At 37.1% G+C, this 72,089-nt stretch overlaps 5 protein-coding genes and 1 pseudogene across 7 annotated transcripts; 2 read left to right on the top strand and 4 right to left on the bottom strand.

Moving 5' to 3' along the window:
- Positions 1-4,978: 4,978 nt before the first annotated feature.
- Positions 4,979-6,769, bottom strand: LOC113286323 (putative disease resistance protein At3g14460). The gene is made up of 2 exons (XM_026534978.1): positions 5,256-6,769; positions 4,979-5,124 (listed from the first exon to the last, which is right to left on the bottom strand). The coding sequence occupies exons 1-2, from the start codon at positions 6,393-6,395 to the stop codon at positions 5,104-5,106; spliced, it is 1,161 nt and encodes a 386-aa protein (XP_026390763.1). The 5' UTR covers positions 6,396-6,769; the 3' UTR covers positions 4,979-5,103.
- Positions 6,770-8,826, bottom strand: LOC113286325 (putative disease resistance protein RGA3). 3 transcript variants are annotated; one of them, XM_026534980.1, is made up of 2 exons: positions 8,451-8,826; positions 6,770-8,364 (listed from the first exon to the last, which is right to left on the bottom strand). In XM_026534980.1, exons 1-2 carry the CDS (start codon positions 8,525-8,527, stop codon positions 7,662-7,664), a joined length of 780 nt encoding a protein of 259 aa, XP_026390765.1. In that variant the 5' UTR covers positions 8,528-8,826; the 3' UTR covers positions 6,770-7,661. The 3 variants fall into 3 exon arrangements, with proteins under 3 accessions (XP_026390765.1, XP_026390766.1, XP_026390764.1); XM_026534981.1 differs by having other exon boundaries at positions 6,770-8,377; positions 8,451-8,548; XM_026534979.1 differs by having other exon boundaries at positions 6,770-8,826.
- Positions 8,827-9,640: 814 nt separating this feature from the next.
- On the bottom strand, positions 9,641-10,452 carry LOC113291681. Its single transcript, XM_026541183.1, has 2 exons — positions 10,055-10,452; positions 9,641-9,920 (listed from the first exon to the last, which is right to left on the bottom strand). The coding sequence occupies exons 1-2, from the start codon at positions 10,450-10,452 to the stop codon at positions 9,641-9,643; spliced, it is 678 nt and encodes a 225-aa protein (XP_026396968.1).
- Positions 10,453-28,375: 17,923 nt separating this feature from the next.
- Positions 28,376-36,444, bottom strand: LOC113286322 (annotated as a pseudogene).
- A 13,379-nt stretch (positions 36,445-49,823) lies between these two features.
- On the top strand, positions 49,824-51,582 carry LOC113286321 (protein MOTHER of FT and TFL1-like). The gene is made up of 4 exons (XM_026534977.1): positions 49,824-50,190; positions 50,294-50,355; positions 50,590-50,630; positions 51,175-51,582. The coding sequence occupies exons 1-4, from the start codon at positions 49,939-49,941 to the stop codon at positions 51,462-51,464; spliced, it is 645 nt and encodes a 214-aa protein (XP_026390762.1). The 5' UTR covers positions 49,824-49,938; the 3' UTR covers positions 51,465-51,582.
- A 1,277-nt stretch (positions 51,583-52,859) lies between these two features.
- Positions 52,860-54,342, top strand: LOC113291680. Its single transcript, XM_026541182.1, has 4 exons — positions 52,860-53,294; positions 53,390-53,907; positions 54,004-54,157; positions 54,256-54,342. Exons 1-4 carry the CDS (start codon positions 52,860-52,862, stop codon positions 54,340-54,342), a joined length of 1,194 nt encoding a protein of 397 aa, XP_026396967.1.
- The last annotated feature ends 17,747 nt before the right edge of the window (positions 54,343-72,089 follow it).

Genomic DNA, 72,089 nt, shown 5'->3' with positions numbered 1-72,089 from the left:
TTGCAATTGGTTTGCAATCTATCATGTTGAACCTTTTCAGTAAGTCTTCTGCATATTTTTCTTGGGAAATGAATATTTCTTCTGGAGATTGTTTTACTTGAATCCCAAGAAAATATCGCATAAGTCCTAAGTCTATCATCTCATATTCTTTCATCATCTCCTTCTTAAATTTTTCTGCCATCTCTTGTTTTGTGCTGGCACTAAATTAAATCATCAACGTAGAGACAGATAATTAAGAAGTCCGTACCTTGTTTTTTGATGTAAAGTGATGGCTCAGTTGAACTTTTTTCAAATACATTATCTCGGAAGTACTTGTAGATTTTGCTGTTCCATGCACGCGGTGCTTTCTAGAGACCATATAGTGCTTTGCGGAGACGATAAACCATTTTTTCTTTTCCTTTTCGGACATATCCTTGAGGTTGTTCAACATACACCTCTTCCTCTTTGTTTAGGAACGCCGACTTTACGTTTAATTGGTAGAATCTCATTTTGAGTTGAGCTGCCAAGGCTAACACTATCCAAATTGTTTCCATGAGAGCGACTGGGGCGAATGTCTCATTGTAGTCGATTCTTGGTTGTTGGGAATATCCTTTTGCAACTAGCCTTGCCTTGTGATTTTGGGTTGAACCATCTTCATTATACTTTGTCTTGGAGACCCATTTCATACCAATTATGTATTTTTCAATTGGCTGATTAAAAAGCTCCCATGTCTTATTTTTCTCGATTACTCGCATTTCTTCGTCCATGGATTTTCTCCATTTTTCTTCTTTTTCCGCTTCATCATATTTTTGAGGTTCTAGTGCTATAAATGCACAATTAGATATACCATAAATATCTATTAGGGAACGCACCTTTCTAGGTGGGGCACTTGCTTCAGATGAACTTGGACTTTCTTGTGCTGGACTAGGAGATCTCGGGCTTGCTGGTGGAGTGTTTTCTTCCTGGTGTGGATGATCTGGCTCTTCTTCGATGAGTAGTGGCGACTCGTGGTTATCTGGTTCATCATTCCAATCCCAATCTTTGAATTCATCAAATATAACATCTCTTGATATTACCAGTTCCTTTGTATCTGGCTTTAGAAGTCTATAGGCTTTAGACTCTTCGCTATATCCGATGAATATTAGATTTTCTCCTTTTTCATCCAACTTATCTCTGTGTTGAGATGGAATATGTGAATATGCAACGCAACCAAAAATTCTGAAAGAAGTTACCTCAGGCTTTTTATTATGCCATGCCTCGTATGGAGTTTTATTGTGAACTACTTTTGTTGGCGAGCGATTAAGGATTTAGACTGCTGTGTTGACTGCTTCCGCCCAGTAGGTGTTGGGTAGTTTCCTTGCTTTTAGCATACTGCGGGTCATTTCCTCGATCGTACGATTTTTCCTTTCCACCGCGCCGTTTTGTTGTGGAGTGTATCGGACGGTGAGCTCTTTTTTAATTCTATTTTCTTTGCAGTAGTTGATAAACTCTTTTGAAGTAAATTCTCCACCACGGTCTGTACGAAAAACCTTCAATAGATGGCCAGTTTGCTTCTTTGCCAGCGCCTTGAATTCTAGGAATTTAGTGAATGCCTCGGAGTTTTGCTCGAGAATATACACCCACATCATCCTGGTATAATCGTCCACGAATAAGAGAGAATTTATTTTGTTGTTGAGTGAAGTTGTTCTTGTCGGACCGCATATATCAACGTGCACTAATTCGAGGGGCCTTTTTGCTCTCCACGATGTCTTGGTAAATGGAAGTCTATGAAACTTACCAAGAATACAACTTTACATACTTTATCTCCACCGCCGATATTGGGAAGCCCAATTACCATGCATTTTGATTTCAGAACCTTTAAGGATCTGTAATTGAGATGCCCGTATCTCAAATGCCACAGCTTGCCTTCATCAATATGATTGGCACTCATTGCACGATTTTCAATTGATGTCATAGATATAGGAAATAAAATTTTTTCCGACATTTTTACTTTTTCCACCAATTGCTTATTAATTTTATCATAAATTTTGCATTCTCCGTCTTCGAAATGTAGTGAGTACCCTTTTCTTATGAGTTGTCCAACACTTAATAAATTTTGAGCTAGGCCAGGAACATAAAGAACATCATATATGTATCAAGTTTTACCTGACCTTGTACGTACGGATATGACTCCTCTTCCTTCAACATTATGGAACTTTCCATCTACGAGTTTGACCGGCGGAATCTCTTATTCCTCCAATTTTACAAAATATTCTTTGTTTCCTGTCATATGGCTGCTACATCCGCTGTCGACGTACCATATACCTTGCGCCTCTTGTTGCGAGGTGAGGCAGGAATAAAATACTTGATTTTGAGAATTGTTTTTCTCGGAATAGTTTGCTTAATTAAGCCAAAAATCTTTCTCCATGTGATTTAATTTATCACACTTTGTGCACTTATACTTGCAATCTTCAGTTGCATGACCAAACTTTTTGCAAACATTGCATCGGAGATTTGAGGAGTTATTTTTTCCGTACCTTTGATTGTTGTTTCTATAACCTCCTTTTCCCTTTCTCGTACTGGGAGTTGGATGACGATCCCCCTCTAGAGCTTTTTTTCCCGGCTTCCGTATTTTTCTGTTATCTGAAATTTATTTTTGATTGAAATGCCTGCTCCAATGGTTGTTCCGCGAACCTGTTTATTCTTTTCTCGTGCGCCTCGAGTGAACCCATTAATTCGTGTACTGAGAGAGTCGATAAATTTTTTGACTCCTCAATGGCAGCAACGATATGGTCGAATTTAAATGGTAAGCTTCTTAAAATCTTTTCTACAACTCTTTTATTTTCGATGGTATCTCCATAACTACTTATTTGATTTACTATTCCAGTAACTCTTGAAAAGAAATTATGGATAGTTTCATTTTCTTTCATAAGTAAATTATCAAAATCTCGCCATAAATTTTGTAGTTTGATGGATATTACCTTTTCTGATCCTTGGAATGCTACTTTGAGAATATTCTAAGCATCCTTCGAAGTTTTCTCCAACGAAATTCGAGGAAAAATAGCTTTGCTGACTCCTTGTTGTAGAAAAAGTAGTGCTTTGGCATCTTTCTTTTTATTTTCCTTGTATTCTTTTTTCTTTGCATCCATCAATGCCGATAGAGCTTCTGCCGTCTCGTGTACCTCATAACCTTCTTCGACAAGATCCCATAGATATTGTGAAATGAACAATGTCTTCATTTGTAAACTCCAATAATCATAACTCTCACCATCAAAAATTGGAATTAGACTTTGGGCATAGTTGAAACCTTGAATACTTTGGTTAATTGCCATGAGTAGAGTTTTAGATTACTGGGTTAGGTTTGCTATGATACCATATTTGTTGGCGCAATGCGGAAGTGTGATGGGTTAATGGAAATGATTTAGGAAAATAAGTTGGTTGATTGAAAAGAGGAGGCTTTAATTAATTGGAAATGAAAATGTTACAAGGGAATTTTAGTGTAGCTCTTTGGCTCACTCTACTTACAATAGTAGTCACTTGACTTGCTTAGCTCTCACTCTTACTTCACTCACATCACTCACTTGAGTTTTGGATGGTTTGCAAGTGAACCATTGTTACCTATTTATAGGCTTGTACACCAACCACTTACTTCTCTAGATAGTTCTATCGAGACTCTTCTTTACACTCTCAACTTAGATATTACAAGAAAATTCTAGAGAAAAGAATTCTCTAGATAATAATTGATGTAAAGAAGGCCTAGAAGATTCTAACATGTATTGGATTTTACTTAGTGTAGATAATGATTGGGCTTTACTTATTGGGTTTTCTAAAATAATCACAAATTATGTTTTTAACAGTTTCTACAAAAACCTTACAAAGATCAAACATCTTCTTCCTAACATAGGTACGAATCGCAGGTGGAGCTTGACTGGTTCTTGCAATGGTCTGATATGTTTACTTATACAAGATGACACGGTATCTAATATTTACGTCTTTAATCCGTTCACCAAAGAATACTTCAACCTCCCAACAACAGATTGCCAAAACAGTCCAAATAGGCACTGGATTTGGTTACAATTCTTCTCGTAGGAATTACAAGGTTGTTCAAATTCAGAACCACCACATAAACAAAAAAAGATCAGTCCAAGTATACACGCCCGGAGGTGATAGCAGTGGCTGGAGAAATATCGGAGAAATCAACTATGCATTGGTTGATGAAGGTATCCTTTGGAACGGATCCCTTCTTTTGTTTGACAGGAAGAAATGGGAGAAGATATATTGTGGCTTTTAATTTGGCAGATGAAACATTCCGGTGTCTCCCGATAACACCATCTTTCAGACATACTGCGGAAACCAAACTTACACTATTGGGAGGGTATTTGAGCATTGTTGGTATGGATCGAGATATCAAGCACACAAAAATATGGTCGTTTAAAAATAAGCCGAACAATGATTTTTCTGTCGAAGAGGACAATTATCCATGTTCGGATTGGAGTTTGGAGTTCAATATACCATTTATTCCTGATGATGACATCATTACCTACGAGGGTGATAGATCATATGAGCCATTTGGCCTTTCAAAAAACAATGAAGTTTTCTTGTGGTACAAGAAGGATGTAATGTTAGGAACAAGATTCTGGATTGCGGTGGGACTACATTCCACACGTTAATAGTCTTGTTTCACTGAAAAGTCTGAGAGTAGATTCAAAGACATGCACTTAGGGGAATCATTTTGAAGCACATAATTTAGCTTTCGATAGATTGCTGTTCTATTTTTCTAGTACCATGAAACGCGAATATGTAAAAGTAAAATTTAAACACTATGATCTTCTTCCTTGCATCTTTGGGTAAAACTATAAAAAGATAAAATCTAGTGCCAACTGCAGTACTCGCAATTGTAAAAAAGTTTCATATGCTTAGACTAGTTTTCTTGAACACATACTGAAAAACATCCATAAATCTGTATCACAAATAGAAGAAACGGAGAATAAAGAAAAACCTTGCATCATTGGATGGAATAAGTTGTAACAAAGAGACAAATTTTTACAAAGATTATTACTGTGCTATATATGAGACAACATATTGGTGTAAATCTGACAGTCATGTCCATTTGCGAAGACTGCTTCTGGAATTCCTTCATAAATTTTAGCTTGCTTTTGTTGGTGCCTGAAACAAAGCAAGAAAAGAAAAAGTAAGAACATAAACACCAAGAAAAGTATGTGTATAGTAAATATACCATACAAGAAAAACTCAATAACGAGTCTGGTATGAGTTATAAATCCACTAAGTATACATACTCCATAAAGAGCTGAAAAGAGATCCAGCATATCAAGCTCCTCCTTATCCTTCACCGATCTTTGTAAACCATCAGCATAGAGTGCTATTGACTCCTTCAACTTGAAGCAGCTGGAAATATCCAAGTGTCGTAGAGTTGAAGCCCATAAACTTAAATCTGGTATAGATGTTAAATTATTGCAGAAGCTAATTTGAAGTATCTCAAGGCAGGGAAAGGAATTATCAGGTTGAGAAGGTGCAACCCATTCTTCTAAGTCTTCCATGTATTGGATGCGCAACTCAGTTAACGAAGGGAATAATGTTGTTGTTGCAGCTGCAGAAGAACCTTTATATCCTACTTCTTCTTGCTGGTAAAACTCTTTTCCCAAACACTTGACTGAATTCATATGTAAAATGTGAAGAATCTTAAGACATGAGAGCTGACCAAGGCTTACAAGATTTTCACATTTGTTGCCATGAAATGTTAACTTTACTAAATTAGGAAGACTGGAAGATGAAGCCATCCACTTCGGAGGCTCTAAACCGGGGAAACCATTAATGTAAAATATCTCCAAATTAGGGTGAGGTTGGAGACCTTCCAGCACCATAGCAGCAGTAATAGCAACAGCCAAATCGTCTCCTTCTCCTTCTTTAGGTTCCCATTGTAGAGTCAAATCTTTAATGTTTTGCTTGTCTTTTAGATTCGCCCTCTCGGCGTCTATTTTACCTCTCACATTCTCAAGATTTAGTATCTTCAATTTCCGAAGGGAGTTCAGATCTGCTAATTCTTGGATAGAACTAGAAGTAGAATAATAACTCGTTCCAGTGGAGACCTCTATATCTTTCCGCACCAGGTAAGGGACTAATTCTTCAAGGCGAGTTAACTTTTCTAAACCTCTAGGCATTGTCGCACCATTTGTCTTCCCCGAGTATATGAAACTTCTTAATTCCACCCAATTCTTGATATCTTTGGGGAACTTACATATACTACCAAGGTTCACTGACTCTAATTTGTAGAGGTAGCTCGTCAAAGTGTCAGGCAATTCTTGTATTCCAGTTTCCGATAAATCAAGTGATCTTAGTTGTGTCAAAGCTCCAAGGTTATGGGGCAGTGCTTTTAACTCCTTGCACCTTGAGAATTCCAGCCTCTTTAAATTGTGCATGCGACATATGGAATCGGGTAATTCTGTGATATCGGATCCTGAAATATCAAGGGACGATAGATTTTGGAGACACCCAATATTTGTGGGCAACACATCAAAACTCCAACAATAGCAGACATGTAAAGTCTGCAAATTGGTCAGCCTCGAGATAGAATCAGGTAGAACTTGGACGCTTGAAAATGAGAGATTTAGATGTCGCAAATTATAGATGCGAGATATAGGATCGGGTAACTCTGAGATTCTTGTATCTACCAGGGAAAGGAAGGACAGATTTTGGAGAGACCCAATATTTGTGGGTAAGACACATATTAACCAACATCCACTGATATCTAAAGTATTTAAATTGGTTAACCTCGTAATGGAATCAGGTAGAACATTGGCATCCGAAGAGGAGAGATTTAGATATCGCAAGTTAATCAAAGAACCAATTCCATTTAGAATGATTTGAACTTTCTGGGATCCAGAAAGGTTGAGAGTTTGCAGATTGTAGAGTCGAGTAATAGATTCAGCATGAACATCCTCAAGCTTGGAGGACCTGACATCAAGGTACCTCAAGTGTTTAAACTTGAAAGTGGAAGATATAGTTTTCGGCAACCTACCAAGCGGATGTATTACACGGAGACGCTTGTTACCAAGTGTACTAGGATCAAAAAAGCCTTCTCCTTGGAAAAAAATTGTCCTCAACTTTTTTGCATTGTTTAACACATCAGAAAGTGTTTTTGGTACTCCTTCTAAGATTAGTTGTACCCTACGAATCTTCGACACATCATTTTCACTTTCACTGCTTGTTTTCAGAATCATGGCATCAAGACTGGTGACGACACTTAACGCAAGATCATGCACTAAATCGTGCATTTTGAACCCTATAATATCACCTAAATCATCCTTCTTTACATCTTGAAAGAAAGACCTAGATAACAAGCTAAGGAAATAATTATTACCAATATCTTCAAGTGAGTTTTGATTTCCTCCTGTACATGCATGAAGGAAACCTTCAGCCGTCCATAGTTGAATCAATGTTTCTCTATTGAAGTAATAATCTTTAGGAAATAAACTACAATATGAGAAACACTTTCTCAAAGGGGAAGATAGATTATCATAGCTCAGTTTTAATATCAGTATAATTTTATTTGGATTTTCTGGTGTATTAAAAACTTCACTGTCTCTGATTGCTAACCAATCAGTTTCCTTTCTTTTCAAGCGCATTCGATTTCCGAGAAAATTAGCTGCAAGTGGTAAACCAGAACACTTTCTCGATATTTCCTCTCATATGGCTGACATAGTTGGAGTCTCGACTGCTCCTCCAGGAGAAAAAGCCCTATCCTTAACAATTAACCAGCATTCTTGTTTACCTAAGGTTGTTAGATTATATGGTGAAATAGTACCCCTAACAATGGATGCAACAGTTTCTTTCCGTGTGGTTACTAATATTTTACTCCCTTGAGCACCCACGCTTAATATACTCCTAAGTTTTTCCCAGTCTTCAGCATTTTCATTCCAAAGATCGTCTAATACCAACAAATATTTGTTCCCACTAATTTGGTTTTGAACTTTCTTTACCAATACATTAACATTTGAAAAATCATCACATTTTCGTCCAGTAATGGACTCCAAAATCATTTTTAAAATTAGAAAGATATCGAAATCGTCCGAAATACAGACCCAAGCTCTTGGTTCAAAGCTTCTCTCAATCGACTGTTCTTTGTATACCAATTGAGCAAGGGTTGTTTTCCCAACTCCCCCCATACCCACTACTGACACGACTGAAACATTTTCTGGGGAACCAGAATTTCCAGATAATGATGGCGATGAAGGGTTCGTCATCAATAACATCTCTACTATGCGAGATGTATCTTTTTCTCTTCCAACAATTTTATAATCACCCATGAAAGAATGTGTCATTCGGTCTAGTTGATCAGTATCTCCATCATCATCAAAGCTATGCGCCAACTGAAACATAACTCTGTGCCTAGCAATTAAATCTAACTCTTGATTAATGACTTTGATACTTTTTGCCATTTTGGAACTAAACTTAATAGCAGATAGGATTTTTACCTTGTCCGAATTCCCAACTTCTTGAGATTGACGCATGGCTTCGTAGGAAATTTCATCCAAAAGGTCGTCGATGTCATATGCAACGTCCTGGAGCCTTCTCAACCAAAGTAGCACGGATTTGTCTTTCACCTGTTTCTTTTCGGCGTATGATGTTACAGCCGCGATCATCTCCAGATTATCCTTAAGCTTTTTAAGATCTTTATCCACAGTCCCAGCCCTACCAATTTTTTTTGGCAGCAGAAGAAACCAAGTTTTTCATAAACCCCGTGGACCCATGAACAAAGATTTCTTCTAACGCGATAATAACTTGAAGAAGAGAAAAAAAGAATCACGGAATGGATGGAAGAAGGAAGCAAATAGAATGAATCAAATTTTGTGTGCTTTGATGATTAAGAAAAGTAAAGTGATTAGTTATGGAAAACTAGCTATACATATATAGAAGATAGAAACCATTAAACAATAATAAAAATTAACAGACATGCTAAAATAAGTTAAAATAAGAAAACTAGCTGTTACAAGATACCAGACAACAACATGTGATGCGAACAAAATATCGTGCAAAGATTCGAATGCGTGCGATTTCGCTTTAGTACTCAAATTTGTTTGTTTATTTCAATTGATGTAATCGAACTTAATTAACAGATTAATACAAAATTTATTAATCCTAATTGATCAGGGCACCTAATTCCATGCCGTTAGACACGGAACCGACCTACATGGGTAAAAAAAAAAGGACGATATGGGAATATTTTTTGTGCGGTAGTGTATACGCGTAATTGTGCAGATTTAAGAATTAGGGTATTCAATAGGAGTTTCCATCGTCTCTATCGGTGAGCCTGAATATGAATATCGAAGATCTTCCTCCAGAAATTCAATCAAAGATCCTATCTTATGTTCCTCTCGCGTATGCTGTTTTAAGCTGCAAACTGGTATCAAAAATTTGGAAAACTTTTCTTTCTCATCGAAAGATTTCAGTTGGTCTCTTTTTTTCTATTGATTTATGTGGGAACCATAAACTTCGTTTCGGATACTATGATGAAATCTTCAAACTTACCATGGCTGATCCGGATGAATAAGATGATGAAAGATGTTTTTACAAAAATCTTGCAAAGATCAAACGTTCTCTCTCTAGAGAAGAGAGATACAGTTATGCAAGAGAATTAGTTGGTTCTTGCAATGGTTTGGTTTGTTTATTTATGCGCTCCCATTGTTTCAATGTAAATAATATTTTTTGCATTATTAATCCTCTTACCGGAGAATACTTTCAGAGTAGCTGATTCAATAGATGGAACAGAAGAAGAGTGTATACCTTGATGTTCCTCCTCCTGTCTGAAATGATTATATATCTTCGCTGGTGAGGGCATAGGCTCCATCAGCATAATCTGACTGCGCATTGGTGAAAAACGTTCATGTAACCCTGCAGGAATTCCATGGATCTTTCCTAATGATGATTTTGCATATAATTTTTTCCTACTCCACAAATACATGGTTCAATTGGCCAAAACACGTCCAACTGATCCCAAAGAGACTTTAGATGAATGTAATGCATGGCTACACTCGTATTTTCTTGCTTCAGATTAGCAATTGATTGTTTTAATGCATACAGCTTGGATGCATTGTGATGGAAAAACCTAGACTTGATCTCCATCCATTGCTCCTGCGCTGATGGAAAATTCATTGTGCTTGAATGAATCTCAGGATCAACAGAATTAGAAATCCAACTTCCCACCAAATCATCGCAGCGAGTCCAGTGAGGTAAGTCAGATGGATTGGTAGGTTTTTTGACAGTACCATCTATGTAGCCTGTTTTTCCTTTCGCACTGAGGGCTTTCATCATTCCTCTTCCCCAAGTGCAGTAGTTTTCACTATTGAGGAGAGGAGTATAAATAGCTGATGTAGGGTTGTCGGATGGGTGTACATAGTACGGACTTGATGGATATAAAACAGTATTTGTTTCAGAATTGATAATTGGAGGGTTTGATTGATCTTTTCCCAGAGTCATGATGATTAGTTTGCAGGGAAAAAAACTAACCTAAATCTAACCTAGCTTTGTATACCATAAAGAAATATGGGAGACATGGTTGTTTTCTCTCACAACTGTGTAGAGTTCAACTTCATTGAATGATATTTATACATATTACATTGCTACTGACATAAGAGTGTTGGAAATGAATTTTGGAGTTAATGGGCTAAATGGGTATTGAATGATTTGAAAATGGGCTCACAACACTCAATGAAAAAACTGAATTTTTATTTCACTCTCAAAACTATAGTTGTACATACAACTTCTTACATAAACTCACTTTGATTCTCACCTTGCCACTAACTTTGGTTTTCATTCAATTACATCTTCCCCATGATGTCTATTGCCCTATTTATAGGAGCTCTTAACCAACTCTTCACTACTCTAGTTTGCTCTAGAATATTCATGACTCATTCACTTTACAACTAACTAGAATATTCTAGAGAACTTGGGCTCTAATAGCCATGAAGTCTCTAGATGGGCTAGAGTATTATGGACTAATATACAATAGACTAGTTGGGCCTAGATAATTCTAGACACTTCTAAACTAAAATCAAGTTTACATTCTTAACAAAGAGTACATAACAGAACTGACTAAAGAATAGGTGCAGCTGACTAAAGAATAGATGTAGCTGAAGAACCGAACAACTAAACCTAATAAGCTATATAACAGGACAACTGGAATTTGTTACAACATGAATTTAGGAAGACTAAGTTATAGTACAACAGCCTGTACGTGTAAGTAGGCAAACTGTACATATGAGATGTTTATCAAGAGGTTGATAAACTTAATAGAGTTCCTTAATACGAGTATTTGGAATACCAGTCAAACACAAAAAAAAAAAAAAAAAAACTGAAAGTTCGATGCTTCTCAGATTCTCCAGAAAAAACCACAGTAGCATTCTTTATCACTATTTTTAGGTAAGTCCGACTCATATATAAAAATTTCTTGATTTGTTCTGAATGTTGTGATTAAATATTTTTGTCACATGTAAAGTTCATCATTGTTGCATCAGTTATGAACATCTTGCGGTGATCATTTATTCATTGCACCTTGTTTGGTCCGGAGAATTGGATTCCAAGAAATTTAATTATGGGGTAATCCTATTCTAGGAATTGAATTCCAAGAAATTGAATTCAAATCCAAAAAATTAGCGTTTGGTTGAGGTAATCCAATTACTATTATTTTTATCTTGGAATCCAATTTCATTGCACTATGAGACCAATGCAATGGAAATCTATTATTTTGGAGGGAATTGGATTCCTAGGAATCAAAATTTTCAATTACATAGGATTGATTTGGGTCGTTTAGTTCAAAGAATATGTCCCATTCCCCGAGATTAAATTACCAAGAATCCAATTCCTTGAACCAAACGGGCTCTTGAGGTTGTAACATCGTAAACTTGAAGAGAAAATCGTTTGATCAAATCAGCGCCAATGTAGAAGTCTATCAGTTCTAATCCCGTGTGGCAGAATTGGTACATCATTTTTTTTTATCGGAAACGACATCATTTCTGCATGTCAAGGAATATAATCGAGAAAGAAGTATTCCGTTTTGTACGTAAATAAAAAAACTAATACTCTATCCTCCTTTCGATTTGCTTTGCTGGAAGATAACTGTTAAGGATCGAGCAAGAGAGAGGAGAGCATAAATGCGTGGAAGCAATAGACTACATTGATAATAATTCGGTGTGTAAATCTCATTGATTTTTCAAGCTATTTATACAATCACAAGACTTGGTTCTCAAGACACAAAGACTTGGTTCTCAAGATATTCAATTCCTAATATAACTCAAACTAAGCTAAATTATATCTCCTAATTATAGTTTCCTATATTATTTCCTAATACCCTCCCTCAAGATGGAGCATGGAGATCACGAATGCCCATCTTGGACAAAAGAAATTTAACTTGTTTTTTTTTTTTGTTCTTCAACGCTTTTGCGAAAATATCTTCAGGTCGTAGTTTATGGACGTTACGGTCCAAATCATAGTTTAAGGATATTTCGGTCTCAATCATATTTTAAGGACATTTCAGTCCCCTTCGTAGTTTAAGGACATTACGGTCCCATCTTCGGAAGTTTAAGGACATTACGGTCCCATCTTCGTAGTTTATGGACATTTGGGTCCCCTTCGGAAGTTTAAGGACATTACGGTCCCATCTTCGTAGTTTTAGAACATTTCGGTCCCCTTCGTAGTTTAAGGACGTTTCTGTCCTTTTCGTAGTTTAAGGACATTACGGTCCCGATAGTAGTTTTAGAACATACCGGTTCTATCGTAGTTTAGGGACATTTCGGTCCTCTTCGGTAGAATACTTCTTGTACTCCTGGTTTCTTCGTACAATACTTTTTGTACTCTTTAGACAACTCATAGGATTTTAACCTACTATTGTTGTTCTTTCTCTTGTCACCTCTTGATGATCGATTCTTTTTCTTCACAACCTTGTTGTTGTTTCTTCTTTTCTTTTCTTCTTTGTTCCAGTTACGCTTGTTAGAGTCAAAACTTTCACACTTCTTTGTTCTTCAAGATTCTCTCATAATCTTTCTCTTGTTATACTTCTGCCACAAGCAATAACACAAAGTCTGCCACACTTTGTAAGACTTTCAAGTTTCTGCCACAAACTCTTCAATCACCATGTTTGAGATTAATATGATATCATCCTCCCTTAAGCTCAAACATCATCCCAACTTTCTTTGTCATTCTAAGTTTCTGAATTCGATCAACTTCATCAAACTGTACCCGTTCGTCCCCGACTGCAATACCCGCTTTGATCTTCTCTTGCGTCTATTTCGAATCCATGACCTAACCTTTCGAATACACTCTCCTTAAGCTTCTTCAAACTCTTTAAGAGATTTCAGCAATGCCTCTGCAAGAAAACTGTCACATTTCTTCACTGTTATATCCTTCTGTCACGCTTACTATCACAAATTGTGACTCTTTATTCTGTTACACTTCTGTAACTGTTCAGCTAACCTTGGTAACACTCATAACGATCACATACTGTTACTAACTTTCAAGAACACCTTTTTTTTTTCTTCTTCTTCTCTCGCTCTTATATCTCCCTGGACTGAGACTTCTCATTTAACGTTGTACAACTTACCACTGGAACTCTTCTTTGTTTTCGAACCAAACTTCTTGTTTAGATTCAAACTTTCAACTTCTGTTTAACCGTCATTAACTTCATGTAATGGCAGTAAGCCAAAACTTTCCATGTTCAACAACTATCGAACCCTACGACTCAAACAGATTTTTGTTCTTTACCCTTGATCTTGCCAGAATCAAGTCACTAACTTGATCTCCTACCATTAAACTTCAGCCTTTCGAGATATCCATATCTCCAGCGTCCTTCGTTGTTGCAACGGAAGCAAGTTCGCCTTCTTCTTTATCTCTGGTTCTCATGCCCACAGCCACCGGTTATCTCTGTCTCCTTCTTCTCGAGCTATCATTACAGTAACAACATCATCTTGGAACCAAAAACTTCACGAACTTGAGCTTAAAACCAAACAACCTCAAATGAGCATGCTTCTCTTGAGCTTAAAACCAAACAACCCAACTCCTTGTATTCTGAACTTCTAAAACAATCCATTAATCCTTCGCAACAATTCACACAAACCATGGCAGTAGCACACCTCTAAATATTTTTCAAGTTTATAGACTCAAACCCTAACACTCACCTAAGGGAACAAGGTTTCGTTCCCCTAATTTGGTGAACCACACGATTTTGAACAAGGTTTGACATGCAACGTACTCTTCAGCAGCAGCAGCATAAGACCGAGAGATACGCCTTCTTCTTATATCAAACTTAACACAATTCTCTTCCTGTTTTGATGATAGTCTCACTCATTCCCTTTTTTTTTAACCCAAAACCGAAAACTCTCTAACTTTTTTTCTTCTCCTCTCTCCTCCTCTCACCTCGCTCTGATACCATGTTAAGGATAGAGCAAGAGATAGGAGAGCATAAACGCGTGGAAGAAATAGACTACATTGATAATAATTCGGTGTGTAAATCTCATCGATTCTTCAAGCTATTTATACAATCACAAGACTTGGTTCTCAAGACACAAAGACTTGGTTCTCAAGATATTCAATTCCTAATATAACTCAAAGGAAAAGTTGTTGCTATTGCAGTTGCTGCTTAAAAAAAAATCCAGAAGGGGAAGTTAGGGTTTGTATTGGTTGTTGTGACCAAGACGACGATGATCACGTAGGCAATGGAGCTGAGTTCCTGTTGTTGACTAGTGATGCCATGCAGTTGTGCTAAGATGGCTGATGCTGAGAGATGCTATGAAAATTAATGGAAGTTGTCTGTGATCATTGGAAGATGGCTAGGAACACGACAGTTCAGGTATTGGAAGTTGTTTTGAAGATGGACAGAGAAGTTACTTCAAGTCGTTTAAGGAAAAAAGGGCCTGTTTTAGAAGTGGAGACAAACAAGGAAACTTGGAGTTTTATTTAGAGAAAAAATTCAGTTGAAGAAACTAATGTTGATGTGCTGAGATAATAACCGTGATCTGTGGTGGTACGTAGAGATGCCGAGGCTATGAGTTCTATCGTTCTTAGATTTGTTAATCTGAGAATACCGAGAAAGAAGAAGACATTGGATGCTGCCATGTTTTTGAAGAAGATGATGAATGACAGAACGAGACAGTAATGGCTCGATTAAGTGGTGAGTTTTTGTTTGTGTTGTAGTTGGTTGCTGCTAGTACGATGAAGAATAAAGACCATTGATGGAGGAGAACGGCAGTAAAAAAAAAGGGTAAGAGATGCGTGATATTTTTCGGTGGAGGTTAAAAAAACAAAAAAAAGAACTGATTTGTTACAGAAATGTTACTAAAGAGTTGTCCCAGTTGAACAGAAGTGTTACTAAAGGATGTTACAGATGAACTGTAACAGAAGTGTGATAGAAGAATATATCACAGTTTATGATAGATGTGTGACAGAAACTGTAACGTCTAATAAGTGTGACAGAATGATGTCACAAACAAAGGTCTTACAGAAAATTTGTTACAGAAGGATTGTTAGAAATATTGTTACAGAAGAGAAGAACAGTTACAGAAGCGTAACTAAAGGTTGTTACAGATGAATAGTCACGGTTGGGATAACATAAGACGACAACAACACTTATGATGGTTTATGGCAAAGGCGTTGCAGAAACCATATTTGATGATGATTGAGGTAGTAAGCAAGAGAGAGGAGATCATAAACGCGTGGAAGCAATACACTACATTGATAATAATTCGGTGTATAAATATCATTGATTCTTCAAGCTATTTATACAATCACAAGACTTGGTTCTCAAGACACAAAACTTGGTTCTCAAGATATTCAATTCCTAATATAACTCAAACTAAGCTAAATTATATCTCCTAATTATAGTTTCCTATATTATTTCCTAATAATAACAGATGAAAGTAGTAGAGTAGTCGCCAAAAGGGTTGATTACTATTTTAGAAAAAAATGTAATTCTTTCGTGTTACTGGCTGGATAACTAATTCGTTATTGTTTATGAAGGAAACTTTGCCATGACGGTTCCAATGCTTTTGTGTTTTCAGTTTTCTCCTTCTCTTTTTTTTTATTTATTTATCAAAACTCCACTTTTTGTTACTCAACAGTAACAAGGGCGAAACGTTTGAGACTATATATATGAAAATGGATATTGTGATCGATGTAAGTATTTTATTTGAAAAAAGTATTGAAAAGAACTGCGGCTAAGCTAAAGAGGTGAAGAGAGAAGACGCAGTAACAACTGCGTCGATATGGACTTCGTGTAGATGCCTCAACATGATGCAAACTGAGTGCTAAAGAAGGCAGAGAAGTTTCTTTAACGGGTGCTAAGTCTTGGCCAGCAGTTGCCGAAGAAAAAAGACCCATGGATTCAAATGATGTTGCTATTACATTTTTATCACTTTTTTTTTTTGATGTACGCAACTTTGATGAATGTGTTAGGCTGTTTGCACTTGGTGAAGAATAAGGGATCTTAGTGTGGATACCGGATCTTGATCAGAAATCCACTTTTTTTATACAAGAATAACAAGGGAGACGTATTATTTTAGACTTCACGAAGTAAAATCAATAAGCCGACGAATTTGACATGTTGTTGCTTCCATTGGTTCAAGGTATTGGTGAATCAAATTATATGGAAAAAATCAGAATAACGTATTTAGTATTATTTGGTTTAATGGAAGTATCGCATGGTCACCCAAATCATCGATTCTTATAGTCATGAATATTTGTTTTAGTTTAATTCATGTTAGTCGATCATCTTAGTGTGGCTACCAGATTTTGATTGGAACTCCACTTTTTGTGACACAACAGTAACAAGGGCGATGCAGTATGCGTATAGCTGGATATCACATCTAATCTGCAATATCTATGTCGAGTAGGAAAAATTATTGACAGGAAAGTGTAAGCCAGAGAGATCAAGAGAAGGCAGTGATCGGGTATATCATAATAATAATTATATATATATATATATAAAAGATAGAAAATATTAAATAAAACTCAACAGACATGCGTACTAAAGTAATAAAAAAACTAGTTGTTCCTTGAGCTTTTCTTACCAGACAACTACATGTGATGCGAACAAATATCGTGCCAAGATTCGAACGCGTGCAAGTAGATTTCGCTTTTTAGTACTCAAATTCGTTTGTTTCAGTTAGAAGACAAGTTTTGGTAGAATGGTTTCACAGAAACTGTGGAGAACTTCATATCTTATTTATACTCAGTGAAGGTTACATTAATGAATAACTGAAGTGCAGATATACATGGAAGATCTTAGAAAATATAGGAGATATTTGCTGATGACCAGACTTAGTTTATGGTTGTTAAAACTGCTCCCTAACAGTCCGTAGTTGATGGAGAGTCTTATGGTTTTTATGCTGTGCTGACACCTTCCCTCAAGTTGAACCGGAGTTTATGAATGTTCAACTTGTCTCTAATATGCTCAAATCTTGGTGATGATAATCCTTTGGTGAAAATATCAGCTAACTGATCCCTGGAACTTATGAACTTCACAGCTAACTGACGTCTTGCTACACGTTCACGAACAAAATGATAATCAATTTCTATGTGCTTTGTACTTGCATGAAATATGGGATTAGCTGTTAAATACGTTGACCCTAGGTTATCACACCATAATGAAGGTGAATCTTTGAGACGAATTCCAATTCCTCAAGCAAATGTTGTATCCATATTAGTTCAGAAGTGGATATAGCAACACCACGATACTCTGCTTCTGTACTAGACTTGGACACAGTTTTCTGCTTTCTGGCACTCCATGAGATAAGATTACCACCAAAGTAGATACAGTATCCACTTGTGGATCTACGATCATCTATATTTCCATCCCAATCAGCGTCTGAGTAAGCATGGAGTGAATAATCCCTGCCATATTTGAAAAATAGCTCATGTTCAATCGTGTGCTTCAAATATCTCAATATTCGTTTCACAAATTCCCAGTGTTCGATATACGGCTCATGTATATATTGACACGCTTTATTGACAGCCACAGAAATATCAGGCCTTGTGATATGAAGATACTGCAGTGCGCCAACCACACTCCTGTACAAAGTAGCATCTAAAAATTTCTCACTTCCCTTTTTCATCAATCTTGTATTAGCAGCCAACGGTGTAGAGACTGGTTTTATACCATCAAGTTTCGTCATGTGGAGCAAGTCAGCAATATATTTAAGCTGGGAAAGCACCAGATATTTTCCTTGCTTGAGAACCTCAACCCCCAGGAAATAAGATAAAGGACCCATATCTTTCACTGCAAAAGCAGCTCTCAGATCAGTAAAAAGTTTATCAATGAGATGAGAATTCGAACCTGTTACAATTATGTCATCCATATAAATAAGTACATAAGTAGTAGAACTTTTAGACAGCTTCACAAACAAGGATGAGTCGGCAACCGAAGCTGTGAACCCAAGGTGAAGTAGATGACTGCTGAGCTTAGAAAACCATGCACGAGGAGCATGTTTGAGGCCGTACAAGGATTTATGCAATTTGCATACATGATTAGGATAATTCTGATCAACATACCTAGGTGGATGCTTCATGAAAACATATTCCTCTAAGTCACCATGCAAAAACGCGGTTTCCACATCCAACTGACGTAAGTCCCAATTATTCATGACAACAAGAGAAAGTACCAGACGTATTGTACAAGGCTTGATGACTGGAGAGAACGTTTCTCCAAAGTTAATTCCCTCTTGTTGGTTCAATCCCTTGGCTACAAGACGTGCCTTGTGTTTATCAATAGTTTCATCAGGTTTATGCTTAATACAAAAAACCCATTTGGAACCAACAATATTCATCCCATCTTCAAACTTAACCAGAGAGTAAGTGCCATTACGAATTAACACATTTATTTGATCATCCATAGCATCTCTCCATACCAGAAACTTGCTTGCCTGGGAGTAACAAGTTGGTTCCATAAAACTTTCATCAATCAGTGGATGTTTTGTCGCTGTAAGAGTCAGTTTCTGGATAGGCATTGTAATACCAGCTTTCCCACGTGTTACCATGGTATGGCGCGGAACTTGTTGATGAATATTTGTAGATAAATCTGAAGATGAAGTTGCAGATGATGACAAACCTGGTAAAGTATTTGTCGAATGTTCAGGAGACACACATGGAGGAGATGCTGGTGATGGTGGTTGGATAAAGGCTGGCTCTGCAGCCTGTTGTGGAAGCTCAATCCCATGTTCAGTAGAGTTGAAGACCGCTGATGCTAGAAGATCAGTACTTGTAAAATTGCTTTGTTGACAATGCGCAGGAGACAGCTCTTGAGGAGGAGAGAATGGGAAAACATCTTCTTCGAATCTCACATGACGTGAGATATATTTCCGATTTGATGGTTGATGGAGACAAATGTAGCCTTTGTGGGAAGATCTATACCCTAAGAAAATACAAGGCAAGGACCTTGGTTCTAGTTTTTCTCTATTGTATGAACGAAGCAAGGATAGGCAAGACATCCAAAAACACGTAAGAAATTATAATCAGGCTGTTTGTTATATAGTAATTCTAGAGGAGTTTTTGAGTCTATAGAAGATTTTGGAATCCTGTTAGTGAGAAAACAGGCAGTAGTAAATGCTTCAGACCAGAATTCCCTCGGAAGTTTAGCATGAAACAAAAGAGCAAGACCACTTTCAGTAACGTGCCTGATGCGACGTTCTGCTAGACCGTTTTGAGGTGAGGTATGTGGACAAGAAAATCTGTATTGTATACCATAGGTGTTAAGATATGATGTAATTTTTTTGTATTCCAACGCATTGTCATATTGAAATACCTTAATCTTATGGCCTGTCAAGTTTTCAACTTGCTTGTGAAACAAAGCAAAGACAGTAAAAGCATCAGAACGTGTAACCAAAGGAAAAACCCAAGTATAATGAGAAAAGACATCCATAATCAACATGTAATATCGAAAACCATTTCTTGAAAGTTGTGGAGACACCCAGATATCAGAAACTATCAAGCTTAAAGGCTTATCAAAAGTTGTAGAACTAAGAGAAAATGGTAGTTTCCTGCTTTTGCTAATATGACAAGAATGGCAGAAAGTAAACTTTTTATTTAAGACAGGAAGGGAAAAATTATTGATAACTTTTGAAACTGTGCTTAGCATTGGATGCCCCAGCCGCTGGTGCCAAACAGGTAAACTAGCAGATAGATAGGATTTTGGTGGAGTCATCTGTGTTATGCAACCTAGACCATCGAATTTGTAAATCCCATTCTCATTCCTCCCCTTTAGCAGCGTTCGTCCCGTGCATATGTCCTTCACAACAAAGAACTTGGTGTGAAACTCAAAATAAACATCATTGTCTTTGTAAAATTGATAAACTGACAGTAGATTTGTTTTTATTTTAGGCACATGATAAATGTTTTTGAGATGGAAGCAACGATTATTATAAGTGAAGGACGTTTTACCAATACTTGCAATGTACAAAGTATTACCATTACCAACATGAACTTTGTAAGTTCCATCATATTCATGAGGAATACACAGGTTCCTTACATCAGCTGTCAGATGGTGCGTTGCACCTGAATCCGTGACCCACTGTTGTTCAGCTGGACCACCAGGCAATGCAATATAAGCTGCATTGTTATTCTGTTGACCACCACTGCTCTTCTCATAGCGAAACCAGCATCGATCTGCTGTGTGATACTTCTTTTTACATATCTGACAGATAACATCTCCAGTTAATGTATTCCGGTGTTGCTGTTGCCCTCGGTGGTTGTTGTTGTTATTTGGAGGATTTGGTCCTCTGTGTTGATTGTTAAAACGACGGGATGCGTTCCTTCCAGATCCATCTGAGCCGGAAGCCACATAGTTCGCAACAGGTTCTTGTATTTGTGCAAGTTGTTGTTCAACTCTCATCTCAAAAGAGAGTAGATGTGAAATGAAAGTATTGATATCCATTCCCTCAACAGTGCAACTGGATCATATGTTTGATTCAATCCATTGCTAATACCCTGTTTCTTTTCCTCAGATGTGACAGTGTATCCAGATGCTGCAAGTTGGTTAAATATACTTTTAGCATCATTGATATAAGTTTTTAGAGACTTGTTACCTTTGTTCATGCAGTGAAGCTGCTTCTTAAGACAACTCTGGTGAGCAAAGGTTTTGGGAGCAAACTCAGAATCCAATTTGTCCCAGACTTCTTTAGATGTGGTAAGATCTGCAACTGTGCTTAAAACTTCAGGAGTTAGTGTTGAATTTAGCCATCCAACTATTAATGAATCTTGAGATTCATATGCATGAAAGGCAGGGTTGATATCTTCACTTTCAGGGAGAGTTCTTGTCGGCTTTACATTAGATCCATCTACAAATCCTGTGAGATCATATCCTTTTAAGATGGGTCGAAACTGAGCCTTCCATAGTAGATGATTTATTCCAGTGTGTTTGAGTGTTACCAGGTGATGTATTTGAACCTGTCGAAGATTGTGTGTGTTGTCTGCCATATTGCAGAAACGATTTTTTTTTGTTTAGGATGTTACAAGCGAAAACGAGCTTGAATCAAGGCTGATACCAAGTTAGAAGACAAGTTTTGGTGGAACGGTTTCCACAGAAACTGTGGAGAACTTCATATCTTATTTATAGTCAGTGAAGGTTACATTGATGAATAACTGAAGTGCAGATATACATGGAAAATCTTAGAAAATATAGGAGATATTTGCTGATGACCAGACTTAGTTTATGGTTGTTAAAACTGCTCCCCAACAGTCAGTAGTTGATGGAGAGTCTTATGGTTTTTATGCTGTGCTGACAGTTTCTTTCAACTGATCAAATCGAAGTAAATTAACAACTTATACAAAATTTAATAATCCAAGTTGAACATATTTAAATTAATTGATATGGATCAGGGCTCCTATTTCCATGACGTTAGACACGGAACCGACCAACATTGGGAAGAACACCAGTCAAGTAGCTAGGATAATTATTATAATTATTAGCAGCATATAAGTGTTGTTGTGTCTCATTTGTATCCCTGGCCCGTATTTACCTAAAACCCACAAACAGTCCCCATGATATCAAAGAAGAAACTAACCTTTCGAAGCAGTGAATTGCTCAATTAAAACCCAAACGATTTCAAAAGAAAAATTAGAATTAGTAATTGAGTAATTTAGGTAAAAGAGATCCTGAATTTTGAGAAGAAAACTTCGAATCTGGTATAGCATTATCGCCTGGATGTTTTCTGATTGTGAACCATTTTTTCCTCAGAACTATCGATGAAAAAGAGAGAAGAAGACATGTCTTCTGGGTTCAGTTTTTTTATATATAGTTTATAATTAAGTCCCTAAAAAGTATAGTTTAATTAAATAAAGTCCCTATAATATGTTACATATGACACCGAAGTCCTTTATCATCTGGATGGCTAGCATTAGTTGAAATTGTTGAAAAGTCAACAACGATCTAATGGTTTATATGAGAATTTCAGACAGAAAACTAAGCGCGGGAATTGCTAAGATCGGACGGTTGAATGTAATATTGATAAGATCTAACGGCTAAATTGGTTAAGGATTCGATTTCCCTTGTTTGTCTTAAAAGGGGGGAGATGGAATCGAATGAATAACGCAAACTACCCGTTGGACAGACAGCCTAATTATGTAATGGGTGCCCCATTTATTTGTAAAGTATTTCTTTGAAGAAAATTATAAGTGTACATCCGTTGGTGTAAAACACACAGTTTGATTGGGGTTTGTTTGACTGAAATCTTGTCGTCCAACAAATAATATTCTCACAACAATGAGCCAAAAGTTACAAATTAAATTAGCTAGTAGCTAGTAGTCCCCAGATGAAGTGCAACAGAAAGAATCCTAAAACCAAAGCCAAAAGTCCTACTCAAGTCGGGTTCAAAGATTTACTGTTGAGTTTGCAGCAGAATGAGACGTAACTTACAACCTAAGCCCAAATTCAGTTACAAACTTATAGTAAGTCATCATCATCACCATTTCAGAGGCAGCAAGTTGTACCTGCAATTTCGCAACATCTGTTATTCACATTTTTGTTGTATATGCTGAAGCAGAGAGAGTTATAATATGGTCTCCCTCTTCCTAATGCGGATCACCTTGAATATGTATATTGAGTTACAGAAACTCAGTAATTTGTTCAGTAGTTGAGTGCTTAGCTACTGGGTCCATGAGATAAGCAGGATTTTGTAATTTCTTGTTATAATAGTACAAAGAAAAACAAATATATATGTAGAAGGCAAAATCCAAGCACTATTGATTTTTCTCCTTGCATTTTTGGTAAAAGGATAAAAATATAAACTAGTACCAACTGCAAATTTTTTTCATCTGCTCTGACTAGTTTTACTGAACGCATACTCAAAAACATCCGTAAGTCTACATGACAAATAGAAGAAAGACAGAATAAGTTGTAACAGAGAGACAAATTTATACAAAGATTATTAAAAAGAAAAAGAAATTGAAGTAAAAAGATAAAATTTTATTAGAAAAGAAAAAGAAAAAAATAGTACAAGAGGGATGGACAAAGCAAGGGCTGAAATGTACAGTTTTTAAGACATGGGAGCTGACCCAGGGATTCAAGATTTCTGCAGTTTTTGCTGCCTTGGAACGTTAATTTCACTAAAGTAGGAAGACAAGAAGATGAACCCATCCACTTCGTAGACTTTAAACCGGGGAAATACATGATACGCAATTCCTCCAAATTAGGGTGAGGTTGCAGACCCTCCAGCACCATTGTAGCAGCAACCAATTCTTCTTCTTCTTCTTCTTCTTCTTCAACTTCTTTTTGTTCAACTTATTTGCGTTTCCATAATAGTGGACGTGGATCATGGTTTTTCCATCCAAAGCCTGAATGTTTTGCTTGTCTATTAACTTTGCCCTCTCCGTCTCTGTTTTACCACCTCTCACCTCCTTAACATTTATTATTTGTATCTTTCGAAGGGAGTTTAGATCTGCTAAATCTTTGATAGAACTAGAGACATAATCTTCCTTCATGGACACGAAGTAAGGGACTAATTCTTCCAGACAAGTTAGCTTTTCGATACCTCTAGGCATTCTTGCACCATTTATTATTCCGTCATAAGTGAGTTTTTTCAGTTCCACCCAGTTCTTAATATCTTTGAGAAATTTGCAAACAAAACTAAAATTCACCGACTCTAACTTACAGAGATTGCTAGACAAAGATTCAGGCAACTCTCTTATCCTAGTATGAGATAAATCAAGTGACCTTAGTTGTGTCAAATCTCCAAACTTATAGGGTAGTGCTGTCAATAACTTCTTTAAATTATGGATGTGACATATTGAATCGGGTAATTCTCGGGTTCCAGTGGCTGAAATATCAAGGGACGATAGAACTTGAAGTGACCCAATATTTATGGGTAAAACACTAATATACAACCACTGATATCTAAAAGTCTGCAAATTGGTAAGCTTGGTAATAGAATCAGGTAGGACCTTAACCTCGGAAGAACAGATATTTAGATGTCGCAAATTATTGATGAGAGATATTGAATCGGGTAATTCAGTGATTTTGGAGACACCCGATAGTTTTGGGTAAAATTGTAATATCACGACAACTACCGATATCAAGATGTCGCAAATTAATCAAAGAACCAATCCCCTTGAGAATGTTTTGAGAATTTTCGGAATTGTGAAGGTCGAGAGTTTGGAGATGGTAGAGTTGATGAATGGAATCAGCATGAAAACCTTCGAGATAACAATCACTAAGGTCAAGGTACCTCATGTGCTTAATAACCATTGCCGAGATGATGTATTACACGCAGACGCTTGTTGCTAAGTGCACTGGGATAAAAAAAAAAACTCCTTAGCGTTTTTTAATATATCAGATAATGTTTCTGGTACTCCTTCCTTCAAGGTTAATTGCAACCTACGGACTTGAGGCCAATTGTTTACCAATTCCCCTTGCTTTAAAAATCATGACTTCGTGATTGCAAACTATACTTAACGCAAGATCATGCACTAAATCACGCATCTTGAAGGATTTAATATTAACCAAGTCATTCTTTTCTACGTCTTGAAAGAAAGAGCAACACAATAAACTAAGGAAATAATTATCACCAATATCCTCGAGTGAGATTTGATTTCTTCCATTAAGCGAATGAAGGAATCCTTCGGTCATCCATAGTCGAATCAGTGTTCCTCTATCAAATTTATAATCTTTAGGAAATAAATAACAATAGGAGAAACACTTTTTCAAATGAGAAAGTAAATTATCATAACTCAATTTCAGTATCGGAAGAATTTTGTTTGAACTTTCTGGTGTATTGAAAACGTCATGGTCTCTGATCGCTAACCAATCAAATTCTTTTTGTTTCAAATGCATTAGATTTCCAAGAAAAACAGCTGCAAGGAGTAAACCAGCACATTTTCTCGATATTTCCTCTCCTATGGCTGACAGAGTTACAGACTCGACTGCTCCACCCGGAGAAAAAGCTCTATTCTTGATAATTAACCAGCAATCTTGATTATCTAAGGTTGTTAGATTGTACGGCTAAATTGTACGCCTAACAATAGATGCAACACTTTCTTTACGGGCAGTAACTAGGGCTGCACAAGAACCGGTTGAGAGGATCTGGACCGGAGTGGAACCGGAATTACCGGACCGGAACCGGACCGGAACCGGTCTAGCCGGTACAGACACCGGTACTGGAAGTTGAGAACCGGTACAGACACCGGTTCTTGGGGAGGACCGGACTTGAACCGGACCATATGTACCGGTGATTATTAGCCGTTAAGATCAAGCTAGGTTTTTAATCGTAGTCGTCCATACTAAGTATAGACTACCGACTATCGAGAGAAGAATCAGTTCACTCTCATTTTTCTTCTTCTTTTTTTCTCTCTGAAAAAGCAGCGGCAACCCTCTTCTCTTCTGTGTTCTTCAGGGTATCATCGATTCACCATCTCTATCAGGTAATTCAACAGTAGACGATAAGAATCAGTTCGATTTGTTCTTCTTTTTCTTCACCATCTCTGGTTTGTTCTTCTTCTTCACCATCATTTCGATTTAGGGTTTGTTAGTTTGAGTTAGGGTTTGATTGTAGATTGATTTAGGGTTTTTTCGATTTGGTGGAGAAATTGAATATGAAGATTTGATTTGGTGTTTTACAAGATTTGGAACCTTGGGTTGGAGTCGGATTTGGAGATAGGGGGTTATGTAATTAAGAAAGGAGATCTGGTGGTGGTTAGAGATTAAAGAGGATAAACCTTCTTCTTCACTTCTTTTTCTTCTTCTTTTGTTTTTTTAAGAAACTAATTGCATGTGTGATTTAAGATTTTACGAATTGGGTTTTCTGTTGAAATCAAACAACAAGATTTTGTAATTAAATCTTTGTAATGAAATAATAGATGGGTTTTGTAATTAGAGTATGAGAATAGGTTTGGCTACAACTCAATTTGGTTTTGGGCGATTTGTGGGGTTTTATGATCTGAGAATGAATATATCTGATGCTTAGATTGAAATCGATTGATGGTGAATGGGTTCTGCTTGAAGTTCTGATGCTGGTGGTGTAGATGGATTATGATGTAAATTCTTATTCTATTGTATGAATTGTTACAGATTAACAATGGTAGTGCATTGCTAGGTGTTGTATTGTATGAGTTGAGATGATATTTACAATGAATATTGAATAAACAGATCTAGATGCATGCTAGGTTGGGTACATGATGTAATTGTGGTACAGTTGAGCTTTGCTCATCCTACAGTGATGATGATTTTGCAGGTAAAAACCCGGTACCGGAGGACCGGTACAACACCTGGTACAGGTACCGGTCCTCAAAAGAAAGTACCGGTCAACACCAGGTACAGACACCGGTTTCATAAGAAAACCGGGCCGTACCGGAGTATGTGCAGCCCTAGCAGTAACTAATATTTTGCTCCCTTGAGCACCCCGACTTAAACAACCCTTAAGTTTGTCCCAATCTTCAGCATTTTCATTCCACAGATCGTCTAGTACCAGGAGATATTTCTTTCCACTAATCTGTTTCTGAACCTTCTGTACCAGTATACTGACATTTGAAAAATCATCACACTTTTTTTGATTAATGGACTCCAAAATATTTTTTAAAATTAGAAAGATATCAAAATTATCAGAAATACAAACCCAAGCTCTTAGCTCAAAGCTTCTCTTGATCGAGTTGTCTTTGTATGCCAATTGAGCTAGGGTCGGTTTCCCAACTCCCCCCCATACCCATCGATTGAGACGACTGAAATTTTTTCTGGTGGACTAAAATTATCATATAAATGATGATGAAGTGTCCGTCATCAATAACATTTCTACTATGTGACACTTATCTTTTTCTCTTCCAATAATTTTAGACTCACCTATAAAAGAATGTGTCATTCAGTCTAGCGGATCAACATTTTGATCATCAGCGTTATGCTTCAATTGCAACATAACGTTGTGCTCAGCAATTTCATCTAACTCTTGATTAATGATTTTGATTCTTTTTGCTATTTCTGAACCAAATTTAATTTTAGATAGGACTGTTACTTTATCCGAATTTCCATCTTCTTGGGATCGACGCATGGCTTCGTAAGAAATTTCATCCAAAAGGTCGTGGACGTCATATGCAACGTCTTGGAGCCTTCTCAACCAGAGCTGCACGGCTTTCTCTTTGACCTGCTTCTTTTCAGCATCAGATGTTACAGCCGCAATCATTTCCAGAGTATCCTTAAGCTTTTGCAGATCCGTATCTACGGCCCCAACCATACCAACTTTTTTTGGCAGCAACATGAACCAATTTTTTCATGAACCCTGTGGCACCGGTAACAAAGATCTCTTCCAAGGCCATAATAACAAGGAAATGATTTTCAAGAAGAGAAGAAAAAAATAATGATAAGATTGGATGAATGAAGAAAGAAAGCAAATGGAAAAATATATGATCTAAGTTTGTGTGTGGTGATGATCAAGAGTAAGCAGATATATATACATATTGAAGAGAGAAACTGAACAAAATTGAATCTCAACAGCACATGGGCTCTTATTTGTCCGATGAAGTTGACTTCCTGCCTGCAGATGAAGGTGCATTCAGGTCCAAATAACAACATGGGAACATGTAATTGTTGGGAGCAAAAGATCGTGCTAAGATGTGTGAATGTGAGCAAGAAATTAAATTGCAGCTGCAAAATTCCAGCAAATTCCGCATGTGAAGAGTCTTGGGTCATTAAGACCTCTGCTAGATCAAAAGAAATGAATCTGCAGAAGATTGTGCAAATTAGTACCGTGTAAGTGGAGGTTTTGACAGTGATTTAATGGCTAAGGATATTGTTTCTTAATTTCTTGCCATATTATATGTTATTACCACCGGGACACACGAATATGTATACAGTAAAATTTAAACACTTCATTTCTTCCTTTGATCTGATTAAGTATCTAGAATAACATTTACTGGAAACATAAATCTACAAGACAAATGGAACAAAGAGAGCAACATCATAGATGGGATGGGTTGTAACAAAGAGACAAATTTATACAAAGATTATTACTATGCTATATATGAGACAACATTTTGGTGGAATCTGACTAATCAGAGGCGGCGGAGTGAAGCTAATCTTTTCTCAAGATCGTCGACATCAGAAGTTGGTTCAGTAGCAGCAGGCCTGAAGATTTCAACAGACAGACTTAGATCATAGAGAACGACATACGAGTAAGTGAAAATCTTTTTCATAGTGTATCAGAATGGAAATCAGGGTTCAATTGGAAAATCTATGTTTTTCAGCTAGCCCAGCAATTTACCTTGGAATTGGGACGGCATTTTCGACTTTCTTGGATGCGATCCGACCTTTAGGAGCTGAGGATAACTGTTGCAGAGGTGGAGATTAAAGTTAATTACAGAGCAGGCAAACTAAACGGGTAAAAAAAGGAGGCACCAAAACAGCATACAAAACACCAACCTGTGAAGCAATATCCACGCCAATCTCATCAAGAACCTACAAGGAAACCCAGCGGGAGGTAAGAAAGAGGCCGGAGTGTCACACATGGTCAATAAGTATCGTGCAGTAGCTAGGATAGGAACGCTAATATTGCTCACCTGGTTAGTTAGCTCTTCTGTTTCCTCTTCGGCCTCATCTTTGTCTAAGGTTTCATCAATTGACTCTGACAGCATCTCAATCTGCAATAACAAAAATGATTTATTACAAATAATTAGTAGCTAAAAATCAGAACGTAGACAGGTTTTAAGGAAAGTGGGTGCAAAATTTTCTTTTCCAATGCTAAGGGGTGCAAAATGGGCTTGCAAAGACAAATTTATGCCAAAAATGGCAAAACTAAATATTATTGGGCTTGGGAGCCGTCTGGGCTGGGTGTGCAGTTGCACACCCATGCTCTAAGCTGGTTTGGACCCTGCTGAAAATAAGAACCATAATATTGGGCATACCAAAATCTTTCAAGGCTTACTGAATGAACACAAAAAAGGTTGTTGAATAACAAAATCAGATAACCCCTTAACCCAAACTTTTTTTAATGGCAAATCTGCCCTTTACGTATTAGTGTTAATAATCTTGATTAGTGATTAAATATTTTGTTTAGTGATTAAGATAATTTTCAGAATTATAAGAGTTGTTTAGATGAAAATTTTGAGGAAAAAAAAATCAAAGTTTTGGTTTGGTTAAGAAGGAGAGAAAGAGAAGGAGAAAGTGAGAAAATTCTAATTCTTGATTCAATGGAGGATGAGGAGGGTCATCATTCATCTAAAAAACCTAGGAAAATACACATCAACTACAACAATGATCCAGAAATGGATGATTTCTTAGATTATGAGAATGATTTTACACCCACTCAAACTCAAACACAAACTCAAGATGATGATTTTTATTAGCCAAATCCTGATGATGAATACATTGATGAGGAACCCAATTCTTCTAATACACAGGTACACTTATATCCTATACTTAATCTCACTTCTATAGCTCTCAATTATCAAAAGTTAGGTTTTTTGAATCATGGTTCGGCGAAACAGGTTGAGGTTCGGCTCACATCTATGAGCCGAATCTACCATTGATGAACGGTTCGGCTTACTGAATCTGTTTACTGCATGCGCCGAACCTATAATTTCCAATTCCAACCCTTTTGTTAGACACTAGTTCGTCTTATATGAAAGTTTCATAGTAAGCCGAACAACATCATGAATAGCCCGGAATAGAATCATTACTAATTCGGCTTACATATCCAAAATCGTATGTGCCGAACATAATTTTTTAATTTCTGGGTTGAAATATTGTTACTGGTTCGGCACATATGGAGAATATCGTATCAGCCGAAACCTATTATGTTCAAGGTTCGGCACATAATTTGATTATAGTATGAGCCGAACATAAATTTGTAAATTTTTGGGTTAAAATATTGTTCGAGGTTCGGCACATATTGAGGATATCGTATAAGCCGAAACCTCTTATGTCCAAGGTTCGGCACATAATATGATTATCTTCTGAGCCGAACATAAATTTGTAAACTTTTGGGTTAAAATATTGTTCGAGGTTCGGCACATATTGAGGATATCGTACAAGCCGAAACCTCTTATGTCCAAGGTTCGGCACATAATATGATTATCTTCTGAGCCGAACATGCATTTGTTAATTTTTGGGTTAAAATATTGTTTGTGGTTCGGCACATATTGAGGATATCGTACAAGACGAAACCTCTAAATGTTTATAGTTCGGCACATAATGTGATTATCGAATGCGCCGAACCTTGTTATTATATTCCCTTTCTAGTGTTTAACCTTGTGATATTCTTTGTAGATCGTGCTTGGACCCATGGAAAATCAACCTGATCCAGTAGACATAATTCACGAGGATACCAAGGATCACTTCCAAAATGATTTGGTATGTAAGAACCATTTGCTTACCTTAATGTTGTCGGAATATTCCAAAGTTTTGCTTACTAATTACTTGTTTTGGAATGAACGTAGATATGGAAAACTAAACCAGAAGTTCTGGATTGGCTTGAGGAACACGCGATGAAGATAAATTGTGTACTAGTTAAAGGACAACAAAGCCGATGGGATCGGTTTGAAATGATTTGTGAGCGTAGGGGAACCGGCGCTAGCAAGGTTAAAAAGGGTACTGTATACGTTGTGAAGACCGGGAGAAAGAATAGGACGAAGACGAAGAAAAGAAATTTCCCTTTCAAGATCGTTTTCAACCTCAAGAATAAGTCCATGAACAAATAAGATCAATATTGGATAATGAATAAAGATATGGATTGTCGTCATAACCACCCACGTCCCAAAGACCTTCATGGACATGCGAAAGTAGCGCGACTCAAACCCGACGAGATGCTAGAAGTGGATAAAATGACACGAGCACGTTTGCCACCTTCTAGGATTCTTAGCAAATTGAAACCGCGTTCGAGCATGACCTGATGTTTAGACACAAGAATTATGGTACTAATTGGCTACGGGAATTAACTTATAAAGTCTCCCATCTATGCATCGACTTGTTGATGAAAGAAGTGGATTTGATTGAGACATTAGGCGCCACCTTGGAGGAAGAGTGTGTTTGTACAATGAAGACATCTATGGGACTTCCATGCCACCTTGGATTTGTTCAAAATTGTCATTTTATCGGCCTCAAACTTAGACCCGGTTGCCCATTACCACCCTTGATGAGTGCAGCCTTTTGGCCTAGATTTGAAAATAATTTTGCGATGGATTGGTGTGCAAATTATGCGACGTAAATGGATCTTTGGAAATCTTTGCATGTGCAGCCTCCAAGTGGACAAGTAATTACGTTTTCAAGTGATGAGGATGAAGATGTTAAGAATGAGGTCAGTGAAGATGATGAGAAAGAGGTCAGTGAAGAGGATGAGATTCGTTTAGGATCTCCATAAAAAATGTTTCATTGATTTATCTTCTTATTTTGTGTCTGATTCGGCTTATAAGAAGAATTCACTGAAAGCCGAACCTGACAACAAAAATATACCAGAGTTTTTTTGTCAGATTCAGCTCATATTATTATTTCACTGCAAGCCGAACCTGACAACAAAAATATACCAGAGTTTTTTTGTCAGATTCGGCTCATATTATTATTTCACTGCAAGCCGAATCTTGAAACTTTAAAAAACCAGAATTACTTTGCTAGGTTCGGCTTGTAGTATATTTCTGAAGAAAGCCGAACCTTTCATGATTCATGAAAACAAGAATTATCATATCATTCCAAATAGACTTTTCAAATTCATAGAAATTATGGATTACATCCCTGCTACATAGTAGGCTTGCAATTAATTTCTAATATCCTAAATGGGTAATGAGAAACCTTCTAAGAATGTGGTAGTGATCTTTGTATTTGAAATTCTTTCCCTTCCATCGTCGCCATTCCTCTAGAGCTCGAACTTCAATCTCAGAGTTTGTTTCACCTTTGAGTCGATATCGACTCACAATCCAAACTAAAGCTATGAAGTCTGAGACTTTTTTCTTAATACTTATAATTCGGCAAAACAAGGACGCACTATCCCGGTTGTGAGGATTACCTGTTTCCGTGCTGAAGGCTTCATGAATTCTAACCAAGTAGTACATACTCATCAGACCATTTACTCGTCGTTCTTCACCCTTCTTTGGATAGTATGCTACATAATTAGTACAAAGAGATAAATCTTCTTCTAGAGTAAACTTAGGAGTTGGGGGTGCCATTTGTTGAGCATATGTGGTTAAGAATATGAAAAAACATGTAGGTATATATAGAATATAGTTTTACAACGGCTATATCTTTCAAAAAAAGAGTCGTTCCTAGATTTTCGTGAAAAAAAAGTAAAGGTTCGGCTTATAGAAATTTTAGAATATAAGCCAAGCCGAACCTATATAAGTAACGGCTATTTTTTAAAAAAATTTGAAAACTTTTACAGATTCGGCTCACCATATTGGTGAGATTTAAGCCGAACTATGTACTGGATTACACCAATAATGATTTTTAAGGCTCGGCTTATAACTCAAATTATAGAAAAAGCTGAACCTGAAGGACAAATGATTCGGCGCGTAACTAACATTAGAGGATAAGCCGAACTCTATAAATTCGGCGCATAACCGTTAAGCTATTCATTAAAACATGAAATTGAAGGTGTCCATAACCAAACCCAGCACAATTAAAAACAAAGTTGAGCACCTAAAAGCAAAGGTGTTTGCAACACCATAAAAGTGTACTTAAAACTTAAGAAAAACATTAAAAGGAAGTTGGAAACATAAAAGGACATTTAACCACGACCCCTCTTCTTAGTGGTAGGCTTTTGTCCGGGTCCCTCGGGTCCTTCTCCTTTGTTGATGATTGCATCCCACTTTTTGTAGAGGTAGTTTTGTTCTTCTACGGTCATTGGTGTTTTGGAATCAATTTTGTCCTTCATTTTTTTCAACATCTCCCTACCCGCGGCATTGGTCCTGACACAAGTATGAAAGTTATAAGACTAATTCGGCGCAAGTATGAATCATGTCTTGAAATTTTTATTAGCTTACACAGAGAGTGGATCGGCTCATACCACAAAATAATTATACGCCGATCCTAAATATTCGGCTCAAAACCCATATTGTCGAGTAAGCCGAACCCTGTATTCGGCTCACAACCGATATTGTCGAATAAGCCGAACCTATGATTATGAACTCAAACATGTATTCGGCGCAACATGATATCATATAAATAAGCCGATCCTACACACTTGTAAAATTTATGAAATTTTAACAATGATATTCGGCGCAGCCCTAATACTATCGAATAAGCCGAATCTAGACTTATGAATTGAAACATTTATTCGGCGCAAAACTAATACTACCATACAAGCCGATCCTAAGCACATGCAAAAATTCTGAAATTCAAACAACATTTATTTGGCACAAAACTAATACTACCATACAAGCCGATCCTAAGCACATGCAAAATTTCTGAATTTCAAACAACATTTATTCGGCACAAAACTAATACTATCATACAAGCCGATCCTAAGCACATGCAAAATTTCTGAATTTCAAACAACATTTATTCGGCACAAAACTAACCATACAAGCCGATCCTACGCACATGCAAAATTTCTGAAATTCACAAAACATATTCGGCACAAAACTAACACCATCGAATAAGCCGATGCTAAATATAAGTCTCTGTTTTACTAAGTTCGGCTCAAAACAGATTTCAGATATACGCCGAGCCGTTCATATGCACTTTCAGAGTTCAGTTTCAAGAACAGCTCGGCGCACATCTAACATTTGTTTTACGCCGAACCATACCCTGTAACCGCCGCAGAACACATGATTTTGACGAATTAAATCGACCAAAACAATCAAAAACATCAAATATGAGATGGGTTTGTATAACTAACCTTCTTATTTTCATTTCCGGCGTTGGTTCTTTTTCAATCTCTTCTTCCGATTGATTTTGTGGTTGATTTTGAGTTTGTTCTTCACTCTCTAAATCTTCTTCTTCATGAATAGGTTGTTCAATCGATCGATTTGAACGAGATATTTCCTTACGACGATCCATTATATAGTTTCACAAATCGACAATTAAATTTCCGCGATGAAAAAAAAAGAAAGGGAAGGGTGGAGTTCGGCTGTGGAGAGGAAGAAGAAGAAGGTGAATGAAACTGATTTTAGGTGTAGTTGATTATAGGTTTTGTATTAGGGTTAGGGATAGATTAGTAGTAATTTAATGGATTTAAGGGCATATAGGTAATTGAACCACCCCATAGGGTACCCCTTATAAGGTCACCCAAGTTAGGACTAGTCCTTTGTATGCGTTGAAAGTTTTAGGCATGCACAAAATTGGTGTTCGAAAAAAACATAACAGAATCCAGATATAAGGCCCAAATTAGCCCCCTTCCCCCCCCCCCCCCCCCCCCCCCCCCCCACCCCCCCAAGAAACAAAATACAGAGCAAAGCAGATCTGAAATGGAGCTTGACAAACTAGTCTTAATGGACTCATTTTTCTCTCTTTCACAGGAACCAATCTTTAATGGACTCGATAACTATATAATGGACTAAATATTTAGCATATAGAGCAAGGCTGAGCTTGGTTGAGCTACAAGAAATAAGATCGAGCTAAGTTGTGCTCGGCTATTCATAAGAAAGACCAAAGCTTCATGTGACAAAATGGCGATTGGACACAACATATGAATGATACATAACAACAAGAACTGTATACTATATGTAAGGTGTGGATCTTACAGTCATGTCCATCTGCGAAGACTGTTTCTGGAATTCCTTGATCACTTTAGCTTGTTTTGTTGGTGCCATTTGCTGAAACAAAGCAACATTAGAAAAACCATTCAAGAAAGATTCAATAACTACTCTAGTAGGACTTATAAATCCACAGAGTCATACTCTATTCATAGCTGTCATCGCTTTAGTTGCTCCCTTCATTCCAGTTGAAATTGCAGTACTAGCATACATTGCCTGTCAAGAAAAAGGGTTTCAGCGAAATGCAAAAGACAATTTGGAACAGTAAAGTTGCGTTTTCTAAATTCTGATCAAATCAAGACCTGTGTATGAGTTGCTACTCCTCTGATTTGAGCACGACTGCCTTGCAGATTGGTTATTTGCTGCCTTAAACGGACAAGTTGACGAGCCAATATTCTAGTTGCAGCCTGCACAGCACAAGTACCAAACAAAGCTGTTTATCTTAGACATACCATAAAATCGCTTTCGGATGCATACACAGTGGAATTCAAGCAAGCAAAGGAACAAACAGTTAAACATCTTAGACGAACTTGCCTCAGTTTCCAGATTTTGCAGTCTTTTTTATCTCGTTAACCAATTTCCTCTCCTGCCAAATTCAGGCCAAGTATAAGATATCAAATCGTATGTATACACTTAAGAAATCCCACAAGAACACAAACTATAACATACCTCGAGTTGCAATGAACCAATTTCCCGTTCAATCCCTAACAAAAATCACACCCAACAAAACACAAATTCAGCCAACCATAAATCTCAAACCACACTCTTTAACAAATTCAGCATCCAACCATATGAATTGAAATTCGCTTACATCTGATGATAAAAGATCAAACCTAAACCCTAAATTGAACCCCACCACGAATTCAAAATCATTAAAGGAACAATCTTTTCAAATCAAATCACTCCCATACTGAATCCATCATTCAAATTAACAAAATTAAGCCCCAAAAGAAAAACCCCAAATTTAATTACCTCTTGTAGCAGTAGACATCTCTCTTTTACTCTCCCGAAGTGCCTCTGCAACAAACAAATATTCAATCAAAACCACTTCCATTCATAAATCAAATCAAAACCCATTTTCAATTACTCAATCAAACACCAAACCCCCCAAAAAAATTCCACCAATTAATCACTACAACACAGTAAAGATCTTACCTTTAGGTGCAGTCTTCTTCTTAAAAATGTTTAAGATTCCGTTCACCATCTTTAAAATTTTCTGGTTCTTGTCTACGAATCAGAAGGATGTGAAGATGTTGAGATCGAAAAGGCTGATTTTTGAGGTGTGTGGTGAAGAGCAGATCTAGTAAATGAAGGAGGAGAGTGAAGCCGTAGGGTTTTTCTAATGAGCCCAAAGGAGCCACCTTTTCTTTTATCCGACGGTGATCAGATTACTAGCCGTTATAATGGCAATATATTTTTGTACCCAAAATGCCCTGTTCTTTCTTTACTTTTACACTATTTCCTTTTTTGTTTCATAGAGGCCACGTGGTAAATCCATTACTTTTTTAACACGCCCTACTTGTGTGAAAATATATTTACTTTTCCGCTAAGGTAGGACGCATCCTGTTACACTTTTTTTTACCAACCGTCTAGAATGTTATCTAAAAAAATTTCATCGATTGAAAGGCTATGAGAAGCAAAAGTTAAATAGAAAAGTGTTTTTGTTTTACAAAAAAAAATTAATTTTTTTGTTTCTATAAATTATTGTGAAATTGTGTAGTTAAACTAACTAATGATTTTTTTTACTTCCAGAAGTCAAAAAACAAAACATCTGAAATGATATCCAGACTCTGAAATGATATCCAGACAAGCTATTAGGAAAAGATATTTCAACTTTTTATGTTCGTTTTCTAAAGACGGTCTTCATAGATAAATACAAGGGTATGAATTTCTACGAGGGGTTACACCTTGTAGTTTAAACCTTCCTGGTAAGAGCTTCTCCAACGGTGAATGTGAATATTTCATATGTGGAATCACTTGTAAGATATCCGTTAAGTATAAAATCCTAAATATTAGGAGAATAAAATCTTATCTCCAACCCATAAGGTTTTCTATCATTTGTTTACTTATTTGTAGGCATATAATTGGTTAAAATCATTTCCATTCTTATTTTTTATTAACTTTTATTACCAAAGTGTGAGTAGGATGGGAACACATCCTCTAAGTGAGTGTCTAAAACTAGAGGTTCACATAGAGGATGTCCAATTTTTTTTTTACCGCATCATCTTGACATCAATAGGTTGGAGATAATTTTTTATAAATATTGTTGTGGATCCTACGTGGATTAAAACTTTTTTCTTCACACACATTCCATTGTAGAGGCTCTAAAACCCGAGGAAAAACAGTATCCGTGTAACAACTTTGATAAATGGGATGCATTTTCTGCACCCATCCTATCCTATTTATTTTTGATGTTGTCATCTGTGCAAAAAAAAAGATCCGCTTACTATTCTATATATATCACCGCCCATTTAAATAACACAAAAATAATCCCCTCAAATAGGATATGTCCAGTTTTGGACCCCAAAATTTGGAAGTTATACAAGAGGATTATCTAAATAGACAGTATGTTTAGAATTTTTGTTACCTTATTACCGTGAAAACAATCAAAGCGCTTATATGCAAGGCCAAACATCCGAAGGAAATTCCAAGATGGGGCGGGATTTTTTCAAAAACAAGTTATCAGAAGAAAAAAGGCCTTCGTGGCCTCAGGCCCTCAGCACTCAGCAGCCAAGGGGGGCTTCTGGCCCTCTGCCCTCGATCATCGGTACCCCGCACCTTTAAGCACTTGGAATATTTCGTGATTGATCATATTTATTATATTGTAGCTTGTGTGCAGTTGCTGCTCTCTTCTTTGTGAGTGAGTTGTCTTAATATTGTCCGGATCCCAGTTGCGAGCTTTCTTGGCAATTAGGACGTCCCAAGAAAAACCTCTACATTTCCTTTTTACCTAATCAAACCTAACTAGGCCGTTTCATTATGGTTTTTGTTAATTTTGGGGACTTGAGTATATGGCCCTATCATAATCCAATTCTCCTACCTTCATAAATCACTAGTCAAAAGTTATATAAGGATACTGTGCATAAATAATTTTGTTTTATGGAGCAGTAAGCAGTTCATTTCATCTTATGATGCTCGTAAGTTGATTGATTTTTTATTCACTAGTGTACTAATGTGATCATACGTACCTTTTTTTTGTGCAGCTGCTGGTTAGTCTATTCCTTTCCCTTTGCAATTTTAATTAGCCTAGTTACGAGTTTTTCTTTGGTTAATTCAAGAAAGTACAATTTTTTTATTGTTAAGTTAGATCCAATTAGGTACTTATACTGAAGACAAGACTCCCAAGGAAGGCTCATGAGCTAACTAACACCACGTTTGTGTGTTTTGTTAACACTTCTGGTCAGATATATCCAGTGGTTTGCTTTTTAATTTTTCTTTGCATTAAATTATAAAAAATACCAAAACAGACGAAACGAGTCACAAGATTAAGGAAGGTACTATTAGCAGTAAACATGAAATATGCCAAAAACTAAATTGGGCTGATTACAAAATATCCCAACTCAGAATTAAGCATTGGATGCTTTGCTGACCTTGAAATACTCCTAGATGTCGTTTTTGGCCTACCTATCTATAAGTGAGGCAAAATCGAAATCTAATCATCAATCAAAACGAGTAATGTATTGCCCGTGGGCCTTGTTGTTTACATAATCCTTTGTTCTCCAAGAATTTATGATGTTTCTTCATTTTAAGCCATGCCTTTATCTTTATGGCTGTGGGAAGCAACATTAAATACGATCAGTTAAAGATCAATGACGGTCAGTCATAAGATACTTGTTAGCCATCGCCCAGGTCAACGAAGATTGACTTTGATGGCTTATTGCTAAATATATAACAAGTCTACAGTTATTATTTCAGGAATCCGATTCATCCTTTGTATCCTTTTGCTGGTACTGCATTTTTTGTCTTTTAAACTTTCTTGTATTGGTTAAAACATAAGCAATTCATTTTTTCGTATTGGTTAGACGCATAAGAAAATAAAAGCAATTCATTTTGGTGCGTTTTGCTGATTCTTATTACTAGCCTCACACTTTCCATGAACACTTATTCTTAATATATGAATTACTCCTTTCGTGTTATTTGATCTATCAGCACGAACTCAATAGTGCATTTCATCACCAATGCTTGATCTTCATATTCATGTCATGAATTATGTTTTGGTTGATACAATATGCTCATTTACCCTTTGAAATTTAGGATTTTTAATTCAACTCTAGATCTTGGAGGATTGGAAATTGGGTTTATTATAATGTTTTACAAATAGGAAGATGGCGGGTCTTAAACATGCTTTACGTACTGTGAAATGGAGCAACAATTTTACTGCCGCTTCGGGGCAGCAAAATCGGATCCAGGGCCGTCCCTGTTGTTAGTCGTTAAAAAAACACATCAATGGTCAGCCTTTAACCCTAATCCCAACGTGCTAGGTCTACAAGCCTTTATAAGTAGAATAGGTTTCTTCATCTTTGTTTGTCCAAACCTGGATCCTAAATATCAACAGATCTCTTTCATGTCCTTCTTTTCCATAATCCGCTGATGGAAACAGAAATATCTTACACGGCCATTAACAACTATAATTTTCCTCTCATAATGACTTTTTCTCCGAACAAACTATGATTTTACTCGAATCTGCTTCTACCAATAATTTTTTTAGATTGTTTTCGAATCGTCCGTCAGAAAACCATCTTTTTCGGGGTCGACTGCTGGACGAAATCTTCACAACAGTTCGAATTGGTGGATTTCAAACTGTATACTTTGCTAGTAGATGTTTTTGGTATTAGTTAATCTTATATGAAAATAAGGAGTAATTGTTGGTTTTGTTGGAAAAACGATTAATAAAAATAATTTTTAAAGATTTTTATTTAGTGTTTCTTTTATGAATGAAAAACTTATTAGTAAGATTTTTAGTCCCACATAGGGGATGAGCTCTTTTTAAGTTGAATTTGTCAATTATATAAACAAATTCACTACTTTTATAAAATATATGGAAAAAAGGGGTTGCTCTATATTTTAGAGGGACCCCTAAGGGAAAACATGGGAAAGGGAGTTTTTCTATATTTTAGAGAGACCCCCAAGGGGATTCTCTATATTTTAGAATGACCCCCGAGGGAAAATATTTTGTATTGCTTTAGCATTCGTAATTTTCCTTAATGTTTTTTCGGAGTTGTCAAGCTCAAGTTGAGCATCTACTACATATGCTAGTAGTAGGTGCAATAGGGTGTTTTATCCTGGAGATATCCGTCCTGTGAGGGCTATAGCATCACTCTTGAGTGTAGCCGGGAGCTAATGTCTTAAGGACAGCGTGTTAAACACGCGACTCACTCTGTTTTCCAAAGTTTTTCCCTGTTGTTGTTGCGGAGATACGGGAGCTTGTTCGCTTCGTCAAAGCAATCACTTCCACTATAAAAGAGCTAAGTATCAATAACTTTTGCTTATTTGATTTTTCTTTGTTTTTTGATTATTGCACCCAACAATCTTAAGACATTAGTTATTTGTAATAATCGAAAATGGTTGGTTTTGTGAATCATGGATGTTAATTGTGGAGTGAAAAACAAAAACGAATTTTTTGTCAGCTTTAAAGTTTCAAGTACATCTCTTAACCTAGAAGGAATTTCGGAGAGCCCTTTTGACGAAATGTAGTATACATCCTGATAGTTACCCACGTAAAAATTCAAAAATTTTGGAGTTGTAAAAGTTTTTTTTTTTGATATTTTACAAAACAGAGAAATGTTCTGAAAAAAAAATTCTGACGAGCAGAAATTTGTTATTGACAAAATTATTATTTGTGGGGTAACCATGTGTTTTTTGAAATGATGATTCAAACGAAGTTTGTAAATTTGGATGTTATCTTCAAAAATCATATTTTACTTTCTGATTTGGAATTGTGATTTGTGAATAAAGGTGTCATCTCCGAGGGACATGGCTAATAGCCGCATGTGGTTGGAACCAAATCTTCCAAAGATGGCAAAGGTGAGAACATCGAACGCAACTCTAAGTGTGGTCTTCATAATAAAGGTATGTTTCGTAAACCTGAATCTAGCATTACTTTAATTAAGGGTGATTTTTATGTTTGTAAATTCCTGGCCATATGGCAGTAAATTGTAGACAACATAAAAACCTTAATAAGTAGTAAGTTAAGGCTAATTTAGTTGAAACAAACTATAACGAGTTTAGTGGCATGATTTCGGAAGTTATTTTAATAACCAATGTGAGAGATTTGTGGGTGGACTCTAGAGCCACCAAGCATGTTTGTTGAAACAGAGACATGTTCACCTTCTATCAGAGGATAGAGGATGTCGAGAAACTCTATATGAGTAACTCATCTGCAACAGAGGTTGCATAAAAGTGAAATGTCGAGCAGAAGCTCATATCTGTAATATTCTCACGTTGAATGAAGTTTTCATGTTCCGGGCATATGCAAGAATCTTGTATCTTGTTCTGTTGTAGATGGTAAAAGATTGAAGATCTTAATTGAATTTAGAAAACTTGTTGTAACTAAGGACAGTGATTTTTTTTGGCGACGGTTATAAGACTTAGGGTCTTTATAAGCTTAAAGAAAAATCTGATAAATTGAACACAGTTGATTCTTGTGCTTTGTTTTGTGTATTTGAATGTTTTGCGTGGTAGACTTGGAACCGTAAACTTATAAGTCAATGCATAAACTGCCTAGCATAGGCTGCGTACCCAAATTTAGTTTGGATTTTGAACACAAAAGTGAAATCTGTGAAGAATCAAAATATACTATAAAACCTTTTAGCACAAATGCTAAGAATAATTCTAAGTCTTTAGAATTAATTCAGTTAGGCCTAGTTGACATGAGTTCAACCCAAAACCACTGTGGTAAAAGATGGTTTATAACTTCCGTAGATGATTGTACGAGGTACTATCTTGTATACTTTCTTAGGGATAAGGATGACGCCTTAGAAGACTTAAGATGAATAAACTTGAAGTTGGAAACCAAATAGAAGACTTGAACATAACAACCATATCCTTAAGGAAATGATAATTGCAATGTTGATTAGTTCAGGATTACCTGCGGCCTTGTGGGGGGAGGCAGTCCTCTTAACTAGTATATCCTGAATAAAGTACCCTTTTAAGGATCTGATGGAACTCCGTATGGTTTATGGAAAGGTAGATAATATTCTTATGAATGCGTCAAAGTGTGGGAGTGTTTGACTAAGATTGTAATTCCTCTTCCTAAAAGAACTAGATTAAAACCAAAAATGTTGATTGTGTTTTCGTATAGGGTATGCTGAGTATACTTCTACAAATAGATTTTTGGTTGTGTGTTCTGATTTTTTCTGACTTTTGTGTGAATATTATTACGAAATCCAGGGATGCTGAGTTTTTTCAACATGATTTTTTTAAACCTGTACCTCATTAGAGATGTATTGTTGATTCCCTAGATTTATTTTCAAATAGTCAGAACTTATTTTAAAGGAAGATGAAGTTGATGTTGAGCCTAAGAAAAGTAAAATAATTAGACTTGAGACTTCTTATGAAACCGACTTCATAACATTCCTAGCTTAGTCTGAACCCCAGACTTGTAAAGAGGCCTTGATATCTACTGAAACCTCATTCTGGTAAGAAGCTTCATTTAGTGAATGGACTCAGTCTGTCGGAAACAGACTTGGGAGCTTGCTAGTTTACCTCCAGGGAGTAAGACCATATATAGGATGTAAATGAGTCTTTAAGAGGAAATGTAAGGTAGATGGAACTGTGGAAAAATATGAGGCTAGGGTGATATCTAAAGGATATAAACTAAAGGAAGGTGTACATTTTCTTGATTCTAATTTGCCTGTGACAAGAATTACTTCCGTTGAGATGCTAATTGTTATTACTGCCATAAAGAACTTTGAGATACATCAGATGGATGTTAAGATAGTTTTTTCTAAAACCATGAATTAGATAAATAAATATACATAGATCGACCTGAAGATTTGTAGTGAAAGGTTATGAAGACAAAGTTTGTAAGTTGAAAAATCTTTGTATGGTTTTCAAATAAGCACGTAAATAGTGACATGGAAAATTTAATCATGTGATAATAAATAGTGGATCTAAATTAATGAATCTGACAAGTATATTTACAAGTAACTTGTTAAGGATGCATGTGTGATTGTATGCTTATATGTTGATGATATGCTTGATATAAAACATAGATTGACTAATTCCACTAAAAATCATGCACAGAATGACAACATTGACTTGAAAGACTTGGGCCCTTTTGATGTAATCTTAGGGATAAGGATTAGAAGATAATCAAACATATAGTTTTAGTCATTATCATTATGTTGAGTTGTGCTTAAGATATACAATCAGTCTGATTGTAAGCCTGCTTGTACTTCGTACAATTATTATTGTAGTCTCAAGAAAAATAAGGGTAATGGAATATCTTAACTTGGATACTCAAGAGTTATAGGATGGATGATGAATTTAATGAACTGTAAGAGTCCAGACATTGCCTATATTGTGAGTAAGTTAAGTATATATACTTGTAGTCCAAAACAACAGCATTGGGATGCGCTTAGTAAGAGTATTATGGTACCTAAAATACTCTATTACCTTTTGTTTTATTTATGAAAGGTATCTTGTTGTCCTTGAGGGACTTTGTGATGCAAACTGGATAGTTGACTCAGAGGAGTCTAAGTCTACAAGTGAATATGTTTTCACTCTAGCAAGAGGGTTTGTTTTTGGAAGCTTTTCAGACATACATATATTGCTCAATTCGTTATGGAATCTGAAAGTATTGCATTAGATAAAGCACGAGAGGGGGCGAGTGCCTAAGATGCTTTTTAGAAGACATTCCTCTTTGGCATAGGCCTGTGCCAGCTATATCTATACATTGTGTTAGCCAAGCTATAATAGTTAAAGATAAGAAATAACTAATCTCAATCGGAGTTATTTCCATTGATTGGCTAAAGTCCAAGAAGAATTTCGCGCAACCTTTGACGAAAGGTTTGAACAAAGAGATAGTTAAAAATGCATCGAGGGGGTTGGGGCTTAAGCTCATATATTAAACTTACCATGAAGGATACTCAACCTTGCTGACTGGAGATCCCATGATCAAGGTTTTGAATGAGAAACTAATTTGTGGTGGGTAAAGGTAAACACTATCAGAGATTTTCATTCTCTCTCCCTTCCCTATGGTGTAGACGTGACAGTGTGACTGCATGTGGAGGATGACTTTTTAATAAGTCTTAATGAGTTTTATAGTTTCAATTTAAGATTGAAGTGGGGTGTAGCAGTAAACACTCTTTATGGAATTCTCCTATCTGAATGAGGAAGTGGGTCGCTTCCTATGAGAATATGAGCTGATTCTCTAGAGCATTCTGAGAAACAGGACGTCCAGGGCCAAAACGGACACAACGGCACGAGCTTGGCAGAAACCTTGGAGATATCATGCGTGGTTACTATCGCGGATTACACCAAACGCTAGCAGTTCAAGACATCGCGTTCACTGTCTAGCAAGTTGTTCCGGTAATCTCTCACTAAGCAAATGTTCAAGACCTCATGGACACCTCTGCCTATAGTGGTATTTCCTGTTTTTCGTTTTTATTTATTTTTAATTCATTTTGAGAAAATGAGTTTTATGTTGTTTTTATGGTCTTGGTATTACTAGTTCTTAGGACCTAAGGGTCACTAAGGGTTCACTAGTTCATGATTTTTCACTTTGGTGAAAGAAACCTTTAGTCTCACTTGTGAGAAACTAAAGATGAAAGCTCTCTATACTATTATGATTTATGCAATCCATAGTATGACCCTGGGATCAACACACTGTTGTGTGAAGGAGAGGACGTTGAAATGGCTAGTATGACTTCAACATGCACGATCTATCTGTCTTTTCAGTCAGTTCGGGTCGTGAGATTGGGTTGTTGATTTACCAAGATCTATCTGTGTTTTTCACGTTTTATTGAGTTTTCATTCATGTAGGGATTGTTGGAAAAACGATTAATAAAAACACTTTTTAAAGATTTTTATTTAGTGTTTCTTTTATGAATGAAAAACTTATTAGTAAGATTTTTAGTCCCACATAGGGGATGAGCTCTTCTTAAGTTGAATTTGTCAATTATATAAACAAATTCACTACTTTTGTAAAATGTATGAAAAAAAGGGGTTGTTCTATATTTTAGAGGGACCCCTAAGGGAAAACATGGGAAAGGGGTTTCTCTATATTTTAGAGAGATCCCTGAGGGAAAATATTTTGTATTGCTTTAGCATTCGCAATTTTCCTTAATGTTTTTTCGGAGTTGCCAAGCTCAAGTTGAGCATCTACTACATATGCTAGTAGTAGGTGCAATAGGGTGTTTTATCCTGGAGATATCCGTTCTGTGAGGGCTATAACATCACTCTTGAGTGTAGCCGGGCGCTAATGTCTTAAGGACAGCGTGTTGAACACGCGACTCACTCTGTTTTCCAAAGTTTTGCCCTGTTGCTGTTGCGGAAATACGAGAGCTTGTTCGCTTCGTCAAAGCAATCACTTCCACTATAAAGGAGCTAAATATCAATGACTTTTGTTTATTTGATTTTTCATTGTTTTTTTATTATTGCACCCAACGGGTTTTACTCGTAGATGTATTTGTATTTGTATTGTGCCGGCTATGAGTATGAGCAGACGGAAAGTTGCACCGGAAAATATACCATTACTCCGCGACCATAAAAACCGCATTTAGAAAATAGGCTTCCCAAAATTGAACTAATTTCAGGCTCCAATGGCGTCACTCAGAATATTGTGGAGTTCCTCATTTGCAAGTTCAGTGCAACTGCGTCACAGCATTAGAATGGAATGGAGAATAAATCTAATACCCGAGATCTACCTTTACTACTGAAAATGAATTTATTAAATTTTAATTTGAGAGAGTTGCATGCAGGGAGTGGCATGTGCATAATGGGTGAGAAAAACCAGAGTAACCAAATGAAATGTCCTATGACAACAGTAGTACTGCACTTCAGGCTGGTACGTGAGGAGTTTAGTGTAGGACATACTCGTGGGAACAACAAAAGACACATGGCTAGCTTAGCATGTGGGCAAGCCTCCATTCGACATGAGCAGCTGTCGTATATTATCAATAATTTATTTATCAGACACATAACACTTGATAGAAAACCTATAATTTTGCCTCGCGTTTTTAGGGGCCACCCGAAAGGATTTAGGGGCCATCAATTTATACCCAGCCAAAAACTCTAGATAAGGGGTACCCTACATGATATTGAAGTTACATAAATGCCCTTCTGGTAAAACTGTATAAAAACCAAATCAAAAAATTCTACTCATTCCAACTGTATAAGAACGCGTACCCGGCAATGTAGTCGGTGGTGGCGATTCCGATAGTCAAACACTTCGTCAACTTCAAATGGCCCCAATTAGGTAAGAATCTATCATTTTTGGGGTTTATTTCGCTTTAATTCGTCGAATCGAGAAAAAAAAATTCTAGGGTTTTCGGTTATTTATCCAGATTCGGGGATATTCATGCTTATTTACTTCCGAATGTAGTCGTGTTCTTCATTTCTCACCTTCTTCTTCATATCCATCCATTTTTGTAGTGATAAAATGGGTTTTCTCTTTTTTTCCTTCACCTTCTTCTCTATAACTCTAACAACTCAAAAATGAAAAAAAAATGGGAAAAATGAAACACAAATCATTCTAATACTGCACCGACTACAATCGGAAGTCTGGGAAATATTTTGGCTTCCGATTGCAATCGGAGGATAACAATGTTATCATATCCTCCGAATATATAAGGGTAATTTCGCCATTACGAATTACGCGAGATAAGGGCTGACTACATTTTCCCTTTGAGTGATCTTTTTTGTTTTATTATTGGCCCCTAAATCCTTTCGAATGGTCCCTAAAAACGCGAGGTAATTTTGTCTACACTGCTCGTACTCTTAGGCTCATTCCCACGGTACTTTGGAATTCAGTTATAAAAAGAACGTTTTCTTTGGGCACCATCGAAATTTTGAAAGGGATGGCTTCCTTTTTCGGTAGGTTATTCCGAAGAAAACTCAACATCCGTTATCCATATATTTAGGTTGGCGATTGGCCATATTCCATTTTTGGCAACTAATCATATAAATTGTTAGAAACGGCAACGACTGTATAAAGTATTGGGTTGGTAACTGGTCATATCCCATTTTTGACAATTTGCCATATAAATTATTAGAATCGGCAACTGGCCGTATAAAGTATTGGGTTATCAACTAGCTATATTCGACTGCCCGACTCTTATATTTATTTATTTTTGGAAATTGGGATCCTCGTGGAATTTTATGAGTATTATGGTATGGGACATATGCTCATAGAATTTCAACCTTGAAACAAGGCGAAAGTATAACTTTTTCTGAAACAAGGCGAAAGTATCAGTTTTTCTGGAACGGAGCGAAAGTATCACTTTTTCTAAAACAATGCGAATGTATCATTTTTCTGAAACATAGCGAAAGTATCACTTTTTCTGAAACGGAGAGAAAGTATCGCTTTTCTGAAACATAGCGAAAGTATCATTTTTTATGAAACAGAGAGAAAGTATCGCTTTTCTGAAACGGAGCGAAAGTATCGATTTTCTGAAACAAGGCGAAAATATCACTTTTTCTGAAACAATGAGAAAATATCACTTTTTTTAAAACATAGCGAAAGTATCATTTTTTTGAAATGGAGCAAAAGTATCACTTTTTCTGAAACAAGATGAAATGTCTTTTTTCTGAAACGGAATGAAAGTATAACTTTTTCTGAAACATGGCGAAAATATCACTTTTCTGAAACGGAGCAAAAAATATCACTTTCCTGAAACAATATAAAAATATCATTTTTTAACGGGACGAAAATAGACGCATACTGACCTATCTCCAGATTCTTTTTCAATCGGCCATCCCATCATGGCAGCCGTTGTTCTAGTCTACCGGGACAGGATTATGTTAAATGCATGGCCCTTTCATATTCCATTTTCCGTATCTGTCGTGTTTTTCCGCCGAGTTATATGAACGGAGAAACCGAGACTTTTTGATTATGAAGATTATATTTAATTATAAATACCTATTTTTTTTTCTTATATTACCCTTTATTTTTGGTAAAAACGAAAAGTATTAAATCAGATTTGATTTAATTTGAATATTATATGCAGGGGGTTGATTTTACAAATCTTCTGGAAACAAGAACTATGCCATGTAGATAGATAATTAAAAATTAGCTCCCAGCATTATTGTCTTGGATGGACGGACTAAAATACTCAATCACTGGTCAAAAGTTGTTGAAAGGAAGAAAAGACGAGCATAATTAACCTTATTTTATGGAGCAGCAAGCAGTTCACTCCATTAATCTTTTTATGCTTTTTAGTTGTTGATTTTCCTTATATATTTGCCAAATATCTATTCCTGCTTTAGGCATCCTCACGCCTAACTCGAAAATAGGCTTAAAACCGGCTTGCAAGGTTAGAATTGTCCAGGACTTATTAGTTATGGAACTTAGTTTACCCTACGCGATGTGATACTATTTGACATCTCCGCTCAACGACTAGGGCTGCATAGACGGAATGGCACAGAAGCCACGAACGGAGTGGTACGGAAACCATGGATACACACAGACAGATAAAGAGTGGTACGGAAACCATGGATACATGGTAACATTGAGAGGGACCTGGCTCTGATACCATGTTAGGAATCCTCGAGCCTAATTAACCTCGAAAACGGGTTTAAAATCGGTTTGCAAGATTAAGATTGTCAAAAACTTATTAGCCATGAAACTTAGGTTGACCTAGGCGATGTGATACTATTTGACATCGTGCATTTGCAACAGTCTCGTAGTCTTGTCCTTTGCCTGCTTTGCATGACCATGGTGGGAAGGGCCCAGCTAATTACAAGTTTTTCGTTGGTTAATTAGGATGTTTCAAAAAAAGCCTCTAAAAGTGATTTAGTGTTTACACACCTTTTTATTGTTTAATTAGGTTATACACATCTAGAATGTTTCCCAAAACAAGCAGACGAGGGGAACAACACAAAACACACATGGCTAGCTAGTATGTGTCCAGGCCTCCATGACTCCATCCAAGGTAGGCGGTTGTGGTATGTATATTCTCAAACACAAAACGCTTTACAAAACCTATAATTATCTCTACATACTTCATTGGTCTGCCTCCATATATATCTGTATGATTGGTTTTCTTTGTTAATTTATAAGTTCTCGCAGATTTGATTTTGTATGAAGGTTGGTTTGATCTTTTAAATCAGTAAAAGAGCACCTTTTGGATAAGTAAGAAGAATCAACTAATTAAGATGGTTCTTTATTGAGTTCTAGATGTAAGATCAAATAATGAAATGGTTCCTTTAATTTAAAATTATGCAAGCGTGTCAGTGCAAGCAACCCACCATAGTGTGACCAAAAAGAAAACCTCAGATGGAAGTAAAAAGCTTTTTTTTTATGAAAAAAACACCAGAAACAAAAACTAAAAAGCAAATCCAAAATGGACATGCAAATGAATCTACAGAGTTTTCGTAGTTTTCATAGTTTGTCAAACACGTGTCTTAAAGGTGAACTGAAGGATCACCAAAGCAAACGTGTCGTATCTCTATGGATTAACGAGACGTGTCCTTCATATGTAGATGATCCCATCCTACTTGTACAAATCTTTCTTACTCTTTCACTCTCTTTCCAAACTCCATTCTTCCCTACAAAGACCTCATTCTTCACCCCACAAAAACTAAAAACTGAAAACTTATTAGCTAGCTCTATTTCTTTTCTTCAGAACACTAGTTTTAGTTTACTCTGGTCAATATATATATGTACAGATGATGGCAAGGTCAGTACAATCACTTGCAGTAGGGAAAGTGATAGGCGATGTGGTTGACATGTTTACTCCAAGTGTTGAACTTTCTGTTTATTATGGTTCCTTGAAAATTACTAATGGCTGTAAGCTTAAACCTTGTGTTGTTTCTGGTAAGCCTACTGTTTTTACCAATAATCAACATCAATCTCATCAAGCTCAAGGCAATCATTTTTATGAATTTCATCGTTCTGCATCCACCAACCTTTACACACTTGTAAGCAACTTTTTTACATTTGAATTAGTTACTGTGGTTAAACTTAAAATTGTAGTACTGTTTTATTCGTATTGTAATATATTTGCATGCAATATTGTATTAGGTGATGAGTGATCCAGATGCACCAACTCCAAGTGAACCTAGCATGAAAGAGTGGCTCCACTGGTAAGTTATTTGAATAAAAATAAATTTTTTGGGTGATGATAATAACCTGAATATGTTGATCGATCAAAAGAAAAATATTACTGTTTTTATTCATCTCATTAACATGCAACGAATATGTACTTTATTTCTTTAAACTACTTTGTATCTGTATTCTTTTTGAGTTTTGAGTGACTTTTTTTTGGCATTGATCACCTAATTAACTGGATATTCCCTATGATTTTTTTTTAATTGTAGGGTTGTTGTTGATATTCCCGGAGGATGTGATTCTACAAGAGGTTTGTTTTTAATATCCTGCAATGCATTACTTTGTTAGAATTAAGAAACGTCAACTGGTGCATGATTTATAATCATAAAATACCGAATAATAGTGGATTCAGAGATTAGGTGATAAAAGAGGGATAAAGCATTTTTTATAATTAATTATATATGGTTTCTTTGCATGCATTAGTTGAGAATCTTGAGATAACATCGCGCAAATAATGACATTTTTTTAATCTGGTTTTGCAAATAAAAGCATTAAAAGATGACGTTGTGGTAATACTAAATAACTTCTCACTGAAAACGTCAGAAGCACTGACGGACCCACAGCTGGGCTAACCTGGACTTTATCACAGGTAATCGTCACAGCCCAACTACCTAAAAATTGAAATGCTATATTGGGCCAAGGCTATTAGCCCAGGCTGAGAAAAAAAATTAGAACTTCTTGGGTCTGTCCCTGGTCAGAAGTAGAGGTGAGTCAAATCAAAAGCAATAAGCCAACAGTGGCTATTTTAATTTGAATATTCTGTTGGAGATGTATTAACGAAAGATTGGATGCAGGAAGAGAAGTGGTACCCTACATGGAACCTCGCCAACCAATTGGTATCCACAGGTACGTGTTCACTCTGTTTCAGCAGAAAGGTCCAATGGTATTTGGAGGGCCGGTTCTGATGAGCACTAGGGGAGATGCACTTATGGTTGGGAACGCTGGCCATGAGGATGGAGAGACCGACTTGCCTTCTCGCGCTCATTTTAACACTCGCAATTTCGCAGCTCAGAATGGATTTGATCTTCCTTCTGCCGCAGTATTCTTTTACGCTCAGAAAGAACCAGCATCCAAGAGACGTTAATATGTTATTTCATTTATGTGGTCCCTTTTATTGAAGTATCAAGTTGTACATTTTCATTAGATAATATCAACAATATCAAGTACCTTATTATTATTATTATTATAGAACCATTTTTTTTTGGGACTACCCCAAAATGGGGGGACTACTGTTAGATAGGAATGTCCACCCTAAACTCTTAAGGGGTCTCCTAATAATTAGAGGAGACTAATCTCCCTCTTCCTATTAACTTATCCTAATAATCGTAATAATCTAAATATAAACTCTAAATAGATATCCTAATAAAACTGAAATGAATCAAATAACGGAACTTCTTCTTCTTCTATTCTTCCATGACGGAACTTCTTCGTCAGTGATCGTCGATTCGAAAAAATTTCAACGTAGATTAATCAAATCTATAACAATGCCTTCCGAGCAGAATCCTGGAATCTTGCGTTCCGAGCAGAATCCAAAGATTCCACGGGTAATTTCCTTCATACCAAACAGAATCCAAAGATTCCACGGGTAATTTCCTTCATACCAATTCCTTTTAATGCGTTTTTTGTTGAACAAATCAATCCTTAAATTCATTAAAACTGGTAGTTACAGTAGATAGTTCGGTTTGGAGAAATTTTAAAAAACCTAGATTTTCTTAGCCGAACTCCCCAAATCAAGAACACTTCGGCGAATTAGAAAAATCCTAAGTAACCGAACTAGGTAGTTTTGTTACCTCGCAAAACAAAAGTCATATTCCTGACCGAACTTTTTCTTTTATATGGGAACTCTGAGTTCGTGTAGTCGATAAATTATATAGGTAACCGAACTTTGGTATAGCATGGTTAGCTCGCAATTTTCCTAAATCAAGAACATTTTGGCAAACTATAAATTTTTTAGGTAACCGAACTATGTACTTCGGTTAGATCGCAAAACAAAATCCTAGAAATGCCTAACCGAACTTCTTTTTAATATGGAAAATTTGAGTTCGGTGTAGTCAATAAATTATACAGGTAACCGAACTTTGGTATAGCATATTTCGGTTAGCCCGCAATTTCTAATTGGTAACCGAACTATGGTCTGTTAACATCAAATATGTAGTTCGGTTACTTCGCAACTCATGATTGATAACCGAACTGTTAGATCGGTTATTTCACAACTCATGTAAGCTTGCCGAAATTTAATCTATTTACAACTTGTGTTTGATTAGTCCAATGTTATTGATTTATTTGATAAAAAAATATTATGTTTAGCTAATATTGTGGTTTTCATTCATTATGAAGAAAGGAAAGAGATCTAACCCCATCTAGATGAAGATTTGAGAACTCTCACCCCTCGTGGTAGAATATATTTGGATTTCCGAAACCGTGGTATTATAAATGCTAAAAATGCAGTATTGCAATCCAAGGTGTTAATAAAGAGGTGATGGAGAATGTAATTGATCATGCTATTCAAGAAGAGCAAGGAAATGAAGCCACTAGAAATGAAGAGGTTGAAGAACAAAGAGAACAAGTTGAAGACGTAGAAGCAGAGCAGTTGGAAGAAGAAGGACAAGAGGAAAAGGAAGAGGAAGAAGGGGATGCAGATAAGGGAGAGGAGGGAAAGGAGGGAGATGAGGAAGAGGAAGAAGATGAAGAAGAGGAGGAAGAGGAAGAATCAGACGAAGAGATACAAGATTTACAAATTGTTCCCGTTGAAGAGAAAAGAAAGCCGAATCCGCCGGGTCCTAGATATTCACACATTCCCCCTGATGATTTGTGTTTGTCACAAGTGAGACCAACTTATGATACTCCAATTGATGGAGGGGAAACATTGTTTGGCTATAAACACTCATGGGCTGCGAAGATCTATGCGACAAAGGTATTCTTAAGTTCATTCTTAACTAGTAAAACAAGTTTAAGATGTTGTAGATATATGTTTCGTTAAATATTAATAGTGTGATGTTATTTTTGTAGGATCATAATGATGCAATTCGTCCTATTCGTCATCAAAAGGCTTCAAAATGGGATCTTTCGAATGAGTGTCAAGAGTTTCAGAACAAGGTTAAATCATGCGTGTTATGGAGAGCCCTTGAGTTGGCACATAAGGACTTTGACACTGTTGTCGTTTCTGCATTTCTAGAGAGGTATTATCCGGAGAAATATACCATGCATCTTCCATTTGGAGAGATGGAAATTACTCCCGATGATTGCATGAGAATCACCGGCCTACCAGTGGAAGGTAAATGTCTTCGAGAATGCTACAACCAATCGATAAGTTATGAAGTTCTTGAGGCATTGACTCTAAAGTGTCTAGGATGGGATCCAAGAAAGGCCCAATGTGAGTTTATACGTTCCGTGAAGGAACCTAAACGTGGATATGAGTATAATCCAAAGGAAGAAAATGGAGCTTCGAAGAAGATTGTGAAGAAATTCAAGCTAGTGAGGTTGAAGGAAGCATTTGCAGATACATCTAAGAAGGTAAAGAGTGGACGGTTGGTGATGGACGAGGAGACTCTTAAGAACCATGTCACTGCTTATTGGTTATATTAGTTATGAACTATTATTTTTCCCGACACTTCTGGAAATAGAGTGGATGCTCATTATCTACAGCTTTTGGAGGACCTCAATGTGATAAACAACTACTCTTGGGCCACTGGGGTGCTTTCATTTGTTTTAGGAGAGATGAGCAAAGGGTCGAGAATTAAGACAACTCAAATTGGAGGTTACTTAACTCTTATTCAGGTGACCTTCTACATTGTTACTTAACTCTTATTCGCTAAGATTTTCTGTTTCCAATTTAATTTCATTTATGTGTTTAATATTTTTAGTTTTTCGCATAGGTTTGGATCTACGACCACTTCCCTTCACTTAAATTGGCTATGGAAAAGAAACCTTATCCCTATGACCAACCTACAACAGGAAAATGAGTGTTTTTGGATGCAAAAAAGAAGTCTAAAGAAGAGCAGTTTGCTTCGTTGAGGAAGAAATTGGATAATTTGACGGTCAACAATGTGGTGTTTCACCCATAAAAGTTACCCGATGATGAAGAGGTACCTGAAGACGAAATGCAAGGTTAATCAGTCGTCTCAGGTTACTACAGACCTATTTGGTATCCTAACGGCTACGCAATCTATAATCCAAGGAGAGTACTAAGACAACTTTCTTGTGTCCAAATGGAACCAAAAATGGAGAATTTTTTTTTTTTCGAGTTGCAGGTTCTGATAGACGCATTTATGTGTCTAATATAGCCCAATTGTATATAGTATTAGTTCCCATTTTTGTACTTATTATGGTGTTTTATTCATTTATAGGTGTTTTTGGAAAAATAAAGTTTTGTGGAGAAATTGGCTAAAAATGCGGCATTCGGGGCTCCGTTGATAGCATACCGGAAGTACCCCGGAAGTGTACCGGAAATGTTCCGGAGGAACCCCGAAAAAGTGCAGAAAACGCCCCAGAAAAATCGCTAAAGGCACCCAAGAAAAATTGATAAAGGTACCCATCATTTGGATAAGGGCACCCCTGGAATCCCTAGCTTCTAAAGGCGCCCAACATTTGGATTAGGGGCACCCCCCTTCTTCACGTTTTCAAACTCATAATTTTGCGGGAAGAAATACATTTGGATTTCCGAAACCGTGGTACTATAAATGCTAAAAATGCTAGTATTGCAATCCAAGGTGTTAATAAAGAGGTGATGGAGAATGTAATTGATCATGCTATTCAAGAAGAGCAAGGAAATGAAGCCACTAGAAATGAAGAGGTTGAAGAACAAAGAGAACAAGTTGAAGATGAAGTTGAAGATGTAGAAGCAAAGCAGTTGGAATAAGAAGGACAAGAGGAAAAGGAAGAGGAAGAAGGGGATGCAGATAAGGGAGAGGAGGGAGATGAGGAATAGGAAGAAGATGAAGAAGAGGAGGAATCACACGAAGAGATACAAGATTTACAAAGTGTTCTCGTTGAACAGAAAAGAAATCCGAATCCTCCGGGTCCTAGATATTCACACATTCCCCCTGATGATTTGTGTTTGTCACCAGTGAGACCAACTTATGATACTCCAATTGATGGAGGGGCAACATTGTTTGGCTAAAAACACTCATGGGCTGCGAAGATCTATGCGACAAAGGTATTCTTAAGTTCATTCTTAACTAGTAAAACAAGTTTAAGATGTTGTAAACATATGTTTCGTTAAGTATTAATAGTGTGATGTTATTTTTGTAGGATGATAATGATGCAATTCGTCATATTCGTCATCAAAAGGCTTCCAAATGGGATCTTTAGAAAGAGTGTCAAGAGTTTCAGAACAAGGTTAAATCATGCGTGTTATGGAGAGCCCTTGAGTTGGCACATAAGGACTTTGACACTGTTATCGTTTTTGCATTTCTAGAGAGGTATTATCCGGAGAAATATACCATGCATCTTCCATTTGGAGAGATTGCAATTACTCCCGAAGATTGCATAAGAATCACCGGCCTACAAGTGGAAGGTAAATGTCTTCGAGAAGGCTACAACCAATCGATGAGTTATGAAGCTCCTGAGGCATTGACTCTAAAGTGTCTAGGATGGGATCCAAGAAAAGCCCAATGTGAGTTTAGACGTTCCGTGAAGGAACCTAAACGTGGATATGAGTATAATCCAAAGGAAGAAAATGGAGCTTCGAAGAAGATTGTGAAGAAATTCAAGATGGTAAGGTTGAAGGAAGCATTTGCAGATACATCTAAGAAGGTAAAGAGCGGACGGTTGGTGATGGACGAGGAGACTCTTAAGAACCATGTCACTGCTTATTGGTTATATTAGTTATGAACTGTTATTTTTCCCGACACTTCTGGAAATAGAGTGGATGCTCATTATCTACAGCTTTTGGAGGACCTCAATGTGATAAACAACTACTCTTGGGCCACTGGGGTGCTTTCATTTGTTTTAGGAGAGATGAGCAAAGGGTCGAGAATTAAGACAACTCAAATTGGAGGTTACTTAACTCTTATTCAGGTGACCTTCTACATTGTTACTTAACTCTTATTCACTAAGATTTTCTGTTTCCAATTCAATTTCATTTATGTGTTTAATATTTTTAGTTTTTCGCATAGGTTTGGATCTACGACCACTTCCCTTCACTTAAATTGGCTATGGAAAAGAAACCTTATCCCTATGACCAACCTACAACAGGAAAATGAGTGTTTTTGGATGCACAAAAGAAGTCTAAAGAAGAGCAGTTGGCTTCGTTGAGGGAGAAATTGGATAATTTGACGGTGAACAATGTGGTGTTTCACCCATACACGTTACCCGATGATGAAGAGGTACCTGAAGACGAAATGCAAGGTTAATCAGTCGTCTCAGGTTACTACAGACCTATTTGGTATCCTAACGGCTACGCAATCTATAATCCAAGGAGAGTACTAAGACAACTTTCTTGTGTCCAAATGGATCCAAAAGTGGAGAATTTTTTTTTTTTCGAGTTGCAGGTTCTGATAGACGCATTTATGTGTCTAATATAGCCCAATTGTATATAGTGTTAGTTCCCATTTTTTTACTTATTATGGTGTTTTATTCATTTATAGGTGTTTTTGGAAAAATAAAGTTTTGTGGAGAAATTGGCTAAAAATGCGGCATTCGGAGCTCCGTTGATAGCGTACCGGAAGTACCCCGGAAGTGTACCGGAAGTACCCCAGAAATGTCCCGGAGGAACCCCGAAAAAGTGCAGAAAACGCCCCAGAAAAATCGCTAAAGGCACCCAAGAAAATTGATAAAGGCACCCATCATTTGGATAAGGGCACCCCTGGAATCCCTAGCTTCTAAAGGCGCCCAACATTTGGATTAGGGGCACCCCCCTTCTTCACGTTTTCAAACTCAGAATTTGGCGGGAAGAAATACATTTGGATTTCCGAAACCGTGGTACTATAAATGCTAAAAATGCTAGTATTGCAATCCAAGGTGTTAATAAAGAGGTGATGGAGAATGTAATTGATCATGCTATTCAAGAAGAGCAAGGAAATGAAGCCACTAGAAATGAAGAGGTTGAAGAACAAAGAGAACAAGTTGAAGATGAAGTTGAAGATGTAGAAGCAGAGCAGTTGGAAGAAGAAGGACAAGAGGAAAAGGATGAGGAAGAAGGGGATGCAGATAAGGGAGAGGAGGGAGAGGAGGAAGAGGAAGAAGATGAAGAAGAGGAGGAAGAGGAAGAATCGTACGAAGAGATACAAGATTTACAAATTGTTCCCGTTGAAGGGAAAAGAAAGCCGAATCCGCCAGGTCCTAGATATTCACACATTCCCCCTGATGATTTGTGTTTGTCACCAGTGAGACCAACTTATGATACTCCAATTGATGGAGGGGAAACATTGTTTGGCTACAAACACTCATGGGCTGCGAAGATCTATGCGACAAAGGTATTCTTAAGTTCATTCTTAACTAGTAAAACAAGTTTAAGATGTTGTAAACATATGTTTCGTTAAGTATTAATAGTGTGATGTTATTTTTGTAGGATGATAATGATGCAATTCGTCATCAAAAGGCTTCCAAATGGGATCTTTAGAAAGAGTGTCAAGAGTTTCAGAACAAGGTTAAATCATGCGTTTTATGGAGAGCCCTTGAGTTGGCACATAAGGACTTTGACACTGTTGTCGTTTCTGCATTTCTAGAGAGGTATTATCCGGAGAAATATAGCATGCATCTTCCATTTGGAGAGATTTCAATTACTCCCGATGATTGCATAAGAATCACCGGCCTACCAGTGGAAGGTAAATGTCTTCGAGAAGGCTACAACCATCCGATGAGTTATGAAGCTCTTGAGGCATTGACTCTAAAGTGTCTAGGATGGGATCCAAGAAAGGCTCAATGTGAGTTTAGACGTTCCGTGAAGGAACCTAAACGTGGAGATGAGTATAATTCAAAGGAAGAAAATGGAGCTTCGAAGAAGATTTTGAAGAAATTCAAGCTGGTAAGGTTGAAGGAAGCATTTTCAGATACATCTAAGAAGGTAAAGAGCGGACGGTTGGTGATGGACGAGGAGACTCTTACGAACCATGTCACTGCTTATTGGTTATATTAATCAGGAACTGTTATTTTTCCCGACACTTCTGGAAATAGAGTGGATGCTCATTATCTACAGCTTTTGGAGGACCTCAATGTGATAAACAACTACTCTTGGGCCACTGGGGTGCTTTCATTTGTTTTAGGAGAGATGAGCAAAGGGTCGAGAATTAAGACAACTCAAATTGGAGGTTACTTAACTCTTATTCAGGTGACCTTCTACATTGTTACTTAACTCTTATTCGCTAAGATTTTCTATTTCCAATTCAATTTTATTTATGTGTTTAATATTTTTAGTTTTTTGCATAGGTTTGGATCTACGACCACTTCCCTTCACTTAAATTGGCTATGGAAAAGAAACCTTATCCCTATGACCAACCTACAACAGGAAAATGAGTGTTTTTGGATGCACAAAAGAAGTCTAAAGAAGAGCAATAGGCTTCGTTGAGGGAGAAATTGGATAATTTGACGGTGAACAATGTGGTGTTTCACCCATACACGTTACCCGATGATGAAGAGGTACCTGAAGACGAAATGCAAGGTTAATCAGTCGTCTCGGGTTACTACAGACCTATTTGGTATCCTAACGGCTATGCAATCTATAATCCAAGAAGAGTACTAAGACAACTTTCTTGTGTCCAAATGGATCCAAAAGTGGAGATTTTTTTTTTTCGAGTTGCAGGTTCTGATAGACGCATTTATGTGTCTAATATAGCCCAATTGTATATAGTGTTAGTTCCCATTTTTGTACTTATTATGGTGTTTTATTCATTCATAGGTGTTTTTGGAAAAATAAAATTTTGTGGAGAAATTGGCTAAAAATGCGGCATCCGGAGCTCCGTTGATAGCGTACCGGAAGTATCCCAGAAATGTCCCGGAGGAACCCCGAAAAAGTGCAGAAAACGCTCCAGAAAAATTGCTAAAGGCACCCAAGAAAAATTGATAAAGGCACCCATCATTTGGATAAGGGCACCCCTGGAACCCCTAGCTGCTAATGGCGCCCAACATTTGGATTAGGGGAACCCCCCCTCTTCACGTTTTCAAACTCAGAATTTGGCGGGAAGAAATACATTTGGATTTCCGAAACCGTGGTACTATAAATGCTAAAAATGCTAGTATTGCAATCGAAGGTGTTAATAAAGAGGTGATGGAGAATGTAATTGATCATGCTATTCAAGAAGAGCAAGGAAATGAAGCGACTAGAAATGAAGAGGTTCAAGAACAAAGAGAACAAGTTGAAGATGAAGTTGAAGATGTAGAAGCAGAGCAGTTGGAAGAAGAAGGACAAGAGGAAAAGGAAGAGGAAGAAGGGGATGAAAATAAGGGAGAGGAGGGAGAGGAGGGAGAGGAGGAAGAGGAAGAAGATGAAGAATAGGAGGAAGAGGAAGAATGGACGAAGAGATACAAGATTTACAAATTGTTTCCGTTGAAGAGAAAAGAAAGCTGAATCCGCCGGGTCCTAGATATTCACACATTCCCCCTGATGATTTGTTTTTGTCACCAGTGAGACTAACTTATGATACTCCAACTGATGGAGGGTCAACATTGTTTGGCTACAAACACTCATGGGATGCGAAGATCTATGCGACAAAGGTATTCTTAAGTTCATTCTTAACTAGTAAAACAAGTTTAAGATGTTGTAGACATATGTTTCGTTAAGTATTAACAGTGTGATGTTATTTTTGTAGGATCATAATGATGCAATTTGTCCTATTCGTCATCAAAAGGCTTCCAAATGGGATCTTTCGAAAGTGTGTCAAGAGTTTCAGAACAAGGTTAAATCATGCGTGTTATGGAGAGCCCTTGAGTTGGCACATAAGGACTTTGACACTGTTGTCGTTTCTGCATTTATAGAGAGGTATTATCCGGAAAAATATACCATGCATCTTCCATTTGGAGAGATTGCAATTACTCCCGATGATTGCATAAGAATCACCGACCTACCAGTGGAAGGTAAATGTCTTCGAGAAGGATACAACCAATCGATGAGTTACGAAGCTCTTGAGGCATTGACTCTAAAGTGTCTAGGATGGGATCCAAGAAAGTACCAATGTGAGTTTAGACGTTCCGTGAAGGAACCTAAACGTGGAGATGAGTATAATCCAAAGGAAGAAAATGGAGCTTCGAAGAAGATTGTGAAGAAATTCAAGATGGTAAGGTTGAAGGAAGCATTTGCAGATACATCTAAGAAGGTAAAGAGCGGACGGTGGGTGATGGACGAGGAGACTCTTAAGAACCATGTCACTGCTTATTGGTTATATTAGTTAGGAACTGTTATTTTTCCCGACACTTCTGGAAATAGAGTGGATGCTCATTATCTACAGCTTTTGGAGGACCTCAATGTGATAAACAACTACTCTTGGGCCACTGGGGTGCTTGCATTTGTTTTAGGAGAGATGAGCAAAGGGTCGAGAATTAAGACAACTCAGATTGGAGGTTACTTAACTCTTATTCAGGTGACCTTCTACATTGTTACCTAACTCTTATTCGCTAAGATTTTCTGTTTCCAATTTAATTTCATTTATGTGTTTAATATTTTTAGTTTTTCGCATAGGTTTGGATCTTCGACCACTTCCCTTCACTGAAACTGACTATGGAAAAGAAACCTTATCCCTATGACCAACCTACAACAGGAAAATGAGTGTTTTTGGATGCACAAAAGAAGTCTAAAGAAGAGCAGTTGGCTTCGTTGAGGGAGAAATTGGATAATTTGACGGTGAACAATGTGGTGTTTCACCCATACACATTACCCGATGATGAAGAGGTACCTGAAGACGAAATGCAAGGTTAATCAGTCGTCTCAGGTTACTACAGACCTATTTGGTATCCTAACGGCTACGCAATCTATAATCCAAGGAGAGTACTAAGACAACTTTCTTGTGTCCAAATGGATCCAAAAGTGGAGAATTTTTTTTTTCGAGTTGCAGGTTCTGATAGACTCATTTATGTGTCTAATATATCCCAATTGTATATAGTATTAGTTCCCATTTTTGTACTTATTATTGTGTTTTATTCATTTATAGGTGTTTTTGGAAAAATAAAGTTTTGTGGAGAAATTGGCTAAGAATGCGGCATTCGGAGCTCCGTTAATAGCGTACCGGAAGTACCCCGGAAGTGTACCGGAAGTACCCCAGAAATGTCCCGGAGGAACCCCGAAAAAGTGTAGAAAACGCCCCAGAAAAATCGCTAAAGGCACCCAAGAAAAATTGATAAAGGCACCCATCATTTGGATAAGGGCACCCCTAGAACCCCTAGCTGCTAAAGGCGCCCAACATTTGGATTAGGGCACCCCCCTTCTTCACGTTTTCAAACTTTGAATTTGGCGGGAAGAAATACATTTGGATTTCCGAAACCGTGGTACTATAAATGCTAAAAATGCTAGTATTGCAATCCAAGGTGTTAATAAAGAGGTGATAGAGAATGTAATTGATCATGCTATTCAAGAAGAGCAAGGAAATGAAGCCACTAGAAATGAAGAGGTTGAAGAACAAAGAGAACAAGTTGAAGATGAAGTTGAAGATGTAGAAGCAGAGCAGTTGGAAGAAGAAGGACAAGAGGAAAAGGAAGAGGAAGAAAGGGATGCAGATAAGGGAGAGGAGGGAGATGAGGAAGAGGAAGAAGATGAAGAAGAGGAGGAAGAGGAAGAATGGACGAAGAGATACAAGATTTACAAATTGTTCCCGTTGAAGAGAAAAGAAAGCCGAATCTGCCGGGTCCTAGATATTCACACATTCCCCCTGATGATTTGTGTTTGTCACCAGTGAGACCAACTTATGATACTCCAATTGATGGAGGGGAAACATTGTTTGGCTACAAACACTCATGGGCTGCGAAGATCTATGCGACAAAGGTATTCTTAAGTTCAATCTTAACTAGTAAAACAAGTTTAAGATGTTGTAGACATATGTTTCGTTAAGTATTAATAGTGTATTTTTGTAGGATCATAATGATGCAATTCGTCCTATTCGTCATCAAAAGGCTTCCAAATGGGATCTTTCGAAAGTGTGTCAAGAGTTTCAGAACAAGGTTAAATCATGCGTGTTATGGAGAGCCCTTGAGTTGGCACATAAGGACTTTGACACTGTTGTCGTTTCTGCATTTCTAGAGAGGTATTATCCGGAAAAATATACCATGCATCTTCCATTTGGAGAGATTGCAATTACTCCCGATGATTGCATAAGAATCACCGACCTACCAGTGGAAGGTAAATGTCTTCGAGAAGGATACAACCAATCGATGAGTTACGAAGCTCTTGAGGCATTGACTCTAAAGTGTCTAGGATGGGATCCAAGAAAGTCCCAATGTGAGTTTAGACGTTCCGTGAAGGAACCTAAACGTGGAGATGAGTATAATCCAAAGGAAGAAAATGGAGCTTCGAAGAAGATTGTGAAGAAATTCAAGCTGGTAAGGTTGAAGGAAGCATTTGCAGATACATCTAAGAAGGTAAAGAGCAGACGGTGGGTGATGGACGAGGAGACTCTTAAGAACCATGTCACTGCTTATTGGTTATATTAGTTTGGAACTGTTATTTTTCCCGACACTTCTGGAAATAGAGTGGATGCTCATTATCTACAGATTTTGGAGGACCTCAATGTGATAAACAACTACTCTTGGGCCACTGGGGTGCTTGCATTTGTTTTAGGAGAGATGAGCAAAGGGTCAAGAATTAAGACAACTCAAATTGGAGGTTACTTAACTCTTATTCAAGTGACCTTCTACATTGTTACTTAACTCTTATTAGCTAAGATTTTCTGTTTCCAATTCAATTTCATTTATGTGTTTAATATTTTTAGTTTTTCGCATAGGTTTGGATCTTCGACCACTTCCCTTCACTGAAACTGGCTATGGAAAAGAAACCTTATCCCTATGACCAACGTACAACAGGAAAATGAGTGTTTTTGGATGCACAAAAGAAGTCTAAAGAAGAGCAGTTGGCTTCGTTGAGGGAGAAATTGGATAATTTGACGGTGAACAATGTGGTGTTTCACCCATACACGTTACCCGATGATGAAGAGGTACCTGAAGACGAAATGCAAGGTTAATCAGTCGTCTCAGGTTACTACAGACCTATTTGGTATCCTAACGGCTACGCAATCTATAATCCAAGGAGAGTACTAAGACAACTTTCTTGTGTCCAAATGGATCCAAAAGTGGAGAATTTTTTTTTTTTTTCGAGTTGCAGGTTCTGATAGACGCATTTATGTGTCTAATATAACACAATTGTATATATAGTGTTAGTTCCCATTTTTGTACTTATTATGGTGTTTTATTCATTTATAGGTGTTTTTGGAAAAATAAAGTTTTGTGGAGAAATTGACTAAAAATGCGGCATTCGGAGCTCCGTTGATAGCGTACCGGAAGTACCCCGGAAGTACCCCAGAAATGTCCCGGAGGAACTCCGAAAAAGTGCAGAAAACGCCCCAGAAAAATCGCTAAAGGCACCCAAGAAAAATTGATAAAGGCACCCATCATTTGGATAAGGGCACCCCTGGAATCCCTAGCTGCTAAAGGTGCCCAACATTTGGATTAGGGGCACCCCCCCTTCTTCACGTTTTCAAACTCAGAATTTGGCGGGAAGAAATACATTTGGATTTCCGAAACCGTGGTACTATAAATGCTAAAAATGCTAGTATTGCAATCCAAGGTGTTAATAAAGAGGTGATGGAGAATGTAATTGATCATGCTATTCAAGAAGAGCAAGGAAATGAAGCCACTAGAAATGAAGAGGTTGAAGAACAAAGAGAACAAGTTGAAGATGAAGTTGAAGATGTAGAAGCAGAGCAGTTGGAAGAAGAAGGACAAGAGGAAAAGGAAGAGGAAGAAGGGGATGAAGATAAGGGAGAGGAGGGAGAGGAAGAAGATGAAGAATAGGAGGAAGAGGAATAATGGACGAAGAGATACAAGATTTACAAATTGTTCCCGTTGAAGAGAAAAGAAAGCCGAATCCGCCGGGTCCTAGATATTCACACATTCCCCCTGATGATTTGTTTTTGTCACCAATGAGACTAACTTATGATACTCCAATTGATGGAGGGGCAACATTGTTTGGCTACAAACACTCATGGGCTACGAAGATCTATGCGACAAAGGTATTCTTAAGTTCATTCTTAACTAGTAAAACAAGTTTAAGATGTTGTAGACATTTGTTTCGTTAAGTATTAATAGTGTGATGTTGTTTTTGTAGGATCATAATGATGCAATTCGTCCTATTCGTCATCAAAAGGCTTCCAAATGGGATCTTTCGAAAGAGTGTCAAGAGTTTCATAACAAGGTTAAATCATGCGTGTTATGGAGAGCCCTTGAGTTGGCACATAAGGATTTTGACACTGTTGTCGTTTCTGCATTTCTAGAGAGGTATTATCCGGAGAAATATACCATGCATCTTCCATTTGGAGAGATTGCAATTACTCCCGATGATTGCATAAGAATCACCGACCTACCAGTGGAAGGTAAATGTCTTCGAGAAGGCTACAACCAATCGATGAGTTACGAAGCTCTTGAGGCATTGACTCTAAAGTGTCTAGGATGGGATCCAAGAAAGGCCCAATGTGAGTTTAGACGTTCCGTGAAGGAACCTAAACGTGGAGATGAGTATAATCCAAAGGAAGAAAATGGAGCTTCGAAGAAGATTGTGAAGAAATTCAAGCTGGTAAGGTTGAAGGAAGCATTTGCAGATACATCTAAGAAGGTAAAGAGCGGACGGTTGGTGATGGACGAGGAGACTCTTAAGAACCATGTCACTGCTTATTGGTTATATTAGTTAGGAACTGTTATTTTTCCCGATACTTCTGGAAATAAAGTGGATGCTCATTATCTACAGCTTTTGGAGGACCTCAATGTGATAAACAACTACTCTTGGGCCACTGGGATAGGTTTGGATCTACGACCACTTCCCTTCACTGAAATTGGCTATGGAAAAGAAACCTTATCCCTATGACAAACCTACAACAGGAAAATGAGTGTTTTTGGATGCACAAAAGAAGTCTAAAGAAGAGCAGTTGGCTTCGTTGAGGGAGAAATTGGATAATTTGACGGTGAACAATGTGGTGTTTCACCCATACACGTTACCCGATGATGAAGAGATACCTGAAGACGAAATGCAAGGTTAATCAGTCGTCTCAGGTTACTACAGACCTATTTGGTATCCTAACGGCTACGCAATCTATAATCCAAGGAGAGTACTAAGACAACTTTCTTGTGTCCAAATGGATCCAAAAGTGGAGAATTTTTTTTTTTTCGAGTTGCAGGTTCTGATAGATGCATTTATGTGTCTAATATAGCCCAATTGTATATAGTGTTAGTTCCCATTTTTGTACTTATTATGGTGTTTTATTCATTTATAGGTGTTTTTGGAAAAATAAAGTTTTGTGGAGAAATTGGCTAAAAATGCGGCATTCGGGGCTCCGTTGATAGCATACCGGAAGTACCCCGGAAGTGTACCGGAAATGTTCCGGAGGAACCCCGAAAAAGTGCAGAAAACGCCCCAGAAAAATCGTTAAAAGCACCCCAAGAAAAATTGATAAAGGCACCCCTGGAATCCCTAGCTGCTAAAGGCGCCCAACATTTGGATTAGGGGAACCCCCCTTCTTCACGTTTTCAAACTCAGAATTTGGCCGGAAGAAATACATGCACGTCTGCATGATTTTGATCGGATTTTTTGGACCTGTTTGAGCGAGATTCAATCGCTAGAAATGGTTGGGATGGACTTTAATACATCAAACAGGCTTGGTACAATCGATTTGGTCGAGCAAAATGGGCCAGCAAAGCCGTGGGAGGAAATCAAAGTCAAAATAGGGGAAAATATCTTCGAGTGCAATGTGAGCTAAGTTTGGGAAGTTTGTGGACAAACAAGGAATGATATATTCTCTTATAATGTTTATATGCAATTTATGGAAGTATTACAGCTCAGTTACGCAGGCTAGAAGAGATGGAAAAGATCGTATCTCCATCGACAGTGAAGAAAATGAGAAAAAATATTTTCCGAGTAAATGAGAATTTGTGGAGTTATTGTGAGCGATTCGGTTCTCCTGCTGTGTATAAATAGAATCATAGGGTCTCTTAGAAGTGTTATCGAGAGCTGGGGACGAAGAAAACGCTGCCAGAAAACTTCTCTGCTGCTGCGGAGAAGAAGAAGAAGAACCAGCGAACTGTCGCAGAGAAGTGTCAATTCTCAACAGTTCTCGAAACAGTTCGTTTGGCACGTTTATTTTGAATTTGCAACATATCTTGTAACGGTAACTTCTGTAACGCTTATATCTGTTGCGAATTCGTTATTATTAGTTTTTCTTCAATAAAAACACCATTTGAGCTATAATTATATTTTTTGAGTGTGTTTTCATGATGAGAGGCTAAACCCCAACACTGGGATGAGGGAGGAATCCATATTTCACGCATATAAAATTATATTTAATTCTTTTTATGACTTCTTGCAATTTTATTAATTGTTTTTATGATTTTTCTTAATTGGTTGTGGTATCATATGATGATGTATGCTTGGTCGTAGTGCTTTTGATACGTCATGCTACTGTTATACAATTAATATTCTAAAAATCTACCTTGGCAAGAATTAGAGTCCTTAATATTTGAGCTAAAATTGTTTGAAAAAAAAATATATTAGTTATATGCATGATTATGGTGGAATCTTGAGTCCTAGTAACTCTTGATCCAGTGACAGTTTTTGTAAATATATTTTTACTAAAAAAAAATCTATTCAAGTCCGAGAAACGAAACCCCTATTTACCACAATATAAATACTACAACAAAATGGCGCCGCCGACGCGGACTTGTAAATAGGTTTATTTATATTTTTTAGGTTTATTTATTTATTTATTTTTTATTATTTGTTTCTTTTTACTTGGTTTTTGTGTCTTTGATTTGCAGGTTCGAAGCGGAGTGCTAAGGACTTTGGAAGGAAAAGCTTAAAGAGAAAAGAAAAGAAAAGAAAAGAGGACAAATAAAATTTTAGGATTTAATTTTTAATTTTTTTTAGAGCGTGTGAGGAAAACTGTAATTTTATTTTATTTTTTTATTTATTTTGGAATTTGGACGTTAAACACTTGGACTTTATTTTTTTTAACCCTACGGAAGGGTATTATTAAAAAAAAATATTAAATTGTGTGCAGGGAAGGAGGGTGATTACGATATCACCTCGGCCCCTCGGGTTCGCACACGGCATAGGAGTCGTGGCCCGAGTCGACGACAACGGTTCATCCCCCGTCTGGTACGGGAGGTAAGTCCATCGAAACACTCGCGAATCTCCTGTAAGTGAGTTATTGTATTCCTTAAGGTGATTCATTGATTGAGGACGAATTTGGACTGTTTTTAAATTCCTAGTAAAGGGCAAGGCCTGACCCATACAAGATAAGGGTTCGGATTTCATCACCGCTCCCTTCTTTCCCGCCTTAGGAAAACGAAACCGAACGCGAAACTAAGCCTTAAAACTTGATTAGAACGAGACCAATAGGGTAACGCGCTTATTAGGAAAAAAATTCGAAGGATATTGGTTACTTTCTTAAGCACACCTCAAAGTTCAAGATGGTTTCTGTGAGTTGAATGTGTGACTGCGCCGCCTTGTATATCGGTGAGGCCTTGGGTATCAAAGCTCCACCGAGCTTCCCTCGCCTTGATTCAACTTACTTTAATTCAGACTGATTCCATAGGGTTTTGCTCAAACTGTAATGAATTCCCCTTCGAGAGATAGAAGCAAGTCTAGAAACAATCTAAGTGGAGTCATCATTCTTTTTGTTTGCTAGAAATCTTTAGGTTTGCTTTGGTGGAGTCGAGTCGGCCTTGTTTGTGATTGCGTAGAATTCCCTTGCAACTAAAAAAAAATGTCGAATTGGTATGATAGAAACCAATACAATGAGTATCGACCTGAATTTGAATATAGACATCATCAGTTTTATGACCATGGTGAGAATAGTAGTTGGGAGCGCCAACCTTTTCAAGGTTATGGTTCATACCATAGTGAGCCCAATTACTATCCACACGTGAATTGGTCTTACGAGCAAGAAAATCAGGAACATTATAGCACTAGTCACGTGTCTTTGGAAAATTACTTAGAAACTAGTCCTGATTATGACATTTCTAAACCTGCTGAATCTCTAGAAGAAACTTACCAACAAGTTCGAAGACAATATGAATGTGCAGTTTTAATAGGTAGTTCAAGATAAGAGAGTACACAACGGTCTAAGATATTCAATGAGACTTGTGAACGTATAAGTGTTACGCTCAGTGAAATTCAAGCACGTCTAGAGGCAGAAAATGAACAGTTAGCTAATGCTGCTCGAAATAATCTAAATTTCCAAAATAGTGTTTCCAATTCTACCCTTGATATCAATAGTGATTATTTGCCTAATTCAGATGACGAGGGTAGAATAAAAGACACTATTTATTTAGATAAGGTTCAATCATCTTCATACTATTATGATGATGAGGATAGTTGTAATGAAGAATCTGAAATATGTAGGCATAGTAATCAGGAATCGAGTAATCCAATTGAGTTGTAAAGTGATTATATTATTTCTAGTTCAAATCCAAATAATTTTTATAATTATTTACCTATTCGAAAGGACGAGGATTTGACTAGAAATACCCCCGTTTTAGACAATGATTACGAAACCGATGATGGTTTCGAGGAACCAGTTTATCTTGAGAGTACAGTTTTCGAGTCGAACGATTTAGAAACAGTAGTCTCAGATAAACTCGTAGAGATTAGTGAGGATGAGCCTGACTTAGAAGAATCAATTGCCCATTTTCAGGAATCTGATGACCTAGAAATTAGGGAGATTGTGACCAGTCTATCTAGAGACGCCGAAAAATCTAAGTTTGGGGGTGATCATCGTTCTCTGTGTGCTTTAACTGTTAAAAAGGTCCCTCACTTGGGACTTGACATCAATGCCTCAACCATTCTAAAAGATTATCTTCATACACGTTTTCCTGAATCTAATGGTGTCCATAAGGAAGTTCAGTCGATAGAAACCCATCCTCTGGTTGATGTGGTTTACCCAGGCTATGATTCCAAAATCGATTTTGTTTTCCCACCAAAAACTTTTCTACCAATTGTGGGAACATATGAATTTAAAATGTGTCAATTTTTAAGTTTTGAGACTAAACCTAATTATTTTCGGAAATTAGGGTCGACACATCTGTTTAAGGAAGACCACCACTCTCTTTGTGGTCAGCTGTATAAGTCAAATATGATTGACTTTAAGGATCCCCAGTTATTCAGGTTATTATTATTTTCAATTGAGTTTTTTCAGACTTTTAAACCTGAACTATTGGATCTTGGCTTTAAGGAAGACTATCACTCTCTGGCTTGTGGCACTCCTTTTGTCAGCTCTTGATAGACGCATTTATGTGTCTAATATATCCCAATTGTATATAGTATTAGTACCCATTTTTGTACTTATTATGTTGTTTTATTTATTTGTAGGAGTTTTTGAAAAAATAAAGTTTTGTGGCGAAATTGGCTAAAAATGCGGCGTTCGGAGCTCCGTTGATAGCGTACCGGAAGTACCCCGGAGGTGTACCGGAAGTACCCTGGAAATGTCCCGGAGGAACCCCGAGAAAAGTGCGGAAAATATCCCGGAAGAATTGCTAAAGGCACCCCTTGGTTGGATAAAGGCACCCCATGGCTATTTGAAACCCCAAAAATGATGTTTCCACCCAAATTTCTAAGGGGACACCACTGTTTGCTAAGGGGACACCTTTTTCACGATTTGAATTTGAAAATGGCGGGAAAAATCAATCACGCCTGCATGAAATTTCTACTCGATTCTTGGACGTGTTTTTGGAAGATTCGATCGCTGGAAATTATTGGGCTAAGCCTGTTAAGGCTAAACAGGCCGAATGCAAGTGATTTTAGCGATCAAGTTGGGCTGAAATGACCGGGAGAGAAGATCAAAGTCCAAACAGGGGAGTTGTTTTCACGGGAGAATATTTTGGAAAATATTGGATTCTGTTGGAGGATATACGTGCGTTATCTCATGGGATTCAAATATATCTAAGCTAGGAAAGATTGAGAGAGCGTCAGAAGCCAAGAGAATATTTGGTAAACACGATTTCGATTAAACATGAAAAAAATCAAAAATATTATTCTCGCGTCTGCAAAGAATTGAAGAGAAGATTATATGGAGTTATGATGGAAGATATCGATGCTGTTGGGTATAAATAGCTCACTGAGGTGAAGGAGAAGGGGGATCGAGAGTTTGGGGAGGAAGAACTGAGCGCACAGAATTCTTCTCTGCTGCTACAGAAAAGAAGAAGAAACTGTCGCAGAGAACTGTTGTTCTTCAACAGTTCTCGCAACAGTCATTTGGCACGCTTATTCATATTCGCAACAGTCAGTTTGGCACGCTTATTTGAATTCGCAACATATCTTGTAACGGTAACTTCTGTAACGATGCTTAATCGTTGCGAATTCATTATTATTAGTTTTTCTTCAATAAAAACACTATTTGAGCAATAATTATATTTTTTTGAGTGTGTTTTAATGATGAGTGGCTAAACCCCAACACTGGGATGATGGAGGAAGCCATATTTTACGCATATAAAAATTATATTTAATTCTTTTATGACTTCTTGCAATTTTTATTAAATGTTTTATGATTTTTCTTAATTAATTGTGATATCGTAAGATGATGTATGCTTGGTCGTAGTGCTTTAGATGCGTCATGCTAAGTGATATACAATTAATATTCTAAAAGAATCTACCTTGGCAAGAATTAGAGTCCCTATTTTTATGTGAGCTATAATTGTTTTTTGGAATAAATATAATAATTATATAAATAATTATGGTGAAATTCTGAGTCCTCGTAACTCTTGATCCAGTGAAAATTTTTGTACATATTTTTATTATTAAAAATCTATTCAAGTCCGAGAAATGAAATCCCTTACTTATCCTTCAAAATTAATATTACAACAAAATGGCGCCGCCGACGCGGACTTGTATATAGATTTTTTTTTAGGTTTATTTTTTTTTTCCTTTTTACTTTGTCTTTTTGTCTTTGATTTACAGGTTCGAAGTGGAGCACTAAGGACTTGGAGAGGAAAAAGCTTAAAGCGAAAAACGAAAAGATAAGAAAAGAGGACAATTTAGGATTTAATTTTTAATTTTTAATTTTTTTAGAGTGTGTGAGGAAAACTGTAATTTTATTTTTATTTCTTTTTGAACTTTAATTTGGACACTTGGACATTAATTTTTTTTTAAACCCTACGGAAGGGTATTTATTATTAAATAAAAAAAAAAATATAAACTGTGTGAAGGGAAGGAGGACGATTACTATATCGTCTCGGCCCCTCGGGTTCGCACACGGCATAGGAGTCGTGGCCCGAGTCGACGACAACGGTTCATCCCCCGTATGGTACAGAAGGTAAGTCCATTGAAACACTCGCGAATCTCCTGTAAGCGAGTTACTGTATTCCTTAAGGTGATTCATTGATTGAGGACGAATTTGGACTGTTTTTATTTTCCTAGTAAAGGGCAAGGCCTGGCCTAAACAAGATAAGGGTTCGGATTTCATCACCGCTCCCTTCTTGCCCGCTTTAGGAGAACGAAACTTAACGCGAACCTAAGCCTTAAAATCTGATTAAAAAAGAGACCTATACAGTATCGAGCTTGTTAGGAAAATTTTTCGAAGAATATTGGTCA

The sequence above is a fragment of the Papaver somniferum genome, chromosome 6 (assembly GCF_003573695.1).
Source record: "Papaver somniferum cultivar HN1 chromosome 6, ASM357369v1, whole genome shotgun sequence".
NCBI classification, from domain to species: domain Eukaryota; kingdom Viridiplantae; phylum Streptophyta; class Magnoliopsida; order Ranunculales; family Papaveraceae; genus Papaver; species Papaver somniferum.
This window is presented reverse-complemented; position numbering and strand designations above follow the sequence as displayed.

Bases quoted from the DNA above. Each gene is read 5' to 3' on its own strand.
- LOC113291681 (XM_026541183.1), bottom strand. From the start codon at position 10,452: ATGACTCTGGGAAAAGATCAATCAAACCCTCCAATTATCAATTCTGAA. The intron at 9,921-10,054 runs GTATGCATTAAA...TTTGTGGAGTAG, and splicing joins CATCACAATGCATCCAAGCT to GAAAAAATTATATGCAAAAT.
- LOC113286323 (XM_026534978.1), bottom strand. From the start codon at position 6,395: ATGCACAATTTAAAGAGGCTGGAATTCTCAAGGTGCAAGGAGTTAAAA. The intron at 5,125-5,255 runs GTATGTATACTT...GCTTTGTTTCAG, and splicing joins TCTTTTCAGCTCTTTATGGA to GCACCAACAAAAGCAAGCTA.
- LOC113286325 (XM_026534979.1), bottom strand. From the start codon at position 8,618: ATGATCGCGGCTGTAACATCATACGCCGAAAAGAAACAGGTGAAAGAC.
- LOC113291680 (XM_026541182.1), top strand. From the start codon at position 52,860: ATGGAGAATGTAATTGATCATGCTATTCAAGAAGAGCAAGGAAATGAA. The intron at 53,295-53,389 runs GTATTCTTAAGT...TTATTTTTGTAG, and splicing joins CGAAGATCTATGCGACAAAG to GATCATAATGATGCAATTCG. The intron at 53,908-54,003 runs GTTGGTGATGGA...TTCTGGAAATAG, and splicing joins AAGAAGGTAAAGAGTGGACG to AGTGGATGCTCATTATCTAC.
- LOC113286321 (XM_026534977.1), top strand. From the start codon at position 49,939: ATGATGGCAAGGTCAGTACAATCACTTGCAGTAGGGAAAGTGATAGGC. The intron at 50,356-50,589 runs GTAAGTTATTTG...TTTTAATTGTAG, and splicing joins ATGAAAGAGTGGCTCCACTG to GGTTGTTGTTGATATTCCCG. The intron at 50,631-51,174 runs GTTTGTTTTTAA...GATTGGATGCAG, and splicing joins AGGATGTGATTCTACAAGAG to GAAGAGAAGTGGTACCCTAC.